General features: G+C 43.6%; 1 protein-coding gene across 1 annotated transcript; it reads left to right on the top strand.

Moving 5' to 3' along the window:
• The first annotated feature begins 47,557 nt into the window (after positions 1-47,557).
• LOC125530525 (proteasome subunit beta type-6) lies at positions 47,558-51,081 on the top strand. The gene is made up of 8 exons (XM_048694911.1): positions 47,558-47,827; positions 48,362-48,438; positions 48,895-48,950; positions 49,113-49,185; positions 49,293-49,404; positions 49,715-49,788; positions 50,200-50,274; positions 50,822-51,081. The coding sequence occupies exons 1-8, from the start codon at positions 47,692-47,694 to the stop codon at positions 50,951-50,953; spliced, it is 735 nt and encodes a 244-aa protein (XP_048550868.1). The 5' UTR covers positions 47,558-47,691; the 3' UTR covers positions 50,954-51,081.
• The last annotated feature ends 21,008 nt before the right edge of the window (positions 51,082-72,089 follow it).

Genomic DNA, 72,089 nt, shown 5'->3' with positions numbered 1-72,089 from the left:
CAAATGGCCAACGCTCATGTCAACCTCAACTTCAACGCGTTCCTAGAGAAAACCAAGCTGAAAGATGATGGCAGCAACTATACGGAGTGGGTCCGGAACCTGAGGATCATCCTCATAGCTACCAAGAAAGCATATGTCCTAGAAGCACCGCTAGGTGAAGCACCCGTCCCAGAGAACCAAGACGTTATGAACGCTTGGCAGTCGCGTGCTGATGATTACTCCCTCGTTCAGTGCGGCATGCTTTACAGCTTAGAACCGGGGCTCCAAAAGCGTTTTGAGAAACACGGAGCATATGAGATATTCGAAGAGCTGAAAATGGTTTTCCAAGCTCATGCCCGGGTCGAGAGATATGAAGTCTCCAACAAGTTCTACAGTTGTAAGATGGAGGAAAATAGTTCTGTCAGTGAGCACATACTCAAAATGTCTGGGTTGCACAACCGCTGGTCCCAGCTGGACATTAACCTCCCGGACGAGGCAGTCATTGAAAGAATCATTCAGTCGCTCCCACCTAGCTACAAGAGCTTTATGATGAACTACAGTATGCAGGGGATAGTGAAAACTATTCCTAAAGTATTTTCAATGCTGAAATCAGCGGAGGTGGAAATCAAAAAGGAACATCAAGTGTTGATGGACAATAAAACCACTAGTTTTAAGAAAGGCAAGGGTAAGAAGAACTTCAAGAGGACGGCAAGGGAGTTGCCGTGGCCGGTAAATCAGTTCCGGGAAGAAGCCAAAGAATGGACCCAAACCTGAGACTGAGTGCTTTTATTGCAAGGGAAAGGGACACTGGAAGCGGAACTGCCCCAAATACTTAGCGGACAAGAAGGCCGGCAACACTAAAGGTATATGTGATATACATGTAATTGATGTGTACCTTACCAGTACTCGTAGTAGCTCCTGGGTATTTGATACCGGTGCGGTTGCTCATATTTGTAACTCAAAATAGGAGCTGCGGAATAAGCGGAGACTAGCGAAGGACGAGGTGACGATGCGCGTCGGGAATGGTTCCAAGGTCGATGTGATCGCCGTCGGCACCCTACCTCTACATTTACCTATAGGATTAGTTTTAAACCTCAATAATTGTTATTTAGTGCCAGCTTTGAGCATGAACATTGTATCTGGATCTCGTTTAATACGAGATGGCTACTCATTTAAATCCGAGAATAATGGTTGTTCTATTTATATGAGAGATATGTTTTATGGTCATGCCCCGCTGGTCAATGGTTTATTCTTAATGAATCTCGAACGTGATGTTACACATATTCATAGTGTGAATACCAAAAGATGTAAGATTGATAATGATAGTCCCACATATCTGTGGCACTGCCGCCTTGGTCACATTGGTGTCAAACGCATGAAGAAGCTCCATACAGATGGACTTTTGGAGTCTCTTGATTTCGAATCATTTGACACATGCGAACCATGCCTCATGGGTAAAATGACCAAGACTCCGTTCTCTAGAACAATGGATCGATCAACCAACTTATTGGAAATTATACATACTGATGTGTGCGGTCCAATGAGCATTGAGGCTCGCGGTGTCTATCGTTATGTCTCACTCTCACTGATGACTTAAGTAGATATGGGTATGTCTATTTGATGAAACACAAGTCTGAGACCTTTGAAAAGTTTAAGGAATTTCAGAATGAGGTAGAGAATCAACATGACCGAAAGATAAAATTCTTACGATCAGATCGTGGGGGAGAATATTTAAGTCACGAATTTGGTACGCACTTAAGGAAATGTGGAATCGTTTCACAACTCACGCCGCCTGGAACACCTCAGTGTAACGGTGTGTCTGAACGTCGTAATTGCACTCTATTGGATATGGTGCGATCTATGATGTCACTCACTGATTTACCGCTATCATTTTGGGGATACGCTCTAGAGACAGCTACATTCACTTTAAATAGGGCACCGTCTAAATCCGTTGAGACGACACCGTATGAATTATGGTTTGGGAAGAAACCTAAGCTGTCGTTTCTAAAAGTTTGGGGATGCGATGCTTATGTCAAGAAACTTCAACCTGAAAATCTTGAATGCAAGTCGAAAAAATGCGTCTTCATAGGATACCCTAAGGAAACCATTGGGTATACCTTCTACCTCAGATCCGAAGGCAAGATCTTTGTTGCCAAGAACGGGTCCTTTCTGGAGAAAGAGTTTCTCTCGAGAGAAGTAAGTGGGAGGAAAGTAGAACTCGATGAAGTACTGCCTCTTGAACCGGAAGGTAGCGCAGCTCAGGAAAATATTCCTGTGGTGCCTGCACCGACTAGAGAGGAAGTTAATGATGATGATTAAGGTACTTCGGATCAAGTTGCTACTGAACTTCGAAGGTCCACAAGGACAGGTTCCACACCAGAATGGTATGGCAACCCTGTCCTGGAAATCATGTTGTTAGACAACGGTGAACCTTTGAGCTATGAAGAAGCAATGGCGGGCCCAGATTCCAACAAATGGCTTGAAGCCATGCAATCCGAGATAGGATCCATGTATGAAAACAAAGTATGGACTTTGACAGACTTGCCCGATGATCGGCGAGCGATAGAGAATAAATGGATCTTTAAGAAGAAGACGGGCGTGGATGGTAATGTTACCATCTATAAGGCTTGACTTGTCGCTAAGGGTTATCGACAAGTTCAAGGGGTTGACTACGATGAGACCTTCTCACCCGTAGCGAAGCTGAAGTCCGTCCGAATCATGTTAGCAATTGCCGCATACTATGATTATGAATATGGCAAATGGACGTCAAAACGGCATTACTTAACGGCTTTCTTAAGGAAGAATTGTATATGATGCAGCCGGAAGGTTTTGTCGATCCTAAGAATGCTAACAAGGTATGCAAGCTTCGGCTCTCCATCTATGGGCTGGTGCAAGCATCTCGGAGTTGGAACATTCTCTTTAATAAAATGATCAAAGCGTTTGGGTTTATGCAGACTTATGGAGAAGTCTGCGTTTACAAGAAAGTGAGTGGGAGCTCTGTAGCACTTCTCATATTATATGTGGATGACATACTTTTGATGGGAAATGATATAGAACTTTTGGACAGTATTAAGGCCTACTTGAATAAGTGTTTTTCAATGAAGGACCTTGGAGAAGCTGCTTACATATTAGGCATCAAGATCTATAGAGATAGATCGAGACGCCTCATAGGTCTTTCACAAAGCACATACCTTGATAAGATATTGAAGAAGTTCAATATGGATCAGTCCAAGAAGGGGTTCTTGCCTGTGTTGCAAGGTGTGAAATTGAGCTCAGCTCAATGTCCGACCACGGCAGAAGATAGAGAAAAGATGAGTGTCGTCCCCTATGCCTCAGCCATAGGGTCTATCATGTATGCCATGCTATGTACCAGACCTGATGTAAACCTTGACGTGAGTTTGGTAGGAAGGTACCAAAGTAATCCCGGCATGGAACACTGGACAGTGGTCAAGAACATCCTGAAGTACCCGAAAAGGGCTAAGGATATGTTTCTCGTATATGGAGGTGACGAGGAGCTCGTCGTAAAGGGTTACGTCGATGCTAGCTTCGACACAGATCTGGATGACTCTAAGTCACAAACCGAATACGTGTATATTTTGAACGGTGGGGCAGTAAGCTGGTGCAGTTGCAAGCAAAGCGTCGTGGCGGGATCTACATGTGAAGCGGAGTACATGGCAGCCTTGGAGGCAGCGCATGAAGCAATTTGGATGAAGGAGTTCATCACCGACCTAGGAGTCATACCCAATGCGTCGGGGCCGATCACTCTCTTCTGTGACAACACTGGAGCTATTGCCCTTGCCAAGCAGCCCAGGTTTCACAAGAAGACCAGGCACATCAAGCGTCGCTTCAACTCCATTCGTGAAAATGTTCAAGATGGAGACATTGATATTTGCAAAGTACATACGGATCTGAATGTCGCAGATCCGTTGACTAAACCTCTTCCGCGAGCAAAACATGATCAACACCAGAACTCTATGGGTGTTCGATTCATCACAATGTAACTAGATTATTGACTCTAGTGCAAGTGGGAGACTGTTGGAAATATGCCCTAGAGGCAATAATAAAATGATTATTATTATATTTCCTTGTTCATGATAATTGTCTATTATTCATGCTATAATTGTGTTATCTGGAAATCATAATACATGTGTGAATACATAGACCATAACATGTCCCTAGTGAGCCTCTAGTTAACTAGCTCGTTGATCAACATATAGTCATGGTTTCCTGACTATGGACATTGGATGTCATTGATAATGGGATCACATCATTAGGACAATGATATGATGGACAAGACCCAATCCTAAGCATAGCACAAGATCGTGTAGTTCGTTTGCCAGAGCTTTTCCAATGTCAAGTATCATTTCCTTAGACCATGAGATCATGTAACTCCCGGATGCCGTAGGAGTGCTTTGGGTGTACCAAACGTCAAACGTAACTGGGTGACTATAAAGGTATACTACAGGTATCCCCGAAAGTATCTGTTGGGTTGACACGGATCGAGACTGGAATTTGTCACTCCGTATGACGGAGAGGTATCTCTGGGCCCACTCAGTAATGCATCATCATAATGAGCTCAATGTGACCAAGTGTTTGGTCACGAGATCATGCATTACAGTACGAGTAAAGTGACTTGTCGGTAACAAGATTGAACGAGGTATTTGGATACCGACGATCGAATCTCGGGCAAGTAACGTACCGATTGACAAAGGGAATTGAATATGGGATTGATTGAATCCTCGGCATCGTGGTTCATCCGATGAGATCATCGTGGAACATGTGGGAGCCAACATGGATATCCAGATCCCGTTGTTGGTTATTGATCGGAGAGTCGTCTCGGTCATGTCTGCGTGTCTCCCGAACCCGTAGGGTCTACACACTTAAGGTTCGGTGATGCTAGGGTTGTAGAGATATTAGTATGTGGTAACCCGAAAGTTGTTCGGGGTCCCGGATGATATCCCGGATGTCACGAGGAGTTCCGGAATGGTCCGGAGGTGAATATTTATATATAGGAAGTCCAGTTTCGGCCATCGGGAAAGTTTCGGGGGTAATCGGTATTGTACCGGGACCACCGGAAGGGTCCCGGGGGGTCCATCGGGTGGGGCCACCTATCCCGGAGGGCCCCATGGGCTGAAGTGGGAGGGGAACCAGCCCCTGGTGGGCTGGTGCGCCCCCCATGGGCCTCCCCCTGTGCCTAGGGTTGGAAACCCTAGGGGTGGGGGGCGCCCCACCTAACTTGGGGGGCAAGTCCCCCCTTGGCCGCCGCCCCCCCTAGGGGCCCTATATATAGTGGGGGTAGGGAGGGCAGCCGCACCTAAGTCCCTGGCGCCTCCCTCTCCCCTCGTAACACCTCTCCCTCTCGTTGGAGCTTGGCGAAGCCCTGCCGAGATCACCGCTGCTTCCACCACCACGCCGTCGTGCTGCTGGATCTCCATCAACCTCTCCTTCCCCTTGCTGGATCAAGAAGGAGGAGACGTCTTCCCCAACCATACGTATGTTGAACGCGGAGGTGCCGTTCGTTCGGCGCTCGGTCATCGGTGATTTGGATCACGACGAGTACGACTCCATCAACCCCGTTCTCTTGAACGCTTCCGCTCGCGATCTACAAGGGTATGTAGATGCACTCCCCTCTCCCTCGTTGCTAGATGACTCCATAGATTGATCTTGGTGATGCGTAGAAAATTTTAAAATTCTTCTACGTTCCCCAACAAAAACATATATCACTCAAGAGCAGACACACAAGACAAAGATAAAAAGCTTCGGCTCCTTGTTTTCGGTTTGCTCTTGAGTATAGGGATCCCGCACTATTAAGAGGGGATCGATGGATTTCGCGAAAGAACTTGCTCAAAACCACAAAATTGCCTCTCATATCATCTCAAAATTCTTCCTCTAACTTGTGCAAAAATGGTAGTATGTTTCTAAGCTAAAAGGTCCAACTTTCACCGGACGTCCGAAGTCTACGGACGTCCGGCCTCTCTCAACCAACCAGACATCCGACTCTCTCCGGTCGTCCGGTGAGTCTTCACAGAACTGATATTAGTGGAAGACCGGTCACACCGGATGTCCGGTCACCGGACGTCCGCTCATCTCCGGATATCCGGTGCACTCCAACAGAACTACAATTAACGGATTTCCGACAACACCTGGACGTTCGGGCTCCGGACGACCGGCACCTTCCGGATGTCCACTGCCTGTGTGCCTCACTCCTCACATGTGTCCCCGGTTGGTGTCCCAGCCACCGGACGACCGGCCGTCCTGCCGGATGTCCGGTCCTATCTGTGTAACCGGTCGTCCGGTACCCACCGGACGTCCGGCAGCTCCTGTGCCTTAAGTGGCCAAACGGCTAGCTTTTCACTACCACTATATATAGCTTTCTTTCCCCCCGGGACAGGGCGGACCACTCACTTTGAACAAACCCTAGAACACATTACACTCTCTCTCTCACTCCTCCACACCAAATCTTAGATCCCCAAGGGATTTGAGAGCATTTGAGAGAAGTTATCCGATCAAGTGATAGATCCACTCCTTCCCCTTCTTTGCACCAAAGGAATTTGTGACTTGAGAAATTCTTGAGCTTTTCGCCATCGTTCTTGTTACTCTTGGAGGTTGGAGACTCCTAGGCGGTAGGAGTCTTTCGGAGAGGAATCGACCCTTGTGATTACCCCCGGAAAAGTTTGTGAGGGTTTGGAGACCACCCCAAGGTCTACCACTAGTGGTTGAGAAACGCCTTGTGGTGTTGTCTCAAAGAGAGAATAGGGTGAGCCTTCGTGGCGTTGGTGTGCCTTCGTGGTAACACCCACCTCTCTAAACGGTGACGTAGCTTCCCTCCAAGGAAGTGAACATCGGCTTACATCCTCGTCTCTCGGAGTTGCGGTTATCCCTAACCTTAACTCTCTACTTGTGGTTACTTGTCTCGTCTGCACTTACCTATATCATATTGTGCTAGCTTACTCATCTACTTGTATTACTTGATTATCTTTGTCAGTGTCAAAACCGGTGGATCTCGGGTAGGGGGTCCCGAACTGTGCGTCTAGGCCGGATGGTAACAGGAGGCAGGGAACACTTTGTTTTACCCAGGTTCAGGCCCTCTCGATGGAGGTAATACCCTACTCCTGCTTGATTAGTATTGATGATATGGGTAGTACAAGAGTAGATCTACCACGAGATCAAGGAGGCTAAACCCTAGAAGCTAGCCTATGGTATGATTGTTGTGTATGGAGTTGATTGCCTACGGACTACAACCCTCCGGTTTATATAGACACCGGATAGGGTTAGGGTTACATAAAGTCGGTTACAATGGTAGGAGATCTTGAATATCCGCATCGCCAAGCTTGCCTTCCACGCCAAGGAAAGTCCCATCCAGACACGGGACGAAGTCTTCAATCTTGTATCTTCATAGTCCAGGAGTCCGGCTGAAGGTATAGTCCGGCTACCCGAACACCCCATAATCCAGGACTCCCTCAGTAGCCCCTGAACCAGGCTTCAATGACGACGAGTCCGGCGCGCAAATTGTCTTCGGCATTGCAAGGCGGGTTCCTCCTCCAAGTCCTTCGTAGAAGATTGTAAACACCAAGAGTAATGTCCGGCTCTGCAAAATAAGTTTCCACTTATTGCCATATGGAGAATAACATTGACACAAATCAAATCTGCCGACGTATTCCGCAGTGCGTCATCACACTACGGCCAAGTCCTTTACTTGAATCGTTTTTACTTTTCCACCTCAGCATGTTTCGCGAGGCGGTTTCCTTGGCACGCCTTGTCAAAGCAGAGATCGTGTACCCCCTTTACGGGATTCTCGTCAATACGGACGTGGATAACTCAACTGCGCCATTTATCACGGCGCTTGGGAGGCAAGCGAGTTTTACTAGGTTGGTGGGGACGCACAACCGCATCCACCCATATAAGGGGATAAGGATCCACCCTTTTACCTACGCCTTCTTCCTCTTTTGCCTATCCATCTCCTGCGCACTCGAGCTCCAGCGCCCAAGCCCGCACTTCCCACCTCAACCTTCTCCGGCAATGTTCGGAGCGGGAGGCAAGTGGATGGTCTCCTCCGTCACGGAGGGCCATGTCAAAAAGCTAAGGAAGGCCGGATACTTGTCCAAAGACATCGCGCACCGGCTTCCCGAGGAGGGGAAGCTTCTCCCCACCCCAAGGCCCCATGAGAGGGTAATATTCCTTCCCCATTTCCTCCGCGGACTGGGTTTTCCACTCCACCCATTTGTCCGGGGGCTCATGTTTTACTATGGCCTGGATTTCCATGATCTAGCCCTGAACTTCGTCCTCAACATCTCAGTGTTTATCGTCGTGTGCGAGGCCTTCCTCCGCATCCGCCCCCATTTCGGCCTCTGGCTCAAGACCTTCAACGGAAAGCCCAAGGTGGTGCTCGGCAGCCAGGTGGAATGTGGAGGCGCCATGGCGGGCAAGATGTCCAATGTCTTATGGCTCGAGGGCTCCTTCGTGGAGACCCTGAAGGGGTGGCAATTGTGGTGGTTTTAGATCACCGAGCCGCGCGATCCGAAATGGACCACAACCCCCGAGTTTCGATCCGGATCCCCCACGCGGCTTATGTCCTGGAAAGAGACGGGCCTGTCGTGGGGCGACGAAAAAGAGCTGACGGACTGCAGACGTGCATCCAGTCCCTGGTGAGCAAGCCGATCAAGCTTGTCAATGTAGTCCAGGTTATGCTCGTCCGCCGGATCCTCCCGTGTCAACAACGGGACTTTAATCTATGGGAGTTCGACCCGGCGCAGCACCGAACCCTTAACAGGCTCTTCGACATGACGTATGAAGACGTCTGGAGGGTGCTAACCAGAGGCGCCGAGGCTCCCACATCCGCTTCCGAGGACCGCGGATACAGCTCGCAGTATCACGCTAGCGAGGTAGGCTATTTTCACCTTTTACAGGATGTTAGGTTTTTTCATAGTTTGACTCTATGCGGGATCTAAACTCCCTCACCTTTGACAGGCTTGGCGGGCGAAGTCCGGATCGATTAACTGTCCGGCTCCCTTGCCCGAAGACCTAGCCCCCGCTCTACTAGCGAAGCTGCTGGTTCCGGCACCTTATGTGGTGCCGGAGAAGAAGGCCAAGAAGAAGAAGGCCACGGGGACTCAAAAGAGTTCCCGACATATGGTGGTGTCGGACTCGTCGTCCGACGAGTCCGAGATGCACTCCTCCCATGGAGACGAGGAGGAGGAAGAAGAAACCTCTCCCCCTCCAGCGGGGGAGGAAAGAAGAGGAAGGCCGCCCCAGTAGGGGGGCCGAAGGGTCCAAGAAGAGGAAAACCCCTCCGCCGGACTATGCCCCCGACGCCAACGAGGACGAAGAGGAGTGGTCGGACAGGACCAGGCGTCCGGCGAAATCGTAAGTGTTCGGATACCAGAGTAACTCATGATATTCCTTTTGTTGCATAGCTTTCCCTAACGTTGAATATAATCATGCAGTCGGCCCCGGGCCGAACTCAACGAGTCGTCGAGCGGCTCCCTGGATTCATCGGACGTGAACTCAGTTCCGCCCGCTGTCTCCCCCCGCACTGTGGATGACACCGAAGTGGCGTCGCAATGAGCTCCGGGACAGGAGGAGGTGGTCCTGGAGGAGCCGCGAGGCGACCTCCCGGACTCTAGGAGTAAAGGGGACAAGACCCCCCAGGGCTCCAAGTCTGGCTTTGTGCCGGACACCGCGCCGGAATCTTCAACAGTTCCGGACCGCGGTAGGCGAACTCCTTCCAAGAGGAGCAAGCCTTCTGAGCCGGCGGCCTCCGTCCAACCGGAGGTGCCGGACAATCTGCTCGAGGTGCTTGACGGCGCCTCCATCGACGAGGAGCATCGTACTATTATGAGTACGGTGATCCAGAAGGTTCAGTCCGCCAAGAGCGGACTGAGTGAAGCTTGCGCTAGCCTCCTAACAGGCTTCAAGGTAAGTAAAAATATATAAAAATATTACCGCATAGGCAGTAGCCCCTGATGCTCTGTTTGGCGTTCGGAAACAAAAGCCGAATAGAGGATCTATTAAATTTCGCAGGAGTCTAACAAAAAAGAGTCAATATGCGTATGCAGGCTTCGCTGCTAGCCACCGCTGCATTGACTGCGGAGGTGGGTGCCCTGAAACAGGGACTCGAGCGGACCGAGCAAGAGCTCGGCCTTGCCAAGCGGCAGCTCGAGGAAAAAGAAGGTAGGAAATACCTTACAGAAAAAGTGCCTATAGAGAGGCGTGATTGCAAAAAATAACAGGATTGCGCTGCTTATTATAGGGGCCACGACTGAGGTGGCAACCCTCAAGCAGGCGTTGTCCGAGGCCGAAAAGAAAACGGCCACGGAGCGCACCGAGCGAGAGAAACTTGGGGCTCAGGTCGGCGAGGTGCAGCAAGAGCTTCAGGCTCTCATGAAAAAACATGAGAGTCAAAGACCCAAGCGTCCGAGCTCGCGGCGGCCCTTGAGACTGCCAAGTCTGCCAAGGCCGAAGCCCAAAAGGCCCTCCAAGAGTTGGAGGAGATGAAGAAGATAGCAGCGGGTAAGGCATTCTTTATGCAAAGCAGAAATATAAAAGTAAACTACTTGTTACTTACCCGAATCCGGAGCTCTCCAGGGGCGTTCGCAGATCTTCCCCGCAGCGTATCCGACGCCGCCGCATTCTACCGAGCTGAAGAGGGCAGCTCGACGGAGAAGGTGTTCTGGTCTCAGTATGCTGAGGCCGGACACCCTGTGCCCTTGAGCGACCAGCTGAAACAGCTGGTCGAGCTCCACAAGGCAGCCGAACAGGCCATGAAGGGCTTCATAGTTTGGCTGTGGCCCGGAGAGGCCCTGCCTGGGAGCTACTTCGGGCTGGTGCGGCGGCTGGTGGAGGCCTGTCCAAGGCTCGAGATCATCAAGTGGTCCGTCTGCATCGAAGGAGCCCGTAGGGCCCTTGCCTGTGCGAAGGTGCACTGGGGTAAGCTGGACGGTGAGAATCTTGTGAGGGACGGGCCGCCGCTGGGGAAGGAGCATCGCAAGCCCGAGAACTATTACAAGGATGTTCTTGCAGGTGCCCGCCTTGTGGCGGATGAATGTACCAAGGATGTAATTTTTGAATAAACTCGCTCGTTTTTATCCTGTGCGCTGAAAACTTGTTCATATGCGCTAAGCAATGCTTATTGAATTTAAAATATTATTTTCTGTGCGGCCGTTTATCAAAAATTGAGAGATGGCCAGTCGTCGGCTTCTGCCCCCATGCCACTAGTGCTGGGGTGTTCGGTGATAAACCTGAGCGCTCTTTTTCCCATGGTTGGGTCCTTCGAGGGAGGCGCTCAGCACGACGAACCAGGTAATCGGACTATAATGCTTGAACACTCTCACTTATCCATAGAACTTTATAATTTTAAATTTCGGCGAAGCCCCTAGTTCGGAAGACCGAGTTCGGGGCGCTATCCACACCTTGGCTGGACAAATCCGGCTCCTCGCTCGAAGCAGCATAAGTCTTTAGGGACTCGAAAAACCTCTCGAATAGCGACCGGTCTCTCGCCTCATCATGACAGTCAGTTTTAGCTTTCTCCACTGAGGTGCTTAACCCAGCTCAACCGGGGCACAATTGCAGTGGTTCTCCTAGTGCTACCTTAGCCGATAGAACGAAACGTAAGGCACCAAAACATAGGAGCCGGGCAAACCCAACTATTGACCCAAATCATGATTCGGAGCCGATGCATATAGTGCTATAAGTTTGGGGTGCCACACTTGTGAAAGTGTACGGGCTTCTCACACCATATCAAAGGGTACTAAAGCCCCTGGCGTACTTGCCGTACCACAGTGTACGGGTGCAACATGTCATTAATGAACATATATAAAAGAGAGTAATGCAGAAAATAGACAAAAGCTATGCATTGTTTATAGAGAGGCTATTTATCAAAGCCGAACGATACAAGGAGTGCGATAAGCAAAAAAGATATTTGGACTATTCAGTATGTCCTGACCAGGGGCAGGCCGCGGAATTGTATTTAAAACAGGTATACCGCTCGTAACACAGACCACCTGGGAGTTCCATAATGCGGCATGGCTTGTCTGCCTCCCTGGATCTTGCATCGTTTGTGCGGCAGTCGAATTGCCGAACAGGTCGTCCGAAGTATGGAGTCCTGAAAGTAAGAAAAAATGAAAAAAAAAGAATCCGGCAGCCCCTAGTATGTTTTAAGCCGTGTTTTGGGCGTGCCGTTATTGTGCCCATTCCCCTGTGCCCATGGTATTTCAAGGGCATAGTTATGTACACGAGGTACTGGTTTCGCTATGTCGCGAAAGCTGGGGTTGGGGCCGCATTGCTACGCTTGCTCTGGGTGTGCCAGGCTGTTCTGCTATGGGTTACTCCTGGCGCGCTTTGCAGTGTCTGACTTTTTAATGGCCGGACTGGAGAATTGCCTGAGAAAGCTACTATGTACCTCCGCTGCGAGAGCCGCCATATGCTCCTCCGTACGGAGGGAGTGTTCGGTGTTTCCGTTGACCGTAATTACTCCTCGAGGGCCTAGCATCTTGAGCTTGAGATATGCGTAGTGCGGCACCGCATTAAACTTTACGAATGCGGTTCGTTCAAGCAGGGCGTGATAGCCACTGCGAAACGGGACTATATCGAAGATTAACTCTTCGCTTCGGAAATTGTCCGGTGATTCGAAGACCACGTCAAGTGTTACTGAGCCTGTACAGTTGGCTTCTACACCTAGTATAACGCCTTTAAAGGTCGTTCTTGTGGGCTTAATCCTTGAGGGATCTATGCCCATTTTCCACACTGTATCCTGATAAAGCAGGTTCAGGCTACTGCCGCCGTCCATGAGGACTCTTGTGAGATGAAATCCGTCGATGATTGGGTCGAGAACCAATGCGGAGAAGCCGCCATGACGGATGCTAGTGGGATGGTCCCTTCGATCAAAAGTGATCGGGCAGGAGGACCATGGGTTGAACTTTGGGGCGACTGGCTCTATCGCGTATACGTCCCGTAGCGCACGCTTCCGCTCCTGCTTGGGAATGTGGGTTGCGTATATCATGTTCACCGTCCGCACTTGTGGGGGAAAGCCCTTCTGTCCATTGTTGTTCGGCGGCTTGGGCTCCTCGTCGTCGCTGTGCAGCCCCTTGTCTCTGTTTTCGGCCCTTAACTTGCCTGCCTGCTTGAACACCCAACAATCCCTATTAGTGTGATTGGCTGGCCTTTCGGGGGTGCCATGTATCTGGCACAAGCGATCGAGTATTCGGTCCAAACTAGACGGGCCCTGAGTATTCTTTTTGAATGGCTTTTTCTGCTGACCGGATTTATAGCCTTTGAATCCGGCATTGACTGCCGTGTCTTCATTGATGTCGCTGTTAACGCGGCATTTTTGCTTATTCCGACGTGTCCTGCCACTTTTGTCCTTGGTATCCGAATTACCAGGGTTCTTTGATAAGTTGTTACTGTGAGCTAGCTAGCTGTCTTCTCCCGCGCAAAAGCGGGTCATGAGTGTCATGAGGGCTGCCATGGATTTCGGCTTTTCCTGTCCCAGGTGCCAGGCAAGCCACTCGTCGCGGATGTTATGCTTGAAGGCTGCTAGGGCCTCTGCGTCCGGACAGTCGACTATCTGGTTTTTCTTTGTTAGGAACCGTGTCCAGAATTGTCTGGCCGATTCTTCTGGCTGCTGAATTATGTGGCTTAAGTCGTCGGCATCCGGTGGTCGCACATAAGTGCCCTGGAAGTTGTCGAGGAATGCGGCTTCCAGGTCCTCCCAAGAACCGATTGAGTCTGCTGGCAAGCTGTTAAGCCAATGCCGGGCCGGTCCTTTAAGTTTGAGCGGGAGGTATTTGATGGCGTGTCGATCATCTCCGCGTGCCATGTGGATGTGAAGGAGATAATCCTCGATCCATACCACCGGGTCTGTTGTGCCATCGTATGATTCGATGTTTACGGGTTTGAAACCCTCTGGGATTTTCTGATCCATTACTTCATTCGTGAAGCATAACGGGTGTGCGGCGCCTCTGTACTGGGCTATATCACGACGCAGCTCGAAAGAGCTATGTCTGTTGTGTTTGGCCCGGCCGGATTTGTTGTATCCGACGTGAAGATCATTATCACATGTTGTAGGGCGCCTGCGCGATCCGTAGATCGATCTTGTTTGTCTTGCCTTATCCTCCAGTATGTCTCGCAGGTCGGGCGCATTTTCCCGTGCCTTGGTTGAGCGGCGTCGGGGCATGGCTTGGGTGGAGGGCCGAGAGGCCTCTCTGTCGCGGCCGCGAGGTGGCCGGTCTGCCATGTCATGCGCTGGTGATGTAGGTGCTTCCTCCTCTGATCGGGGTAGCGGCCTGCACTTCGGGTAACTCTTGGAGGGGCGTTCGAGTTCATACTCTTCGGTCGTAAGGACTTCAGTCCATCTGTCAGCTAGCAAATCTTGGGAAGCTTTAAGCTGTTGCTGCTTTTTCTTGAGGCTGCTTGCCGTGGCTAAAAGCCTGCGTTTAAAACGCTCTTGTTCGGCAGGGTCTGATGGTATGACGAATTCGTCGTCATCGAGGCTTTCCTTGTCTTCGGAGGGAGGCGTATAGTTATCATCCTCGACCTCTCGGTCTGCCACTCTCTCCTGAGGGCTGGCTTCTCCATCTTCCTGTGTTGAATCTTGCTGAGGTGGGTGTTCTTCAGTGCTAGGGTAGTATTGTCACCCGTGCCGGAATCACCGTTTTTACTTTGGCGGGATTTAGAGCGGCGCTGCTGACGCCGGCGCTTTGGCTGTTTCTTGGGGGCGTTATCCCCCACTGTTCCATCGCCATCTCCATCTTTTGGAGTATCCACCATATATATGTCATATGACGAGGTGGCCTTCCAGCGCCCTACAGGTGCTGGTTCCTGTTCGTCTCCTACATCGTCGTCCATGCCGTCGATGTCTTCGGAGCTGGAGTCAAGCATGTCGGTTAGATCGTCGATAGTGGCTACAAAGTGGGTGGTGGGTGGGCTTTGAATTTCCTCATCGTTCGTATTCCACCCTTGCTGACCGTAGTCCAGCCAGGGCTCTCCTAATAAAGAGAGAGACTTAAGAGAATTCAGGATGTCGCCAAAAGGCGAACGCTGAAAGATGTCTGCGGCGGTGAACTCCATTATCGGCGCCCAATCGGATTCGATTGGCAGGGGCGCGGGGGGTTCGGAGTCCGGGGAGGGGTCCGGATCCTCGGAGTCACGGGTAGTGCAGAGTACGGGGCTAGCGTTCGGCTCGATCGCCTCTGAGATTGCAGCCCCTGAGGCAGCACCCAACAGTTGATCCTCGATCGGCGCAGTAGGCTCCGAATCAATGGTCAAAACCGATGCGTATGCGGCCTCCAAGGCGCTGTTCGGCGGCAGAGCTATATCATGCCCATCGAGACAGTGCGGCGCGCTGGGCTGTGGCTCGAATCTGTCGAAGATCAAGTCCCCGTGGATGTCAGCCGTGTAGTTTAGGCTTCCAAACCTGACCTGATGGCCAGGGGCGTAGCTTTCGATCTTCTCCAGGTGGCCGAGTGAATTGGCCCGCAGAGCGAAGCCGCCGAAGACGAAGATCTGTCCGGGGAGCAGAGTCTCACCCTGGACCGTATTGTTGTTGATGATCAAAGGAGCCATCGGGCCTAAAGGCGACGACACAGAGGAACTCTCAATGAAAGCACCAATGTCGGTGTCAAAACCGGCGGATCTCGGGTAGGGGGTCCCGAACTGTGCATCTAGGCCGGATGGTAACAGGAGGCAGGGAACACTTTGTTTTACCCAGGTTCGGGCCCTCTAGATGGAGGTAATACCCTACTCATGCTTGATTAATATTGATGATATGGGTAGTACAAGAGTAGATCTACCATGAGATCAAGGAGGCTAAACCCTAGAAGCTAGCCTATGGTATGATTGTTGTGTATGGAGTTGATTGCCTACGGACTACAACCCTCCGGTTTATATAGACACCGGATAGGGTTAGGGTTACATAAAGTCGGTTACAATGGTAGGAGATCTTGAATATCCGCATCGCCAAGCTTGCCTTCCACGCCAAGGAAAGTCCCATCCGGACACGGGACGAAGTCTTCAATCTTGTATCTTCATAGTCCAGGAGTTTGGCTGAAGGTATAGTCTGGCTACCCGAACACCCCCTAATCCAGGACTCCCTCAATCTTGTTTAGCTCTTAGCATCACACTTGCAATTGTTAGGCTCACTTTCATATTTCGTACTATTGCCTAAAATTGCCAAGTAACAATTAAAATTTGTATTTGTACCTATTCACCCCCCCCCCCTCCTCTAGGTCCATCTCGATCCTTTTAGTAAGGACCTTCCCATTTAGAGAGAAGTTTTCCTGCAAAAAATCTTAAACGAGAGTTGTATAGCAATACATAATCACCTACATTAAACTCACGCTTTTGTATCCTTTTGTCATGCCATCTTTTAACTTTTTCTTTAAATAGCTTGGCATTTTTGTAGGCTTGGGTTCTCCATTCATCAAGTGAGCTAATATCAAATAACCTCTTCTCAGCAGCAAGTTTAAAATCATAATTGAGTTCTTTAATAGCCCAATAAGCCTTGTGTTCTAGTTCGAGAGGTAAGTGACATGCTTTTCCATAGACCATTTTATACGGAGACATACCCATAGGATTTTTATATGCAGTTCTATAGGCCCATAATGCATCATCAAGTTTCTTGGACCAATTCTTTCTAGACCTATCGACAGTCTTTTGCAAAATTAATTTCAGTTCTCTATTACTCAATTCTACTTGACCACTAGACTGAGGGTGATAAGGGGATGCAATTCTATGACTAACATCATATTTAGCAAGCATTTTACGGAAAGCACCATGAATAAAATGTGAACCACCATCAGTCATTAAATATCTAGGGACTCCAAATCTTGTAAAAATAACTTCTTTAAGCATTTTAATAGAAGTGTTATGATCAGCACTACAAGTTCGAATAGCTTCTACCCACTTAGTAACGTAATCAACAGCAACTAAAATATGTGTACATCCATTAGAGGAAGGAAAGGGTCCCATATAGTCAAAGCCCCAAACATCAAATGGTTCAATAACAAGTGAATAATTCATAGGAATTTCTTGACGTCTACTAATATTACCAATTCTTTGACATTCATCACAAGATAGGACAAACTTACGGGCATCCTTGAAGAGAGTAGGCCAATAAAAACCAGATTGCAGTACCTTATGGGCAATTCTATCTCCAGCATGGTGTCCTCCATAAGCTTCGGGGTGACACTTGCGTAGGATCTGTTCCTGTTCAAGCTCAGGTACACAACGTCTAATAACACCATCTACTCCTTCTTTATAAAGATGTGGGTCATCCCAAAAGTAATGCCTCAAATCATAGAAGAACTTTTTCTTTTGCTGGTATGTGAAACTAGGTGGTATAAACTTAGCAACAATGTAATTAGCATAATCAGCATACCATGGAGCAGTATGAGAAGCATTTATGACACTTAATTGCTCATCAGGAAAGCTATCATCAATAGGAAGTGGGTCATCAAGCACATTTTCTAACCTAGACAAGTTGTCTGCAACGGGGTTCTCAGCTCCCTTTCTATCAACAATATGAAAATCAAACTCTTGTAGCAAAAGAGCCAATCTAATAAGTCTAGGTTTAGCATCTTACTTTTCCATAAGATATTTGATAGTAGCATGATCAATGTGAATAGTTACTTTAGAATAACAATATAAGGTCTGAACTTATCACAAGCAAATACAACCGCTAAGAATTCCTTTTCAGTAGTAGCATAATTTCTTTGAGCATTGTGTAGGGTTTTACTAGCATATTGAATAACATTTAATTTCTTATCAACTCTTTGTCCTAGAACAGCACCTACAGCATAGTGATGTCTACTACACAACCTTCTTCTTGTAGACGTTGTTGGGCCTCCAAGTGCAGAGGTTTGTAGGACAGTAGCAAATTTCCCTCAAGTGGATGACCTAAGGTTTATCAATCCGTAGGAGGCGCAGGATGAAGATGGTCTCTCTCAAGCAACCCTGCAACCAAATAACAAAGAGTCTCTTGTGTCCCCAACACACCCAATACAATGGTAAATTGTATAGGTGCACTAGTTCGGCGAAGAGATGGTGAAACAAGTGGTATATGGATAGTAGATAAAGGTATTTGTAATCTGAAATAATAAAAACAGCAAGGTAGCAAGTTATAAAAGTGAGCGTAAACGGTATTGCAATGCTAGGAAACAAGGCCTAGGGTTCATACTTTCACTAGTGTAAGTCCTCTCAACAATACTAACATAATTGGATCATAAAACTATCCCTCAACATGCAACAAAGAGTCACTCCAAAGTCACTAATAGCGGAGAACGAACGAAGAGATTATGGTAGGGCACGAAACCACCTCAAAGTTATTCTTTCCAATCAATCCGTTGGGCTATTCCTATAAGTGTCACAAACAACCCTAGAGTTCATACTAGAATAACACCTTAAGATACAAATCAACCAAAACCCTAATGTCACCTAGATACTCCAATGTCACCTCAAGTATCCGTGGGCATGATTATACGATATGCATCACACAATCTCAGATTCATCTATTCAACCAACACAAAGGACCTCAAAGAGTGCCCCAAAGTTCTACCGGAGAATCACGACGAAAACATGTGCCAACCCCTATGCATAGGTTCATGGGCGAAACCCGCAAGTTGGTCACCAAAACATACATCAAGTGAATCACGTGATATCCCATTGTCACCACAGATATCCACGGCAAGACATACATCAAGTGTTCTCAAATATTTAAAGACTCAATCCGATAAGATAACTTCAAAGGGGAAACTCAATTCATTACAAGAGAGTAGAGGGGGGGAAGAAACATCATAGGATCCAAATATAATAGCAAAGCTCGCGATACCTCAAGATCGTATCACCTCAAGAACACGAGAGAGAGAGAGATCAAACACATAGCTACTGGTACATACCCTTAGCCCCGAGGGAGAACTACTCCCTCCTTGTCATGGAGAGCACCGGGATGATGAAGATGGCCACCGGAGAAGGATTGCCCCCTCCGGCAGGGTGCCGGAACGGGTCTAGATTGGTTTTCGGTGGCTACTGAGGCTTCTGGCGGCGGAACTCCCGATCTATTCTTCGTTCTAGAAGTTTTAGGTCACGTAGGTATATATGGGTGCAGGAGGTACGTCAGGGGAGCCACGAGGGCCCCATGAGACAGGGGGCGCGCCCTAGGGGGGGCGCCCCCCACCCTCGTGAGCACCTCGTTCCTTCCTTGACGTGGGGTCCAAGTCCATCAGGTGTGTTTCCTTCCAAAATAACTTCTCTAGTTGATTTCATTCCGTTTCGACTCCTTCTGATATTCCTTTTCTTCAAAACACTGAAATAGGCATAAAACAGCAAATCTGGGCTGGGCCTCCGGTTAATAGGTTAGTCCCGGAAGTAATATAAAAGTGGATAATAAAGCCCAATATTGCCCAAAAAGTAGATAATATAGCATGGAGCAATCAAAGATTATAGATACGTTGGAAACGTATCAAGCATCCCCAAGCTTAATTCCTGCTCGTCCTTGAGTAGGTAAATGATAAAAAAGATAATTTTTGATGTGGAATGCTAGTTGGCATAATTTCAATGTAATTCTTCTTACTTGTGATATGAATATTCAAATTCGAAAGATTCAAGACAAAAGTTTAATATTGACATAAAAATAATAATACTTCAAGCATACTAACAAAGCAATCATGTCTTCTCAAAATAACATGGCCAAAGAAAGTTATCCCTACAAAATCATATAGTCTGGCTATGCTCCATCTTCACCACACAAAATATTTAAATCATGCACAACCCCGATGACAAGCCAAGCAATTGTTTCATACTTTTGATGTTCTCAAACTTTTTCAATCTTCATGCAATATATGAGCGTGAGCCATGGACATAGCACTATAGGTGGAATAGAATGGTGGTTGTGGAGAAGACAAAAAGGGATAAGATAGTCTCACATCAACTAGGCGTATCAACGGGCTATGGAGATGCCCATCAATATATATATCAATGTGAGTGAGTAGGGATTGCCATGCAACGGATGCACTAGAGCTATAAATGTATGAAAGCTCAACAAAAGAAACTAGTGGGTGTGCATCCAACTCGCTTTCTCACGAAGACCTAGGGCATTTTGAGGAAGCCCATCATTGGAATATACAAGCCAAGTTCTATAATGAAAGATTCCCACTAGTATATGAAAGTGACAACATAAGAGACTCTCTATCATGAAGATCATGGTGCTACTTTGAAGCACAAGTGTGGTAAAAGGATAGTAGCATTGTCCCTTCTTTTTTTGGCCTTTCTCTTTTTGGCCTTTATTTATTATTATTTTTATTTGGCCTTTCCTTTTTTATGGCCTTTCTCTTTTTTTATTTGTGACAATGCTCTATTGAATGATGATCATCACACTTCTATTTATTTACAACTCAATGGTACAACTCGATACTAGAACTAAGTATGACTCTATATGGATGCCTCCGGCGGTGTACCGGGATATGCAATGAATCAAGAGTGACATGTATGAAAGAATTATGAACGGTGGCTTTGCCACAAATACGATGTCAACTACATGATCATGCTAAGCAATATGACAATGATGAAGTGTGTCATAATAAACGGAACGGTGGAAAGTTGCATGGCAATATATCTCAAAATGGCTACGGAAATGCCATATTAGGTAGGTATGGTGGCTGTTTTGAGGAAGGTATATGGTGGGTTTATGGTACCAGCGAAAGTTGCGCGGTACTAGAGAGGCTAGCAATGGTGGAAGGGTGAGAGTGTGTATAATCCATGGACTCAACATTAGTCATAAAGGACTCACATACTTATTGCAAAATCTATTAGTTATCGAAACAAAGTACTACGTGCATGCTCCTAGGGGGATAGATTGGTAGGAAAAGACCATCGCTCGTCCCCGACCGCCACTCATAAGGAAGGCAATCAATAAATAAATCATGCTCCGACTTTGTCACATAATGGTTCACCATACGTGCATGCTACGGGAATCATAGACTTCAACACAAGTATCTCTCAAATTCACAACTACTCAGCTAGCATGACTCTAATATCACCATCTCCATATCTCAAAACAATTATCAAGTATCAAACTTCTCATAGTATTCAACACACTCATAAGAGAATTTTATTATTCTTGAATACCTAGCATATTAGGATTTTAAGCAAATTACCATGCTATTTAAGACTCTCAAAATAATCTAAGTGAAGCATGAGAGTTCATCTATTTCTTCAAAATAAAACTACCACCATGCTCTAAAAGGTATAAGTGAAGCACTAGAGCAAATGACAAACTACTCCGAAAGATTTAAGTGAAGATCAATGAGTAGTTAAATAATTATTTAGCTATGTGAAGACTCTCTAACATTTAATAATTTAAGATCTTGTTATTCTATTCAAACAGCAAGCAAAGCAAAATAAAATGACATTCTAAGAATAGCAAACATCATGTGAAGAAGCAAAAACTTAGGATCAACCGATACTAACTGATAGTTGTTGAAGAAGAAAGGTGGGATGCCAACCGGGGCATCCCCAAGCTTAGATGCTTGAGACTTCTTGAAATATTATCTTGGGGTGACTTGGGAATCCCCAAGATTGAGCTTTTGTGTCTCCTTAATTCCTCTCATATCACGGTCTCCCTAAATCTCAAAAGCTTCATCCACACAAAACTCAACAAGGATTCGTGAGATAAGTTAGTATAAACCATTGCCAAAACCTTGTCATACTCTACTGTAGCAAATCACTAAAATTATTATTCAACATTGCATAATAAATGCCTATGCATATTTAATATTCCTATCCTCAAATAGAATCATTAAAGAAGCAAACATATGCAAACAATGCAAACATAACAGCAATCTGCCTGAACAGGATAGTCTGTAAAGAATGCTGCAACATCCATACTTCCCTAGCTCCAAAAATTATGAAAGAAAATTCCCACTGTAGTAAATTTATCAGAGATTAATATGCAAAAGGTTTCAACATTTTATCATATTCTTACTTTTCTAGGGAATTATTGCAACAGCGGTAAACTTTCTGTTTTCAAACAGCAACATGAATACTTGTATCATAGGCATAGTAAAGACTATTAATGCCACTTTTATTGAAATAAAAGATGCAAAGAATTGTTATAAATAACAGCAAGCAAATCCTAACAAAATAAATTGACGCTCCAAGAAAAACACATATCATGTGGTGAATAAAAATATAGCTCCAAGTAAAGTTACCGATGGAAGTAGACGAAAGAGGGGATGCCTTCCGGGGCATCCCCAAGCTTAGGCTCTTGGCTATCCTTGAATATTACCTTGGGGTGACTTGGGCATCCCCAAGCTTAGGCTATTGCCACTCCTTATTCCATATTCCATCGAATCTTTACCCAAAACTTGAAAACTTCACAACACAAAACTTAAAGTAGAAAACTCGTGAGCTCCGTTAGCGAAAGAAAACAAAAGACCACTTCAAGGTACTGTAATGAACTCATTATTTATTTATATTGGTGTTAAAACTACTGTATTCCAACTTCTCTATGGTTTATAAACTATTTTACTAGCCATAGATTCATCAAAAATAAGTAAACAACACATGAAAAACAGAATCTGTCAAAAACAGAACAGTCTGTAGTAATCTGGATCAAACGTATACTTATGGAACTCATAAAATTCTCAAATAAATTGCTGGACCTGAGGAATTTATCTATTAATCATATTCAAAAAGAATTAACTAAATATCACTCTCCAAATAAAAATGGCAGCAATTCTCGTGAGCGCTAAAGTTTCTGTTTTTTACAGCATGATCGCAAAGACTTTCCCCAAGTCTTCCCAAAGGTTCTACTTGGCACAAACACTAATTAAAAGCATAAAACCACATCTAAACAGAGGCTAGATGAATTATTTATTACTAAACATGAACAAAAAGCAAGGAACGAAAATAAAATTGGGTTGCCTCCCAACAAGCGCTATTGTTTAATGCCCCTAGCTGGCACGATGATTTCAATGATGCTCACATAAAGGATAAGAATTGTAACATAAAGAGAGCATCATGAATAATATGACTAGCACATTTAAGTTTAACATGCTTCCTATGCATAGGGATTTTGTGAGCAAACAACTTATGGGAACAATAATCAACTAGCATAGGAGGGCAAAACAAGCATAACTTTGAAACTTTAAGCACATAGAGAGGAAACTTGATATTATTGCAATTCCTACAAGCATATGTTCCTCCCTCATAATATTTTTCAGTAGCATCATGAATGAATTCAACAATATAACCAGTACCTAAAGCATTCTTTTCATGATCTACAAGCATAGAAAATTTACTACTCTCCACATAAGCAAAATTCTTCTCATTCGGAATAGTGGGAGTATCATAGGAAACTAGAATACTATAAATTGTTTCCACGTTAAAGGAGTAATTTTCAGAGAAGGGGTAATCATAATCATGACAAGTTTTATAAATATAATCACTACTTTTTATAGCATAAGTATCATCACAATAATTATCATAAGTAGGAGGCATGCTATCATCATTATAAACTTGCATATCAAAACTTGGGAGACTAAAAATATTATCTTCATTAATCATAGCTTCCCCAAGCTTGGGACAAACATTAATTGCAGCAAATATATTCTCAAATATGTCATCCTCATCAAACATAGCTTCCCCAAGCTTGGGCCTTTTCATATCGTAAGTATAGTCACTCTCATCATTAATAGTATAGATAGCACCGATAGTATAGCAATTATTATATTCTTCCAAGCAAGTACCAAAAAGATTTTCAAGATCATAAGAAGTATCATTATCTTCCTCAATTATATTTTCATGAGGCACAATAGTAATGGGAGCAGCATTATTTGGGAGAGATATCTTTTTACCTCTCTTCCTTTTTCTTTTCTTCTTCTTCACCACATCATGTGTGGGTTCAATCCTCTTTTTGGAACTCCTTATTAATGAGATTGGTTGAATAGGAGGCTCCTCCTCGTTACCTGATTCATCATAAGAAAAAATAGGAGGATATTGGGAAGTCTCTTCCCTTTCATTAGTATTCTCTTCATCTCCTATTTGTTTTCTTTTCTTTATGTAATTGGCAATATAAGGATTTTCAATGCAATTCACCGCACAAAACATATAAATCTTCTCTAGATCAAAATGAAGAACTTTATCAAGATTAAACTTTGGAATACCCTCAGTTATACGTTTCATTTCTTCATAACCCAAAAGAAGGCTAAGCTCTTTATGATGCTCAAGGGTAATCAAATTATCACAATGTTTGGACACGACTTGATCATGAAACAAATAGCATTGGAGCTTTAAATGACCATGTTCATTGCAAAGTTCACAAGGGGCACGAAAAATATTGAATTTTTTAGCACATTCATCTAGCTCTTCTTGCAACAATTTGGTTTCTAAGTACTTATGCCTCTTGCAATATCTACCTTCCCTATTTGGTGTGTATTTGCAAAACCAGTCTACTCCACAAAAATTGACATGTTTATAGGAGACATTTTCATCATAACTAGTGCAATCATCATTAGCATCATGGATATTCAAAGAATTCGTACTAAAAACATTGCAATCATGCTCATCATTCAAATATTTAGTGCCAAACATTTTAGAGATCTCTTCTTCTAGCACTTGAGCATAATTATCCTTTCCATCATACTCACGAAAGATATTAAAAAGGTGAAGCGTATGAGACAAACTCAATTCCATTTTTTTTGTAATTTTCTTTTATAAACTAACTAGTGATAAAACAAGAAACTAGAAGACTCGATTGCAAGATCTAAAGATATACCTTCAAGCGCTAACCTCCCCGGCAACGGCGCCAGAAAAGAGCTTGATGTCTACTACACAACCTTCTTCTTGTAGACGTTGTTGGGCCTCCAAGTGTAGAGGTTTGTAGGATAGTAGCAAATTTCCCTCAAGTGGATGACCTAAGGTTTATCAATCCATAGGAGGCGCATGATGAAGATGGTCTCTCTCAAGCAACCCTGCAACCAAATAACAAAGAGTCTCTTGTGTCCCCAACACACCCAATACAATGGTAAATTGTATAGGTGCACTAGTTCGGCGAAGAGATGGTGAAACAAGTGGTATATGGATAGTAGATAAAGGTATTTGTAATCTGAAATAATAAAAACAGGAAGGTAGCAAGTGATAAAAGTGAGCGTAAACGGTATTGCAATGATAGGAAACAAGGCCTAGGGTTCATACTTTCACTAGTGTAAGTCCTCTCAACAATACTAACATAATTGGATCATAAAACTATCCCTCAACATGCAACAAAGAGTCACTCCAAAGTCACTAATAGCGGAGAACGAACGAAGAGATTATGGTAGGGTACGAAACCACCTCAAAGTTATTCTTTCCAATCAATCCGTTGGGCTATTCCTACAAGTGTCACAAACAACCCTAGAGTTCATACTAGAATAACACCTTAAGATACAAATCAACCAAAACCCTAATGTCACCTAGATACTCTAATGTCACCTCAAGTATCCGTGGGCATGATTATACGATATGCATCACACAATCTCAGATTCATCTATTCAACCAACACAAAGGACCTCAAAGAGTGCCCCAAAGTTCTACCGGAGAATCACGACGAAAACGTGTGCCAACCCCTATGCATAGGTTCATGGGCGGAACCCGCAAGTTGGCCACCAAAACATACATCAAGTGAATCACGTGATATCCCATTGTCACCACAGATATCCACGGCAAGACATACATCAAGTGTTCTCAAATCTTTAAAGACTCAATCCGATAAGATAACTTCAAAGGGGAAACTCAATTCATTACAAGAGAGTAGAGGGAGGAAGAAACATCATAGGATCCAAATATAATAGCAAAGCTCACGATACCTCAAGATCGTATCACCTCAAGAACATGAGAGAGAGAGAGAGATCAAACACATAGCTACTGGTACATACCCTCAGCCCCGAGGGAGAACTACTCCCTCCTTGTCATGGAGAGCACTGGGATGATGAAGATGGCCATCGGAGAAGGATTTCCCCCTCCGGCAGGGTGCCGGAACGGGTCTAGATTGGTTTTCGATGGCTACAGAGGCTTCTGGCGGCGGAAATCCCGATCTATTCTTCGTTCGGGAAGTTTTAGGTCACGTAGGTATATATGGGTGTAGGAGGTACGCTAGGAGAGCCACGAGGGCCCCACGAGACAGGGGGCGCGCCCTAGGTGAAAGGATCGATATGGTTGACTAGAGGGGGGTGAATAGGCAACTACCAATTTTTAGCTTTTCTTTACCAAATTAAACTTTGCATCAAAGTAGGTTGTCTAGATGTGCAACTAGGTGAGCAACCTATATGATGCAATAACAACAAGCATACAAGCAAGCAAGGGTAGAAACACTAAAGAGGTTGCACAAGTAAAGGTAAGAGATAACCAAGAGTGGATCCGGTGAAGACGAGGATGTGTTACCGAAGTTCCTTCCTTTTGAGGGGAAGTATGTCTCCGTTGGAGCGGTGTGGAGGCACAATGCTCCCCAAGAAGCCACTAGGGACACCGTATTCTCCTCACGCCCTCACACAATGCGAGATGCCGTGATTCCACTATTGGTGCCCTTGAAGGCGGCGACCGAACCTTTACAAACAAGGTTGGGTCAATCTCCACAACTTAATCGGAGGCTCCCAACAAGACCACGAAGCTTCACCACAATGGAATATGGCTCTGAGGTGACCTCAACCGTCTAGGGTGCTCAAACACCCAAGAGTAACAAGATCCGCTAGGGATGAGTGGGGGAATCGAAAATCCTTGGTGGAAGTGTAGATCGGGGCCTTCTCAAACACTCCCGAGCAAATCAACAAGTTTGATTGGCTAGAGAGATAGATCGGGCGAAAATGAAGCTTGGAGTATTTAATGGAGCTTGAGCAATAAATGGAGCTTGGGGGAGGAAGAGGTAGGTGAGAAGGAAGAAGGGGACTCCCTTTTATAGTGGGGGCAACAATCCCGTTGCCCCCCACCAACCAGCCCCGCACAGGGCGGTACTACCGCTGAGAGGGGGCGGTACTACCGCCAAGATAGCGGTACTGCCGCCCCAGCGAGCGGTACTGCCGCGCTGAGGAGACTAGTAGGGAACAGATCCAATTCTGCGGTACTACCGTAGTGGTAGGGCGGTACTACCGCTCCAGGGACGGTACTACCGCCACTACAACCGTGACTAGTGCCGCAAAACCCGACACGAGAAAAAGGCCTCTCGAATCAAGGCGGTAGGAGCCAGACTACCCAACGGTACTACGGTAGTGGGGTCAAGGGCGGTAGTAACTCTGTGGAGCGGTACTACCGCTTGTGACCCTTCGGCCGTAGTACCGCAGGCAGTGCGTACTACCGCTGGGGTGAGAGAGAGAGGGAAAAGGGATATCTCAAAGAAGCTGAGGACCAGGCGTAGGTACCAGGCCCCCAACGGTACTACTGCTGTGGAGCCACGGCGGTACTACCACTGCGGAGCGGTACTGCCGCTTGTGGCTTCTCAGCGGTACTACCGCTGGGTGCACGGTACTGCCGCTTTAGACCCAGACAGGACAAGGAAGAGAGGAGAGATCTCTTCAATGGACTGGAAAAGCTCGAAGGGTGAGAAGCTGATGTGTACGTGATGATTCCACCCATGCAAAACCCCAGCGGACCCCCTCTTGTTAGTACGGTGCCCTCTACGCAACTAGTCCATCGAGAAAGAAACGAAAGAGCTACACCGTCTTGAAATACACTCCGAGGGGAAGAAGGCGTCTCGTGCCAGGGGAGAATCTGTGAATCATTCAAAGCACAAGATTAGTTCGCAAACATGTTGTCATCAATCACCAAAACTACCTTGAGAGAGATATGCCGTAACAATCTCCCCCTTTTTGGTGGATTGATGACAACTAGGACTTTGCGCAAGGAAAAAAATGAAACGAAGAAAACTAAGAACTACAAAATATAGACGGGCTCCCCCAGAATGTGTGCACCTAGAGATGGCACGACACACACATTCGGATCAACACTCGCCCTATATTTTATAGTCCAACAATATTAAGCACAATATATATGAGAGAAGAGAGTAAATAGGACAAGCATGCATCTCACAATAAACTACAGTACTCTGAAATGACATAAGTAATAAGGTAGCGATAGGGAGCATATGTCTTACACCATATGACCAGAACTTAGGTCTCACACCAAACCAAACCAAAGAAGGAACACACAAGAAAACACAAGACGACTCAAAGCACGGCACAAGAAGCAAATCCCTACACTCTCTCCCCCTTTGGCAGCGAGCACCAAAAAGGGCAAAGAGTGACACTACGACTCCAGGTGATGGGAGGAGGAAGATCTCGAACATCACATCTCTGCATCTTCGTCATGGGTCGAAAACTGCTCGGCATCGGAGTCGGTCCAGTGGCAGTTCTGATGAATCTAGTCCTCCTCTTCAGTGATCTGACCCTCAGACCCACTGGCAACTGGTGCTCCCAACTGACGCATGATCTCCTTGTGGCGCGTCCTGGCATGCTTCTCCGCCACATGAGTCATGTACTGACCATGGGACTCCATGCAGAAAAGCTTCTTCATCTTGCGCTTGAGCTTCTGTGCCCATGATGGTTCGGCACTAGAGGGCCCAAAGTCCTCCTCATGAGCATCAGTGGCAGCCTCACCCTCGGTCCCCATGGCAGCAGCAGCAGCAGCAGACGGGCCCCCTGTGGCAGCAGTAGCAGATGGACCCCCTGTGTGAGGCGCTGTCCAGTTGTCCTTCCTCAGACGCTTGATCTCATGAGAAACCAAGTCTCCAGTCTCTAGCAGCACTCTGGGATAAGTCTGTGCCCAGGCCCTCTCAATGAGCCTCATGATGAATGGACCATAGATAGGACACTTGCACTCAGACACGGCAGATAGAAGTTCAGACCACATGACATGAGAGATATCCAGCCTCTCTCCAGTGCTTGCTTCCTTCTCATGCTGAAAGAAAAGGAGCACGTCCATGAGGTAAGAGTGGACCATATCCAGATTCCCGATCCAAGGGAAGAGAGTCTCACGGAATATGCGATGAAGAATGTCCAGATACAGAGACAGCTCATAGGTCTTCTTCTCAGTTACTGGGTGAACCTTCACAGTGCAGTAGGGCCAAAGGGCTTGCTTGTGGGTGGATGTAGCATTGTGGTGAGGACGGAAACCGACAGGAGTCTCAAGCCCGGTATCCACCACATCAAGTAACTCCATGAAAGCCTTCCACTTGACAGAAAGCAGCTTGCCATGGGTCATCCATGTCAGAGTCCTATCGACATCCGTCCCAAGATGGACGGTGGCATAGAATTGAGCTACCAAATCCGCATTGAAATCCTTGTTGAATTGCATGATCCTGAGAATGTTTAGCTGAGTGCACATCTGAAGAGCTTCGCCAAAGTACTCCGGGTCCTTCTCCATAGCATCAGTGTCAATGGAGCAAACATCAACAAAAAGATTCTTCTTGGCCTTGATCACATCAAAGTAGATGGCAAACTGAAAACGGTTCCAGAACGGGCGGTTGACCAAAGTGGGTTCTTGGTCCACCGCATAGGGGTTGCAGCGACGCTTCTCCCAAAACTCCTTGTTGGTCATCTCAGTCACAGTCTTCCCTTTTGGCTTGTTGGTGGCTCGCTTCGATTGCTGAGGAGGTGGAGGAACACTTGCATATGCCCTTGTTGGAGGCGGTTGGGTGCTCGAGGAACCACCGGCTGGCTCTGAGGTGCGGTAGCGTTTTGATGTGGCACGCCCGGGGTTGATACGGCGACCTTGCTACTCAGAAAGATCATCACCTGGAGCCAAACACAAGAACACGCAAAACAACCAGAAAGAACGAGCATAAGCCAACAAACTCAACAAAAGATCAAGGTAAGGCATGAAAATGATGGAAATTGGCATTCAGCGGTAGTACCGTGACCTGCCTGCGGTAGTACCGCCCCAAGCGGTAGTGCCGCCCCAAAGGGAGCGGTAGTACCGCTCTGGGTCAAGCGGTAGTACCGCTCCAAGAGGAGCGGTAGTACTGCTTGAGGCGGAGAAACAACAGTTTCATATAGCACGAGGCGGTGAAACAGCGGGTTCTTACTACCGCAGTCAGATCCGGCACTACCGACCTACCAAATTCAAAAATAATCCTACCAAACTCTAATCGAGATAGTCTAGTTGCCTTCTCCAACCAACTCAAGCCTAGATTTAGCCAAAAATCTAGAGATGCAACCACCATTGCCCCTAAGAAACAAGAACTGAAAAAGAGACAAAACGAAAGAAGGAACGGGGGCAATACCGGCATCCATGGCAAGAGGACGAGGTGGGGATCGAGTCCACCAAAGGAAATGGAGAGGGACGCCCCGGAGATGGAGAACCGCCGGAGCCCTCCCGCGGCGAGAGGAGGCTGGAGAGAGGAAGAGAAGAAAGGGGCAAAGTGAATGGGTATGGGGGAGAAGAAACCTCCCCCTACCCCCGACTTAACCCCCTGTTCTCGTCCCCCAGCGGTAGTACCATGCTGGGGGCGGTAGTACCGCTTACGAGCGGTAGTACCGCGCACCACCAGCGGTAGTACCGCCCAGCACGCCACGGCAATTAAACAGACACGGCTTTATCTCGACGAAACGACAAAAATGGCAAACACACCAGCAAACGACCAAGACACACCTCTTCACAAGAGGGCGGTGGCCGAGGCCACCTATGTTTGAGTCAAAAGGTATGGCACCGCGAAGATTTTAACCTTGGGCCCATGACCAAAACTCGTCTTTTAAGCACAAGTGCCATCAACAATGGCTAAAGTGAAAGACTTGATCAATTTATGCATAATGGGGGGAGGGAGAGTTCATTGAGAGAACAACACTCCCCCTATGTCCATGCCTACACCTAAACTAGACAACAAATTGAGCGTGGTAGGGTGTGCACGGGTTCAAGCAACATTGCTCGAATCAATGATATTTAGCTCATGCCTTAACTCGCGAAATCTTGCTTCATCCAAGGGCTTCGTGAAAATATCTACAAGGTTGTCATGAGTGTTGACATAGTTGAGCTCGATCTCTCCTCGCCTAATATGATCCCGGATGAAGTGATACCGAATCTCAATATGCTTCGTCTTGAAGTGTTGCACTAGGTTGAGAGAAATCTTGATGGAACTTTCATTGTCACACCAAAGAGGCACTTTGTCACAAGTGACACCGTAATCCTTTAAAGTTTGCCTCGTCCATAGAAGTTGTGCACAACAACTACTGGCGGCAACATACTCCTCCTCATTGGACGAGAGAGACACACAACTTTGCTTTTTGGAAGACCAACTTACCAAAGAGCAACCAAGGAATTGGCACCCTCCGGAAGTGGACTTCCTATCCACTTTGTCTCCCGCCCAATCGGAATCCGAGTACCCTACAAGCTTGAAGTTTGATCCTCTTGGGTACCATAAGCCAAAGTTTGGGGTATGAGCCAAATATCGAAAGATTCGTTTGACCGCCACATAGTGACTTTCCTTAGGTGCGGCTTGAAACCGTGCACAAATTCCCACACTCAACATGATGTCCGGTCTAGATGCACAAAGGTAAAGCAAAGAACCAATCATGGAACGATATACCTTTTGATCCACCACTTTACCATTGGGATCTAAGTCAAGTTGGCACTTGGTGGGCATTGGAGTGGAGGCCGGCTTGACGTCACTTAGCTTGAATCTCTTGAGCATGTCTTGGGTGTATTTGGATTGATTGATGAAGGTTCCTTCTCTTCTTTGCTTCACTTCGAACCCTAGAAAGAACTTCAACTCTCCCATGGAGGACATCTCGAACTTTGAGGTCATGAGAGCGGCAAATTCCTCATTGAAAGCTTTGTTAGGAGAACCAAAGATAATATCATCAACATATAATAGGCACACAAACAACTCCCCTTTGACCTTCTTAGTAAAAAAGAGTGGGGTCGATTAGCCCAACTTCAAAACCACGGTCTTGTAACAACTCAGTAAGGTGGTCATACCACGCACGTGGGGCTTGTTTAAGGCCATAGAGTGCCTTATCGAGTTGATACACATGATCGGGAAAGTAGGGATCCTCGAACCCGGGGGGTTTCTTGACGTAAACCAATTCATTAATGGGACCATTAAGAAAAGCACTCTTCACATCCATTTGTTGTAACTTAAAGTTATGATGAGAAGCATATGCAATCAACATGCGAATGGATTCAAGACGAGCAACGGGAGCAAAGGTTTCACCGTAGTCGATACCCTCGACTTGGGAGTAGCCTTGTGCTACCAAACGAGCCTTGTTGTGAATGATAATCCCATGGGCATCTTGCTTGTTCTTGAATATCCACTTGGTTCCAATGACATTATGGTTCCCCGTTGGCCTTGGCACCAATCTCCACACTTTGTTGTGCTCGAAGTTGTTGAGTTCTTCGTGCATGGCATTGAGCCAATCCGGATCTTCTAGCGCCTCATAGACCTTGTGGGGTTCCACACAAGAGACAAACGCATGATGCTCACAATAATTTGCTAATTGTCTATGAGTGCTTACCCCCTTTCTTAAGCTTCCAAGCACATTCGTCATGAGATGATCCTTGGTGGAGAGCTTGGAAGCAACCTTGGCGGCACGACGCTCTAATTACTCCTCGGTGGTGAGTTGAGGAGCGGTTACTTGATCATCTTGAGCGCCGTCATGAACTTGTTCTTGATCTTGAACTTGCTCAGGGGAGAGAACTTGACCTTGGGCATCACTTGGTGTGTCAACACCGTCTTGAGTATGATCTTGCCCTTGGTCTTGTTCATGAGGTTGAGGGCCTTCACTTTGTTCTTCGGAAGCGTGTGGGCCTTGGGTTGGTGATGGCTCCACTTGAGTGGAGCATTGTCCTTCTCCTTCGGCCACAAGGGGTTCCTCAATGGGTAGGATGAAACCAACACCCATTCTTCTTATGGCTTGAGGAGGAATTTCATCACCTACATCACAAGTGCCACTTTGCTCCACTTGGGAGCCATTATTCTCATCAAACTCCACGTTACACGTCTCCTCAATAAGTCCCATGGATTTATTGAGGACACGGTAAGCATGAGAGTTTGTAGCATAACCAACAAATATGCCCTCATAAGCTCTAGCCTCAAATTTAGACAACTGAACACCTTTCTTGAGGATGAAACACTTACACCCGAATACCCGGAAGTACTTGAGGTTGGGCTTGTTACCGGTGAGTATCTCATATGGGGTCTTGTTCAAGCCCTTGCGGAGGTAGAGCCGATTGGATGCATGACACGCGGTGTTGATGGCTTCGGCCCAAAAGTTGTATGGAGACTTGAACTCCGCCATCATGGTCCTTGCCGCATCCATCAACGTCCGGTTCTTCCTCTCCACAACACCGTTTTGTTGAGGGGTGTATGGTGCGGAATATTGATGCTTGATTCCCTCATCACTAAGGAATTCATCCAAGGTGTAGTTCTTGAACTCGGTGCCGTTGTCACTTCTTATTGTCAAGATCTTTTCATTGTGTTGACGTTGTGCTTCATTTGCAAAGTCAATGACGGTTTGTTGGGTCTCACTCTTCCTCTTGAAGAAATACACCCATGTGTACCTTGAGTAGTCATCCACAATCACCAAGCAATACTTCCTACCTCCAAGACTATCGAAGGATGGGGCCCAAAAAGATCCATGTGAAGGAGCTCCAAGGGCCTCTTTGAATAAATGATAGTCGTGGGAGGGTGAGCCTTCTCATGTAGCTTTCCTTCGATACGGGCACTGCAAGCACGATCTTTAACAAAACTAACATTCGTTAGTCCACGGACATGGTCCCCCTTGAGAAGACTTTGCAAAGATCTCATATTGACATGGGCTAAACGGCGATGCCAAAGCCATCCCACATCAACTTTAGCCATTAGGCATGTCGTGGTCTTAGTGGGTCGCTCCGAAAAGTTAATCACATATAGAGCATTCTCGACATGCCCAACAAAGGCTACTTTAAGATTCTTGCTCCACAAGAGGGCCACGGTATCGATATCAAAGAAAGTGGCAAAGCCCATGATTGCAAGTTGACGAACGGAAAGTAAATTGTATGCAAGGGACTCAACAAGCATGACCTTATCGATTGTGAGATCATGAGAGATGACCACCTTGCCAAGTCCCAATACCTTAGAGGATGAGGCGTCACCCCACTCGACATTGGTTGGCATAGATGGAACTTTGTGCACGTCCACCACCAAGTCCTTGCTTCCGGTCATATGATTTGTAGCTCCGCTATCGAGCAACCATGATCCACCACCGGAAGAAAACACCTACAAGAGATCAATGCTTGGTTTTAGGTACCAATTTTGTGATGGGTCCTTTGATGTTAGTAACAAGGGTCTTAGGAACCCAAATAGACCATTCAATATACTCATGAAGAGAACCAACAAATTTGGCATAAACATGCCCATCACTTGCACGGCATAACACATAAGAAGGATTAAAATCGCCGGCTTTGTTGGGAGGGGTGACATTGCCCTTCTTGACATTGTTCTTCTTATTCTCCTCAGGGACACTCTCTCCCTCCCTCACAAAGGGTTGCATGAGGGGAGGAGGTCGTTTGGTCTTGTCATTCTTCTTCTTGTTCTTGGAGTCGGGCACGTACCCAACCCCTTCCTTGGCCACACCTCCCTTTTGGTTGATCAAGAGATCGTTGAGGTTCTTCTTGCCTTGTATGCAAGTCGCAAGACCTCTCTCAAGTTGCTCCTTCAACTTAGCATTTTCCTCAACAAGATGTATATGCTCACAACATGGGTTAGTAGCATCTGCATTATCAATTAAAACCATATGAGGAAAAGTTGCTTTCTCCTTCGTTAGCTTCACTTGGAGTTGATCATGAGACTCCTTGAGACTAGCGTGAATACCCTTCAAGGCCTTGTGGGCCTTGTCAAGTATATCAAACTCCTCTTTGAGTCTAGCAAGATCAACTCCGAGTTTGGCCTTGTCGGAATTTAGCACACGAGAAACAATGAGGGCATGATCATAATATTTCTTTAACTTAGCATGATCAACGTTGTGTGACTCCTCAAGAGCCAAACGAAGACCACGCTCTTCCTCAAGAGCATTGGAAAGATCCGAAATCTCATCGGCATAGTCATGACTATGCCCTTCCATCTTAGAGATGGTGTCTTCGTGAGCCTCGATCATGTCATTGGCCTCACCAAGTTGTTCCAAGAGAGCAACAAAGTGCTTCTTTGATTTTCCCTTGAGTTTGCCCATAAAGGCCTCAAACTCGTTAGCCTCCACATTAGCTCCCTCAAGTTCATTAATGCTATCCGTTTGGGAAGGATGATTAATGATGGTAGTTTTGATGTTGGAGGTTACCTTGTTGGTGGCTTTAGCCATGAGGCACTTGGCGGTGATGCTCTCGTTGGGTGAGTCGAAGAGAGACACCCGTGATGTTGTTGTAATGGCAACGGAGGACATGGCAACTGACTCATCATCTTCATCATCGTCATCATCCTCATTGTACTCTTCTTGCACAACCAAAGCCTTGGGAGGAGTCTTCTTGGTGAAGTTGTTCTTGTTGGGGAACGACTTGACCTTGTCCTTTCGGATGAGTTTGCCACCATTGTCTTCCCTCTTCTCATACGGGCATTCCGCAACGAAATGACTCACGTTGCCGCAGTTGTAGCAAGTCCTTACATGTTGCTTGCCCCTTGTGCCACTCGAGTTGTTTTTGCTAAAGTTGGGCCTCGAGTTTTTCTTGCTCCAAAATTGCCTTGAAGCAAGTGCCATGTGTTCATGATATGCATACTTCGTATCTTCGGGGTTGCTCTCCTCTTCTTCCTCTTCTTCTTCTTCCATGGTGAGCTTGGCCTTCAAAGCAAGGTTAGGCTTCTTTGCCCGTTGAGAACGGAGCACCGCATTGTCGGCGGTCTTGTCCAAAATGTTCATGGCCACAAACTCATCCAACACTTCGCTTGAGGTCAAAGTGTGGAAGTCCGGTCTTTGACGAATGACGGAGGACATGGCCTTGTGGTAGGGCATCATTGCCTTGAGGAATTTGCGCTTGATCCAATTGTCATTTGTGTCCTTGCTCCCGTGATCTCGTAGTGAGACCGCGAGTTTGGTTACTCTCCGATAAAGCTCACGAGGTTCTTCATCTTCCTTCATTGCAAACTCATCGGCCTCATCTTGTACCACTTCATAGTTGGAGCGTTGAATGCTTGCGCTTCCCCGGTAGAGAGACACGACACAATGCCATGCATCTTTGGCCAAGGCGAAGGGACGAAGATGAGGTAGGTCTTTGGGTGGAATTGCATCTTGAATGATGAAGAGAGCATTCTCATTGAATTGATTGTCCGCGGCTTCTCGAGGAGTGAAGTTGTTTGGATCATGTGGATAGAAACCTTCTTCAATGATTCTCCAAATGTTAGTGTTCACATGATTTAAATGACGTTTAAATCGGTAAACCCAAGAATCAAAATCCTCATTTTTCACAATCTTAGGGGGAGGACCGGCATGATTCAAATGAGTGGAAGGAACCGGTCCACCATAAACAAGTGGTGGTTCCACATGGGCAAAGATGCCGGTGCCATTCTTGCCACTAGAAGAAGGAGCCTTTTCACTACTAGCTTCCCCCTTGTCGGGGATAGCATCCGACACCTTGTTGGCGGGATCATCCACTTTCAACGGTGCGGTGGATAGTTTAAGCCCCTCAAGAAATTTAGTAAACATGCTTTCAACTTCGGTCGTCATGGAGGTTTTCAATGTCTCCAAGGCCACATTGAACTACTCACGAGAGACCGAAGTTCCCCCATCTCCCGTAGACGAGATCGGATTCACACCGGAGTGTTCCTCCACACCGTCTACGGTATCAACCATACTCTTTGGATGGTAAAGTCCTTAATAAAGAGACGAGGCTCTGATACCAATTGAAAGGATCGATATGGTTGACTAGAGGGGGGGTGAATAGGCAACTACCAATTTTTAGCTTTTCTTTACCAAATTAAACTTTGCATCAAAGTAGGTTGTCTAGATGTGCAACTAGGTGAGCAACCTATATGATGCAATAACAACAAGCATACAAGCAAGCAAGGGTAGAAACACTAAAGAGCTTGCACAAGTAAAGGTAAGAGATAACCAAGAGTGGATCCGGTGAAGACGAGGATGTGTTACCGAAGTTCCTTCCTTTTGAGGGGAAGTACGTCTCCGTTGGAGCGGTGTGGAGGCACAGTGCTCCCCAAGAAGCCACTAGGGCCACCGTATTCTCCTCACGCCCTCACACAATGTGAGATGCCGTGATTCCACTATTAATGTCCTTGAAGGCGGCGACCGAACCTTTACAAACAAGGTTGGGGCAATCTCCACAACTTAATCGGAGGCTCCCAACAAGACCACGAAGCTTCACCACAATGGAATATGGCTCCAAGGTGACCTCAACCGTCTAGGGTGCTCAAACACCCAAGAGTAACAAGATCCGCTAGGGATGAGTGGGGGAATCGAAAATCCCTTGGTGGAAGTGTAGATCGGGGCCTTCTCAAACACTCCCGAGCAAATCAAGAAGTTTGATTGGCTAGAGAGATAGATCGGGCGAAAATGAAGCTTGGAGTATTTAATGGAGCTTGAGCAATAAATGGAGCTTGGGGGAGGAAGAGGTAGGTGAGAAGGAAGAAGGGGGCTCCCTTTTATAGTGGGGGCAACAATCCCGTTAACCCCACCAACCAGCCCCGCACAGGGCGGTACTACCGCTGAGAGGGGGCGGTACTACCGCCAGGATAGCGGTACTGCCGCCCCAGCGAGCGGTACTGCCGCGCTGAGGAGACTAGTAGGGAACAGATCCAATTCTGCGGTACTACCGCGGTGGTAGGGCGGTACTACCGCTCCAGGGACGGTACTACCGCCACTAAAACCGTGACTAGTGCCGCAAAACCCGACACGAGAAAAAGACCTCTCGAATCGAGGCGGTAGGAGCCAGACTGCCCAACGGTACTACGGCAGTGGGGTCAAGGGCGGTAGTACCACTGTGGAGCGGTACTGCCGCTTGTGACCCTTCGGCCGTAGTACCGCAGGCAGTGCGGTACTACCGCTGGGGTGAGAGAGAGAGGGAGAAGGGATCTCTCAAAGAAGCTGAGGACCAGGCGGAGGTGCCAGGCCCCCAGCGGTACTACTGCTGTGGAGCCACGGCGGTACTACCGCTGCGGAGCGGTACTGCCGCTTGTGGCTTCTCAGCGGTACTACCGCTGGGTGCACGGTACTGCCGCTTTAGACCCGGACAGGACAAGGAAGAGAGGAGAGATCTCTTCAATGGACAGGAAAAGCTCGGAGGGTGAGAAGCTGATGTGTACGTGATGATTCCACCCATGCAAAACCCCAGCGGACCCCCTCTTGATAGTACGGTGCCCTCTACGCAACTAGTCCACCGAGAAAGAAACGAAAGAGCTACACCGTCTTGAAATACACTCCGAGGGGAAGAAGGCGTCTCGTGCCAGGGGAGAATGTGTGAATCATTCAAAGCACAAGATTAGTCCGCAAACATGTTGTCATCAATCACCAAAACTACCTTGAGAGAGATATGCCGTAACACTAGGGGGGCGCGCCCCCCACCCTCGTGAGCACCTCGTTCCTTCCTTGACATGGGGTCCAAGTCCATCAGGTGTGTTTCCTTCCAAAAATAACTTCTCCAGTTGATTTCATTCCGTTTCGACTCCGTCTGATATTCCTTTTCTTCAAAACACTGAAATAGGCATAAAACAGCAAATCTGGGCCAGGCCTCCGGTTAATAGGTTAGTCCCGAAAGTAATATAAAAGTGGATAATAAAGCCCAATATTGCCCAAAACAGTAGATAATATAGCATGGAGCAATCAAAAATTATAGATACATTGGAGACATATCACATAGTCACTAGCATCACACATAATTTCAAAGGGTAAATTCCAATCAGGTGGCTGAACAATGGGTGCAGAGATCAATGCTTTCTTAAGTATTTCAAATGCTTCTACACAATCATCATCAAAAACAAATGGTATATCTTTTTGCAATAAATTAGTCAGAGGCCGAGAAATTTTTGAGAAGTCCTTAATGAACCTCCTATAAAAACCGGCATGACCAAGGAAACTTCTTATACCTTTGATGTCCTTGGGACATGGCATCTTCTCAATAGCATCAACTTTGGCTTTATCAACTTCAATACCTCCTTCAGAAATTTTATGCCCCAAGACAATACCTTCATTAACCATAAAGTGGCACTTTTCCCAATTCAAGACAAGATTAGTTTCTTCACATCTTTGCAAAACTCGATCAAGGTTGCTCAAGCAATCATCAAAAGAAGATCCATAGACGGAAAAGTCGTCCATGAAAACCTCACAAATCTTTTCACAGAAGTCAGAGAATATAGCCATCATGCATCTTTGAAAGGTAGCAGGTGCATTACATAAACCAAAAGGCATACGTCTATAAGCAAAAGTACCAAAAGGGCATGTAAAAGTAGTCTTTGATTGATCTTTGGCTGACACAGGTATTTGAGATAAACCAGAATAACCATCTAGAAAGCAAAAATGTGTATGTTTGCATAATCTTTCTAGCATTTGATCGATAAAAGGTAAGGGGTAATGATCCTTTTTAGTAGCCTTATTTAATTTGTGGAAATTAATTACCATCCTATAACCTGTAATAATTCTTTGAGGGATCAATTCATCTTTATCATTAGGAACAACAGTAATACCTCCCTTCTTAGGGACACAATGGACAGGGCTTACCCACTGACTATCAGCAACGTGATAGATTATACCTGCCTCAAGGAGCTTTAGTATTTCCTTTCTTACCACTTCTTTAATTTTAGGATTCAGCCGGCGTTGATGATCACGAACTGGTTTAGCATCTTCTTCCAAATTAATTTTATGTTGACATAGAGTGGGACTAATGCCCTTAAGATCATCAAGAGTATACCCAATAGCAGCACGGTGCTTCTTCAGAGTTTTCAATAATCTCTCTTCCTCATGCTCTGAAAGGTTAGCACTAATAATAACAGGATATATCTTTTTCTCATCAAGATAAGCATATTTAAGAGTATCAGGTAACGGTTTAAGCTCGAACACGGGATCACCCTTGGGTGGAGGAGGATCCCCTAGGATTTCAATAGGTAAATTGTTTTTCAGAATAGGTTCATGTTTAAAGAATACTTCATCTAATTCCCTTCTGTCATTCATAAACATGTCATTTTCATGGTCTAGCAAGTATTGTTCTAAAGGATCACTAGGAGGTACGGCAATAGAAGCAAGACCAATAATTTCATCCTTAGTAGGTAATTCTTCTTCATGGTGTTGTCTACTAAATTTAGAGAAATTAAATTCATGAGTCATATCATCTAAACCGATAGTAACAACATCCCTTTTGCAATCTATGGTAGCATTAACAGTGTTTAAGAAGGGTCTACCAAATATAATGGGACAAAAGCTATCTTGTGGGGAACCAAGAACAAGAAAATCGGCAGGATATTTAGTTTTCCCACACAAGAGTTCAACATCTCTAACAATTCCCATTGGTGAAATAGTATCTCTATTGGCAAGTTTAATTGTGACATCAATATCTTCTATGTCAGCAGGTGCAATATCATGCATAATTTCTTTGTATAAGGAATGAGGTATTGCGCTAGCACTAGCACCCATATCACATAAGCCATGATAACAATGATCTCCTATTTTAACAGAAATAACAGGCATTCCTACCACAGGTCTAGGTTTATCTTTAGCACAGGGTTTAGCAATTCTAGCAGTTTCATCACAGAAATAAATAAGATGCCCATCAATATTATCAGACAAGAGATATTTAACAATAGCAATATTAGGTTCAACTTTAACTTGCTCAGGAGGTGTATATGTTTTAATATTGCTTTTACGAACTACAGTTGAAGCTTTAGCATGATCCTTTATCCTAATGGGGAAAGGTGGTTTCTCAACATAAGCAGTAGGAACAATAGGATCATTATAAGTGACAATGTTTTCTTCAACTTTAATAGGTGCAGCTACTTTTGCTTCTATGGGAGGATGGTATTTAAACCACTTATCCTTGGGGAGATCAACATAAGTAGCAAAAGATTCACAGAAATAAGCTACTATCTCAGAGTCAAGTCCATATTTAATGCTAAATTTATGAAAAATATTGGTATCCATAAAAGATTTAACACAATCAAAACTAGGTGTCATACATGACTCCTTACCTTTGTCGAGGTCCCAATCTTCAGAGTTGCGTTTAATTCTTTCCAATAAATCCCATTTGAATTCAATAGTCTTCATCATAAAAGAGCCAGCACAAGAAGTATCAAGCATGTTGCGATTGTTATCAGAAAGCCGAGCATAAAAATTTTGAATAATCATTTCTCTTGAGAGTTCATGATTGGGGCATGAATATAACATTGATTTAAGCCTCCCCCAAGCTTGAGTGATGTTTTCTCCTTCGCGAGGCCAAAAATTATATATGTAATTGCGATCACGATGAACAAGATGCATAGGATAAAACTTCTGATGAAATTCCAATTTCAATCGTTTGTAATTCCAAGACCCCATATCATCACATAGCCTATACCATGTCGATGCATCTCCCTTCAAAGATAAAGGGAAGTCCTTCTTCTTAACAACATCTCCGGGTACACCTGCAAGCTTAAATAATCCACAAACTTCATCCACATATATTAGATGCTCGTCGGAATGTTTTGTTCCATCACCTAAAAAAGGATTAGCTAGCAGTTTTTCTATCATACCCGAAGGAATTTCAAAGCAGACATTTTCATTTTTATTTTTAGTAGGTTCAGTAGGTTGAGGAGCAAATATTTGCTCTACAGGTCGGTGTGAAGATACCCGGAACAAGCCCCTCGGAGGATTACTTTCCATAGTAACAAGTGACAGTAAATTTCAGCACACTATATAAATTTTTCCTTACCAAATTCCACCTACCAAAGGTGCTTCGCTCCCCAGCAACGACGCCAGAAAAGAGTCTTGATGACCCACAAGTATAGGGGATCTATCGTAGTCGTTTCGATAAGTAAGAGTGTCGAACCCAACGAGGAGCAGAAGGAAATGATAAGCGGTTTCCAGCAAGGTATTCTCTGCAAGTACTGAAATAAGTGGTGACAGATAGTTTTGTGATAGGATAATTTGTAACGAGCAACAAGTAACAAAAGTAAATAAAGTGCAGCAAGGTGGCCCAATCCTTTTTGTAGCAAAGGACAAGCCTGGACAAACTCTTATATAGAGAAAAGCGCTCCCGAGGACACATGGGAATATCGTCAAGCTAGTTTTCATCACGTTCATATGATTCACGTTCGGTACTTTGATAATTTGGTATGTGGGTGGACCGGTGCTTGGGTACTGCCCTTACTTGGACAAGCATCCCACTTATGATTAACCTATATTGCAAGCATCCACAACTACAAAAAAAGTATTAAGGTAAACCTAACCATAGCATGAAACATATGGATCCAAATCAGCCCCTTACGAAGCAACGCATAAACTAGGGTTTAAGCTTCTGTCACTCTAGCAACCCGTCATCTACTTATTACTTCCCAATGCCTTCCTCTAGGCCCAAATAATGGTGAAGTGTCATGTAGTCGACGTTCACATAACACCACTAGAGGAGAGACAACATACATCTCATCGAAATATCGAACGAATACCAAATTCACATGACTACTAATAGCAAGACTTCTCCCATGTCCTCAGGAACAAAAGTAACTACTCACAAAGCATAAACATGTTCATAATCAGAGGGGTATTAATATGCATATAGGATCTGAACATATGATCTTCCACCAATTAAACCAACTAGCATCAACTACAAGGAGTAATTAACACTACTAGCAACCTACTAGCACCAATCCCGGACTTGGAGACAAGAATTGGATATAAGAGATGAACTAGGGTTTTGAGAGGAGATGGTTCTGATGAAGATGTTGATGGAGATTGTCCTCTCCTGATGAGAGGAGCGTTGGTGATGACGATGGCGATGATTTCCCCCTCCGGGAGGGAAGTTTCCCCGGCAGAACAGCTCCGCTAGAGCCCTAGATTGGTTCCGCCTCGTGGTGGCGGAGTTTCATCTGAGAAGATGGCTTGTTATATTTTCCCCGTCAAAAGACTTCATATAGCAGAAGATGGCCACCGGAGGGCCACCAGGGGGCCCACGAGGTAGGGGGCGCGCCCAGGGGGTAGGGCGCGCCCCCACCCTCGTGGGCAGGGTGTGGCCTCCTGGTGAAGTTCTTGCTCTCAGTATTTTATATATATTTGGAAAACGTCTTCCGTGAAGTTTCAGGACTTTTGGAGCTGTGCAGAATAGGTCTCTAATATTTGCTCATTTTCTAGCCCAGAATCCCAGCTGCCGGCATTCTCCCTCTTTATGTAAACCTTGTAAAATAAGAGAGAATAGGCATAAGTATTGTGACATAATGTGTAATAACAGCTCATAATGCAATAAATATCGATATAAAAGCATGATGCAAAATGGACGTATCAGCGCGCGGCCTGCCCTAGGCCAGCCCTCTCTCTCTCCACGAAGGCCCACTATTTCTCCCGGGGGGTTCCGGTAACCCTCGGGCACTCCGGTTTTCTTCGAAACCACTCAGAACACTTCCGGTGTCCAATATAGTCATCCAATATATCGATCTTTACGTCTCGACCATTTCAAGACTCCTCATCATGTCCATGATCATATTCGGGACTCAGAACTACCTTTGGTACATCAAAACACAAAAACTCATAATACCGATTGTCACCGGACTTTAAGCGTGCGGACCCTACGGGTTCGAGAACTATGTAGACATGACCGAGACACGTGTCCGGTCAATAACCTAGCGGAACCTGGATGCTTAAATTGGCTCCCACATATTCTACGAAGATCTTTATCGGTCAAACCGCATAACAACATACATTGTTCCCTTTGTCATCGATATGTTACTTGCCCGAGATTCGATCGTTGGTATCTCAATACCTAGTTCAATCTCGTTACCGACAAGTCTCTTTACTTGTTCTGTAATACATCATATAGCAACTAACCCATTAGTTAGAATGCCTGCAAGGCTTATAGTGATATGCATTACCGAGTGGGCCCAGAGATACCTCTCCGACAATCGGAGTGACAAATCCTAATCTTGATCTATGCCAACTCAACAAGTACCATCGGAGACACCTGTAGAGCACCTTTATAATCACCCAGTTACGTTGTGACGTTTGGTAGCGCACAAAGTGTTCCTCCGGTAATCGGGAGTTGCATAACCTCACAGTCATAGGAACATGTATGAGTCATGAAGAAAGCAATAGCAGTAAACTAAACGATCAAGTGCTAAGCTAACGGAATGGGTCAAGTCAATCACATCATTCTCCTAATGATGTGATCCCGTTAATCAAATGACAACTCATGTCTATGGTTAGGAAACTTAACCATCTTTGATTAATGAGCTAGTCAAGTAGAGGCATACTAGTGACACTCTGTTTGTCTATGTATTCACACATGTACTAAGTTTCCGGTTAATACAGTTCTAGCATGAATAATAGACATTTATCATGATATGAGGAAATAAATAATAACTTTATTATTGCCTCTAGGGAATATTTCCTTCACTTAGGGCGCACTATCTTTTTTCCCTATAGGTATTTTATTTTTTTCTTTAGCCCAATGACTTAAATAGATTCCACTGGCCTCCCAATAATATTGCAACCCTTTACAATTTATATTTTTGTCCCGTAAAACAATTTCCACCTATAAATGATTTCCCGGTATTACCGGTACTCCTCAAAACACTTCCAGTAACCCCGAAACCCTACCGGTTTCTCTCAAAACTATTTTTTATTCCTGAAACTATTTCGAGAATATTTTCTCATATTCCTCACTCAACTAAAACTCAACAGATCATAATTCCCTTAAGCGTGTGACCATGTAGGTTCGGTAAAACATAGACATGAATGAAAACACCTTTCTTTCAATGATCAATAACAGAACCGTGGACATCCATATTTATCCTTATGTTTACACGAATGATATTCGATTGAACCTTTGGTTATCATTTCCTATTCCTTTTCGTCACGATATGTTACAAAACCTGAGGTGAGATATATCGGTATCCCCGTGAGTCATTCACATGCTCACTATATTGGTCTCCTCGTTACTGTTTTTGTTCTTTCTTGTTGTCATGTTTTGGCATCCGTGTGAGCTAGTCACCTGTGTCTGGCCATACGATGATGGATGGCATCACACTGAGAGGGCCTTAAGAATATCTTTCCATCGTTAGAGAAGCAAATCCCACTCTTTAGCTATCTTGCCCCATGTCATACTTTCTGATGAACCTGTAAGTTGTCATTATGATCACAGTGTTACAGATGATGTTGGAGCAACCCCAAAGTCTATCGTCCGGTATGAAATGACTCGATACTCCCATGGTCTAAGGAACTAGGCATACTTTAACTCTCTCGTGTTATAAATTGTAGACTCGACGATAACATCTCTAAGCATAACAAACAACTTGGGTCAATTCAGTATGAGCGTTCTTCTAACATCATACTTTCAATGTTGTCGACATCCTTCTTTCATTAAACAAATTCCTATGACTAGGAAAACATAATCATCATACAACACTTGAGCTAGTCCTAGAGGCAATAATAGGAATCAACTTTACCATTCTTGGATATTTCTACTCATAATAAGGCTCTACTAATTAATCACCTACACAAGTTCTTTAACTATGAAATTTTTCCATGGATAAAGATGATGTGGGAATAATACTCCCTCCATTTTTATTTACTCTATATATTAGATTTGACTAAAGTCAAACTTTGTAAAATTTGACCAACTTTATAGAAAACAATATAAACATTTACCATAACAAATCTATATGATGTGAAAGTACATTCAATAATGAATCTAATGGTATTTATTTGTTATTGTATATGTTAATATTTTTGTCTATATACTTTGTCAAAGTTTACAAAACTTGACTTTGACCAAAGCTAATACGCGGGGTAAAGAAAAACGAAGGGAGTATTATTCTGTTGCACCATCCCATGGAAGGATAGCTGGATAATTTTTGGTGGAAATCAGTTCTAAATCCGTCGCCTATATACAAACAAGTTGCAACCTGTCAAGCAAGAAAAGTAAATACAATGATATTCTAGGAAGATAGATGGCTAGATCATAGCCTTCAAGCTAGATTTTTGAAACCCCTCTCCTTTACAACAATTAATGAGCATGTCTCTCTTCAAAGTGTTATGGAAATTGATAACTTGGAAGAAGTACTTCACAGGCTCATCAACAATTCATGCAACTATGAATCACTATTCTTTCAAGTCAAGATGTGGTTCAGAATGATAAGTGGAGCTAACCATGGAACACATCAAGCTACTCTGCAGTGAATATGTACAAATTCTTAAGAGGTGGGGTGATGCTCACATTCTATTTATAAAACTCTAGAAATGTGCTTCACATCTGACATAAATATGTTGGGTGTTGTTACATGCCATAATTAACAGTTTAACACTAGGAAGTTCTTAGCAGAAAATCTTTTCACCTGCAAGGTTACAACTGTGCCATCTGCAATAATGGGCAAGATGAAACCCTTCTCCTCCTCTTCCGAGATTGCACTTTTTCTCAAAAAATTGCCACAGAATCATTCCCAAAAAGAATAGATGAATATCTTTCTTTGATGAGGTGCGTCTTGTTGTGCAAGCTCTACCTAATGATATTGCTCTAGACACTATAATCATGGCATGTTGCCTGCTGGAGCATCTGGACTCAAAAGAATGACAAGGATTTCCGCAATGTCGCCTCTCATGTTCAAGGGTGGTGCAACATTCTCAAAGAATGCCTCAAGACCACAATTGCATGAGAGAAAATCAACACAATGATGCCGCTCTCTCGTAAGAGTGGTTGGGTAACCCCCAAGTGTAAGGGTGTAGTACACTAACAATAAGAGTGGTCGGGTAATCCCAACTGTCGGCGGCCTTGGGCGCACCCTCGGTCCACCAGTCATGGACCGCTAGATGGGTCGCCCAGACCCGGCTATTTGGGCAGATCGGACGGTGCAGAGATGCCCTGAGAGGCCCTACGACACGCCACTTGGAAACAAACGACTCGGAGATGTTCTTTGCCCTCGACGAGCATCAAGAGGCGGGTACTCCAACATCCTCTATAAGAGTAATTATTCAACGTGCAGCATGCAAGCCCAACAAAACAATTGTCATTGCCAGGACTACTATCTCGGTTGCACATTGTGTCCTACTAACCTTGAAAGCTCCTTTGACCGACAAGTAGACCTTTGGATCCCATTTCGAAGCCCATGAATCTTTCGTCTCTTCATATACCGACATCCGTAGGATCATCTTCACATCAATTGCCTACAAAACATCGCAAAACGGGTTTCTCATCCTATCTTTATATCAAGAGGCCAAGTTCAAAAAGGCAGATGAAAAATTTAGGTTGCATGGGTGTGTTGCATTATTTTGGTTTTATTCTAGACTCGTTGATGATATTAGTAGTGTAAAAGGTAAAGTTTGTATCGACTATGAGACGTTTTTGATGATTCCATCATTTGTGCGTTTTTGTTTTCGTTTCGTTCCTGGAGCTTTTCGTTGCAGTCAGTCCTGAGATGGCACCAATTGATCATCGTGACCGAGTCGAATGGATCGCACCCGGACGGGTCCGACCCAGACACCGGCCCGTCTCGTTTCTTTCTTGCGTGCGAGGCCATAGCAAGCCGCCGCAGACAGAGCCAATAGCCAGCACGCACCGTCGCCTCCCGCTCCACATCTCGCTCGCTCGCTCACCGCGGAAGCCGCCTGCTAGGGTTCGATCCCCGCCATGGACGCCGCCTCGCTCATGGGCCCCTCCTCCGCCGACGCGCCCACCGACGGGGAGCACCGGATGGGCACCACCATCGTGGGCGTCTGCTACGACGGCGGCGTCGTGCTCGCCGCCGACTCCAGGACCAGCACCGGTACGCCCCCCGCCCCGATCCCTTGATGCGCCCCGTGGATCCAGCAGCAGCGGCTAGGTCAGGGTTGGAGATGGCGCGTCGGGCGTCCGATTCCGCCGTGAGGGAAGAACCGAATCGAGGGATGCGGCTGGTGCCGCTGGCCATGTTGTTAACATATTATACGATACGAGACGCCCCTCCTAATTCAGTGTTTTCCCCCTTGGTATTCTAGTTGCGAGATCAGGGGAAACCCTGGATTATTATTAGATAGAGGCAGACAAACCCAGGATTTGCTATGATAGTTATTGTTACTGGGTCCTGCAGTGCTGTGTCTTGTCAAGTCTGAAACCTTCTACCACTGTCACAAATGTTCCCAACGACTTACTGGAGAACATGGCTCCCCTGAGGTGTTAGTTACTACAGTGCTATCTCCTTAGCGTTGCAAAGCCTTGCTGTGTATGTTTGAATTCAATAAATAAATGAAGCCGACATTTGATCTGTTTTTCTCTCTGCATTTTTATTTGCTTCGCTTAATGTCCGTTTGCTGCCTCACAGGAATGTATGTCGCAAACCGTGCTTCGGACAAGATTAGTCAGCTGACTGATAATGTCTACGTCTGCCGCTCTGGATCTGTAAGTGCTTATAAATCATGCTCAAGATCAGGCACATTCCATGTTGTTATCCAGTGTTACTGTGACATTTAGATGGTTGGGTAGGCACCATTGAGTAGTCAATTTCATAAGTTAAAAAAAAATCTTACTTTCATATCTTCACTATTCCCTAAATTTATGATTATGGTATGTTTAATTATTATTTTTTGCACTGAAAGGTATGTGTAATTGCTGGTGTTGATAATAAACTCAACAAAATAAAAGCTTGCAATACAAGATTTTGTGTTTTGCTTTCGCGTGCAATCATTTTGTTGTTGCCTACCATTTGCTTGTCTTGTGGAAGAGTGGAAATCTTGAGTCCTCACAACATCTTCAGTGTTCATCGTCTGCTGCCTTTATGTTTGCTAGTCCGATATCCTATTTTCTGTTCATATGTGCTGTATGTCTCATGTTAGCATGCTTCTCATTATCTTGCAGGCTGCTGACACACAAATTATTTCGGATTATGTACGTTATTTTCTCCACCAGCACACGTAAGTACTTTGTGCAAAACGCTTTTTAGCTTCTCATGATTCTATTATCTTTCTTCATTATTCCCTAAATTGTATGGAACCTAGATCCCATTGGTCATGATCATGGCCAATTAAGTATTTGATTTGGAAGTTGTTGCTGAATTTGTCCTTCATCATGTACAGAATCCAGCTTGGGCAACCAGCTACCGTGAAAGTTGCATCCAACTTAGTTAGGTTATTGGCCTATCAGAACAAGGTATAGCTTCTCTAGCCTTCGAGATAACAAGAGATGGTGCTTAATGTTTGTTTACCTTCATGATACACATGTCATTCCATTTCTTATTTTTTTTTATCAATGGCCAGAGCATGTTGCAAGCTGGAATGATAGTTGGTGGATGGGACAAATACGAGGGAGGCCAAATTTACTCGGTTCCTCTTGGTGGAACGATTCTGAGGCAACCATTCGCAATTGGAGGTTAGTTTCCCCAATAGTAGAAGTGCATCATTCCTTACCTATACTTGAGTAGTTGAGTCGACATCTTTTAGTAGCTTCTAGGGCTCTTTTGCAACAAACCTTGTGCACTCTGGCAAGCTTGTACTCACTTAGTCGTTTGCGGTTTGCAAAACATACTGGGATGTTAACCACACTTCTTATCCTGGTTGAGTGCAATCTGGCTCTGTCGAGTGCTGAGAAACAATGAGCATGCTGTTATGCTAATTCGGCTTTAGTGTATGATATACCAGGTGCACGTTCTCACACTTTATGTTATCGCTGGGCTTTTCAGGATCTGGTTCCAGTTACCTGTATGGATTGATGGATCATGAATGGAAAGAGGGTATGACCCAGGAAGAAGCTGAGGTACGGCATTTAGTTTCTTCTGAGGAACTAGAAAGAATTAGGAGATCTTTTCTGCCAAAAAAGGAGTGATAGGACATAGTTTATTTAATGCATGAGGCTCAGTCCAGTCTGAAGCTATGTTCAGTTCCCATATTGCTTCTATTCGCTGCTTATTTTGTAGCTGTGACACAAAATGGTTTTCTTATTTCCTTGAAGTAGAATGAAGTTTTTTGATGGCTTTTCTGTCAATTTGCCTCATCGTTGACATTGCGAGAATAGATTGTAATATTAATTACATAGTCCTGATTTTTTTTTTGATTCCCATTACATAGTCCTGAATTGTATGGCTGAACCATCATTTCTCATTAGTCTAAGCTTTGAGTCATTGCAGCGCATCTCCTAACATGTTCTTCCTTGTCCTGATCTCAACAGAAGTTTGTGGTGAAGGTGGTTTCCCTTGCTATTGCTCGTGATGGTGCTAGTGGAGGGGTTGTTCGCACTGTTACTGTAAGTGTTCTTTTCATACAGATTTCATTCTTTGTTTCTTTTGGTTGAGAAATAGACAGCATTATGGAAACTTGGACTTGCTTATTTGAATTGACTTTATTTTGCAACATAAGGATGATGCAACCTCTCTTGTGATGGCTTCATTAACCAAGATGAGATACCAGTCAAAATTAAAACCAATATCTAACAGTCTCCTGTGATGGTTTTAAAATGAGATGAGTAAACTTATAAAACAGCACCAACTTTCGTAGCCTTGATTTTCTGAACTTGTCTAGATTTGGTTGTGCTTAAAATGTCAATTGGAATAGGGTGGCACACCTTTTCCTCTGTTGGATCTGTTGTCATCTTGTCTTAACCCCCCTTCTTTTTGTTGAAAAGTCATGTTTGTTTTGCAAACTGTGCCTCGGGTAATCTTAGCAGCTTGTCGAAATATGCCTCCTTGTTAAAATTGGAGGTTGCATCAACCTGTTGCTTAATAACTGCTCTTTGTTTTCCCAAAGACTTTGTCTACCTAGTTAGATGTACTGATTTGAGAATTCTTGCACAGATTAACGAGGCGGGTGTTAAGAGGAGCTTCCACCCTGGTGACAAACTGCCACTCTGGCATGAAGAGATGGAGCCCCAAAACTCTCTCCTCGACATTCTCGCAGCTGGGAGCTCTGATGCGATGGTCCAGTGAAATCCCTATTGTACTGATGACTTGTTCTAGATGTGAGCCGAACGTTGCTTGGAATAGATTCTGTTGACACCAGCTTGTTTTCCACCTTGTTATTACAACTTAAAATAGTTTTGGTGTTCACGTGTCTATGAATCATCTTGATGGATCTGTGCCTTGCGGTGCAACTCGACTATGGCATATGCTTGTGCCAACACAGCTACGTCTTGCTCAACGAAATGCAACCTGTCATTGCTTGCTGAAGATGTACCTGCGAAAACTAGACGCTGAAAATTATACTGGCCGGTGTAGTAGTGGATAGTGTCGCTGGAAAGAAAAGAAAAATTCTAGAACCGCAGAGAGCAATATGGCTTACTTTGGAGACTTAAAAAATTTGTGTGACTTATTTAACATGTCTGTAGAAACGCTAAAAATAAAATAGACTAATTGGACCCAGGTTTTTGACCACCCCGATGAAGATACAAAGCAGATTTTCTTTCAAGAACTGTCAGCACCCAGGTTTTGGATTAATCAAAACAAACCAACTCCCCTCTGCCTGGCTGGTAGTGCAAAGTATGTCTGGTTTGTTCCTGCAGATGCAACGCGCGCGCGCGTGTGTAATTCAATGGTACTGATGTTTCTACGTGGATTAATTCTTTTTCTTTTTGACGTGACGTGGATTAATTCTTGTGCTTATAACTTGTCAAGGGCCATACTATGGAAGCAGTCGTAACTCGTAAGTACTCATACTTCTCTGGAACCTTGATGTTTGTGGTGAAGGTGGTCTCCCTTGATATTGGTCGTCTCCTGATGGCGCGTCACTGTAGAGTGTCCCTTATACTCTGTTTTTTTACTAGCACATATGCCCGTGCGTTGCGACAGGAGTTATTTTTTTGCGAGAAGCAACGAAAATAATTGACGTGCCATCCAAAAAATGATCTCCACAATGATAGGCGACAGAGCAAGGAGTTATGATCTTTACACGACAAAGCAAGGACTTATGATCTACACACTGAACATGTTTGACACGGGAAATCTTGATAGTGGTGGGGTTGGTCGGTGTGGTGGCGAGTACCCAACTCATGCCTTTTTCCTCTGGGTCTGCCTCCATCTTAGGGTTTTGGCTGCCTCCTCATTTGGTGGCTACGCGGCGACCTTCGGGACATGGTTGCTTCGACCGCTCTATCCTACTACAGCGTAACCATGTGGATTGTTAATCACAACACATAAATCCCATTTCATTAGCATAATCAGGCATGAATGTCCCTTTTTTTGATGGTTTATTCTCTTTAATTATTTTAGTGCTCAAGTGTCCATAATTTTGCTATAATTAAAGCCAAACAACATATTCTCTTACAATAGCCAGCGCAAATATTTAATAAAATACTATAGCATCAGATTAGAAATACTTTTTATTTTTTAACATTGAAAAAAATGAATTGGCGAATATTCTTGGAAACGTGAACAATTTTTTAAATCCCGAATAATTTTCAAAAATGTGAACAATTGTTTTTTTTGAAAATTCCAATATTTTTGGAAAAAACACGAACAAAACTAGAAACATTAATAGTTTTTGGAATTCACAAACAATATTTTGGAAACATGAAAATTTTATAAAAATACAAATATTGTTGAATTTTTTTAAAGGGTAACATTCAAACCAATTTTAGAAAATGTTTTCTCAGAAGAAAATATTATTTTAGATTTGTGAACATTTCACTAAAACAAGAATATTTTAAAATATGAAACATTTTATAAAATGTAATTTTTGTAATAAAATCTCGAAGAATTTTTAAAAAACGCAATTTTTTTTTAAAAAATGATAAAATTTCGAAACAGCAATTCTGGAAATGTTCCGAACATTTTTCATATCAGGAACAAAAAATTTGAATTCTGACCATTTTTTGAATATCTGAACAAAAAATCGAAATTATGAATATTTTCGTAATTTTTTACTTGACAGAAAAAAATAAAGAAGGAAAAAGAAATATAAAAGGGAAAGAGAAAGGAAAAAAAGAAAAGTAGAAATAGAACATCGAAACAATGAAAATGGGCCAGCCCAGTCTTCGGCGCCCTGTGGGCAGCTTCCAGTATTTATCGCTTCATGCGACAAATAAGGTCTTCTTAACTAAGTCGAGAATAATAAGTGGGCTGGCTTCGTTGGGCCGGACCGCGCACGGCCCAATTATGGAATTCTAGACCAACCTTTTTTCTTTTCTAGCGGATAGACACACAAAAGTTTCGTACCACCTTGGATAGAAAAAAAAATCGATGATGAATGGATGAAAAATTTGAAGAAATACACCTTGCTTATTAGTAGGTATAGATTTTGCCGCTTGATGCTATGTTCTTTTGGTTCCCAAGTACACAATGGACCAGCTTGGGCTTGCTAATTTGAACGGACCCGTTCTACAATGAGTAAAATGCATTACGGGTCACTAAACCTATCCATCATAGTCACTTTGGTCATTGTATTAAAAGAATGACATGTTACCGCAATTGTACTTTGCTCCAACGAACTCATACGGTTACTGGCTACATTTTTCGCTTTTGTATGTATTTTGCCACCATGGCACTTTTTGACCGGTCCACTTGTGCACATAGGAGATACGTGTTAGTGGGCCATTTACATGTTTTTTTGTTTGCAAACTTGCGTCAGTACACCCCTCCCTCCTCTGATTCGGGGCCAAATTCCCCACTCGTTTGAAAGAATCCTATGTCTCTCCACTGTCCACCCCACCCATCAGTGTCGCCGCTCTCTACCGTCTGCCGACGCCTCTCTCTTGCGCGCCATGTCTTGGAGTTGCTCCCGCTCTGCTCCGGCCGCCGCGCCCCTCAACCCCTATGTATAGATTACCCTAATGTCACGATAATCCGCAAGTTGGATACCAAAACATATATCAAGTGAATCAGTAGAACACCCTATTGTGACCATGGGTATCCATATGCAAGACATGCATCAAGTGTTCGCAAATCCAAAAAGTATTCAATCTGATAATAGTGAAACCGCAAAGGTAAAAAACTCAATTAATCACAGCAAGATAGAGAGGAAGAAACACTATATGATCCAACTATATTAAGAAAGCTCGTGATACATCAAAATCATGACAAATAAAGAACACGAGAGAGAGAGGGGGGGGGAGAGAGAGAACAAAGACATATCTACTGGTACATAACCTCAGCCCCGAGGGTGAACTACTCCCTCCTCGTTATGGTGGCCACCGGGATGATGAAGATGACCTCTGGTGATGATTTCCCCCTCCGACAGGGTACCAGAGAAGGCTTTCAGATGAGATCGCCTCAGTACAGAGGCTTGCGACGGCGGAGTTGAAGTTCTAAGTTAACTTTCGGGGGTTTCTGAATTTATATAATTTTTCAGCGTTGGAATCACGCAAAGAGGTGCCACAGGGGGCAAAATGTGCCTTGTGGGACCCTGTGGGTCTTCTGGTACTCCCCCGAAGCCTTCTAGGTCCATTTCCCTCTAGAAAAAATCGTCAAAAAGTTTTGCTGCAATTGGAATTCATTTGATATGGATTTTTTGGAAAACAACAAAAAACAATCAGAAATTGGAACTAGCGCTGGACACTAGGTCAATATGTTAGTCCATGAAAATCATATAGAAGTCATACACAAGTGCACCAAAACCATATGAAATTACTGTAAACATGGCATGTATACTTCATAAATTATAGATACGTTGGAGATGTATCACGACGTCACAAGCATCATGCGTGCCTCAGTGAGCTTGCCGGTCGCAGCCGCATAGTCACCCGCCTCAATGGCTTCAGCACACTTGTGGAGGATGTGGATGAGGTAGAGCGCGATGTTCTCCGCTTCCTGGCGCCTCCTCGCCACCGCCTCCGCAACGGCCGGCAGGTGATGTCTACTATGCAACGTAATTCTTGTAGACTCGTGTTGGGCCTTCAAGCGCAGAGTTTTATAGGACAGTAGCAATTTTCCCTCAAGTGGATGACCTAAGATTTATCAATTCGTGGGAGGTGTAGGATGAAGATAGTCCCTCTCAAACAATCCTGCAACCAAATAATAAAAAGTTTCTTGTGTCCCCAACACACCAAATACAATGGTATATTGTATAGGTGCACTAGTTCGGCGAAGAGATGGTGATACAAGTGTAGTAATGATAGTAGATATTTATTTTTGTAATAGTAACAATAAAAAATAGCAAGGTAGCAATTGATAAAATAGAGTACAAACGGTATTCCAATACTTGAAAATGAGGCCCGGGGTCCGTACTTTCGCTAGTGCAATCTCTCAACAATGCTAATATAATTGGATCATATGACCATCCCTCAACGTGCGACGAAGAATCACTCTAAAGTTCTTATCTAGCGGAGAACAGAAGAAGAAATTGTTTGTAGCTAGGGTATGAAACCACCTCAAAGTTATTATTTCCGATCAATCCATCCAAGAGTTCATACTAAAATAAACACAAGTTATCCTTTCCGATCAATCTATCTAAGAGTTCGTAATAAAATGGCACCATATGATACACATCAACCAACTCCAATGCCACCTAGATACTCCATTGTCACCTCGAGTATCCGTGAGTTGATTATGCGATATGCATCAAACAATTTCAGTTTCATAATACTCAATCCAACACAAAGAACCTCCAAGAGTGCCCCAAGATTTCTACCAGAGAAACAAGGACGAGAACGTGCATCAATCCCTATGCATAGATTACCCCAATATCACCTCGAGAATCCACGAGTTGAATGCCAAAACACATCAAGGGAATCAATATGATACCCCATTGTCACCACGGGTATTCATAGCAAGGCATACATCAAGTGCTCTTAAATCCATAAAAGTATTCAATCCGATAACAACGAAATCTCAAAGGGAAAACTCAATTCATCACAATAAGATAGAGAAGGAGAAACACCATATGATCCAACTATATTAACAAAGCTCGCGATACATGATTGTGCCAAATCAAGAACGAGAGAGAGAGAGAGATTAAACACACAGCTACTGGTACAAACCCCCAACCCCGAGGGTGGACTACTCCCTCCTCATCATGGTGGCCGCCGGGATGATGAAGATGTCCTCCGGTGACGATTTCCCCCACCGACAGAGTGCCAGAACAGGGTCCAGATTGTTTTTTCATGGCTACAAAGGCTTGCGGCAGTGGAACTTCTGATCCAGGGTTATTTTTGGGAGTTTCTATATTTATAGGATTTCTTGGCATCGGTTGCACGCTGAGATGGGCCACGGGGGCCCCACCACCCACCAGGGCGCGCCAGGGGGGAGGGGGGCTGGCGCGCTCTGGTGTCTTGTGGGCAGCAGGCCCCTCCACCGGTGGTTCTTTGCTCCATTATTTCTCTTTCCTTCCAAAAACAATCGTCAAAAAGTTTCGTCCAATTCTGAGAACTTTTATTTCTGCACAAAAAAAGAACACCACAGTAGTTCTGCTGAAAACAGTGTCAGTCCAGGTTAGTTCCATTTAAATCATATAAAATTGCACCCAAACCATATAAATTTGTTGTAAACATGGCATGAATACTTCATAAATTATAGATACGTTGGAGACATATCAGCACCCCCAAGCTTAATTCCTGCCCGTCCTCGAGTAGGTAAACGATTAAAGAAATGATTTATGAAGTGTGAATGCTAGCATAGTGCATAAGTTTGATCAATGATAATTTCAATCACTTTCCTAGCAATCAATTCACATGTTATGGTTCAAACAATGCCTTCTCTTAAAACTTAACAACCTATATTCTTAGTCACCAAACAATTGCAATTCAACTTATTCACTAAAGTCTAAGTAAGAGCTCCACATACTCAATCATCATATAGTCTTCTATGATTGCTAGTACTCAAAGCATATTTTTAGAAAAAATGGCATCCATCGAACACAAAGAAAGATATGGGCTTAATGTTTCGCCTCCCAACTCATTTATCATAGAGATAAATGTCAAATATAATAAATCATGATCAAATATATTTGACTGGCCATATGTGCCTAGATCTTTCCCCACCACATATGATGCTTGCCAACTGCTATAGAATAATTGAGGTTGAAATGAGAATGCATACTATTAACTCTTGCATAAAAGTAAATACTGAAAAGTAAAAGATAGGCCCTTCGCAGAGCGAAGCAGAGGTTGTCATGCGCTTTTTATTTTTAGGAGCAAAAACTCTTAATGAAAAGGAACGTCACGTTATATTGCCCCTTATCATAGCAACCTTTATTATGTAGTCAGTCGCTTTTATTACTTTGCCGTCACAAGTTTGTACAACGCTTATGTTCCCTTACAATAAAAGATCAAACATATTTAGGAGCAATTTTTATTGCTTTATGCACCATTGACAACTTACTTGAAGGATCTTATTCAATCTCTATGTAGGTATGGTGGACACTCATGGCAAGAAACTGTGTTTAAGGGTTTTTGGATGCACAAGTAGTATCTCTACTTAGTACGAATTTTTGGCTAGCAAAAGATCCTCAGCAAACACCTCACGTTGGAGGATCCATAACAATATAACTTCTATGCAAATATACACCACCATAACTCATTACGTTGTCTTCCTTGTCCAACTTCAACTAATTTGCTCGAGTTTTAAAATAATTAATGGGTATTCACAATCATAGAATATGTCCAAGATAATATATTTGCATGTGAAAGTTGTCTTCCTTATACTAATCATTCATGAATTGCTTGTATGACCAATATTGTGATTTTCAAGCTTCAAAAGATTTCACTTTCTACCAATGTGGAGATACTACTAGGAGTGATATGAACATGTAATTTCAATTTCATGATATTCAATTCATTCAACAATTTACTCATAGTATGTAAGTGAAGCACAAGAGTAAATAACAAACTAGTCCAAAAAGATATAAGTGAAGATCAAGTGATTTGTTAAGTAAATGGGTAGCTATTTGAGGACTCTCTTTTATTTAAAAACTTTCGGATCTAAGTATTTTATTAAAACATCAAGCAAAACAAAATAAAATGACATTCCAAGAATAGCACACATCATGTGAAGAAGCAAAAACATAGGCTCAATCGATACTAACAAATAATTGTTGATGAAGAAAGGTGGGATGCCTACCGGGGCATTTCGAAGCTTAGATGCTCGAGACTTCTTGAAATATTATATGGGATGCCTTGGGCATCCCTAAGCTTGAGCTTTTGTGTCTCCTTAATTCCTTTTATATCACGATTTCCCTGAATCTTAAAAGCTTCATTCACACAAAGCTCAACAAGAACTCGTGAGATAAGTTAGTATAAATCAATGCAATAACCTTATCATTCTCTACTGTAGAAAATTAATAAAATTATAATTTAAAATTGCATATTAAATTCCTCTGCATATTTAATACTCCCATCCTCAAATAGAATCATTAAACAAGCAAACATATGCGAAACAGAAATCTGTCCAAACAAGATAGTCTGTAAAGGATGCAAGAATATTCATACTTATTTAACTCCAAAAATTCTGAAAATTTAACACACTGTAGAAAATTTATGACAACTTAACGTGTAAAAATATCAATATTTTATCACATTCTGGCATTTTTCAAAAATCCATACAATGATAGAAAACTTTCTGTTTTCAAACAGCAACCTATAGACTTGCAAAACAAGCATGGTAAAGGCTATAATTGACATTTTTATTGTAATAAAAGATGCAAAACATTATTATAAATATAAGTAAGCAACTAAAAGTAAAAAAATGATGCTCCAAGCAAAACAATATCATGTGACGAATGAAAATATAGCTCCAAGTAAGGTTACCGATAATGTTGGAGACGAAAGAGGGGATGCCTTCCGAGGCATGCCCAAGCTTAGTTGCTTGTATATTCCTTGAATATTACCTTGGGGGTGCCTTGGGAATCCCCAAGCTTAGGTTCTTGCCACTCCTTATTTTCCTCATATCGATATCTCACTCAAAACTTGAAAACTTCAATCACACAAAACTTAACGGAACTTCATGAGATAGGTTAGTATGCTAAAGACAAATCATTCACTTTGGTAATGTCAAGACAAGATTCATAATTGTTATCAAATAATTCCTACTATACCTTATCATTTCCACAATTTATATTGAGCAATATAAGCAATAGAAACTAGAAAACAAACAAACTATGCATTGAAAACATAATCTGTTACAGAACAGTCTGAAATGATCTGGAAAATGACCACACTTCTATAAATCCTTTTTTTGAAAATTTAGGAAAACATAGGTAATTTTTATATCAATCATGTTTCAAAAATTCAGAATTTTATCCTGCTCTAGTGAATTTTAATAATTCTATTACTGGGTGCAAAAGTTTTTGTTTTTGCACAAAATGAAGTCAACTATCATCCACACTATCCAAAAGGATTTACTTGGTACTTCATTGGAACAAAAGCTATAAAACATGATTACTACAGTAGCATAATCATGTGAACACACAAAAATAGTAGGTAAAAGTGTTGGGTTGTCTCCCAACAAGCGCTTTTCTTTAATGCCTTTTTAGCTAGGCATGATGATTTCAATGATGCTCACATAAAAGATAAGAATTGAAACACAAAGAGTGCGTCATGAAGCATATGACTAGCATATTTAATCCTAACCCACTTCCTATGCATAGGGATTTTGCGAACAAACAATCTATGGGAGCAATAATGAACTAGCATAGGAAGGCAAAACAAGCATGACTTCAAGATTTTCAACATATCGAGAGGAAACTTGATATTATTGAGATGCGTAAAAGCATATGTCTCTCTCTTATAATAATTTTCAGTAGCATCATGAATGAATTCAACAATATAACTATCACATAGAGCATTCTTTTCATGATCCACATGCATAAAAAAATTATTACTCTCCACACAAGCAATTTTCTTCTCATTCTTAATAGTGGGAACAAATTCAACAAAATAACTATCATGTGATTGAAAATTAAAATCATGATGACAAATTTCATGGTTATCATTATTCTTTATAGCATACATGTCATAACCATAATCATCATAGATAGCAGCTTTGTTCTCATAATCAATTGAAACTTCTTCTGAAATAGTGGAATCATCACTAAATAAAGTCATGACCTCTCCAAATCCACTTTCATAAATATAATCATCATAAATAGGAGGCATTCTGTCATCATAATAATTTTTCTCATCAAAACTTGGGGCACAAAAAATATCATCTTCATCAAACATAGCATCCCCAAGCTTATGGATTTGCATATCATGAGCATCATGGATATTCAAAGAATTAATACTAGCAACATTGCAATCATGCTCATTCAAAGATTTTATGTCAAACATTTTATTGAATTCTTCTTCTATCAATTGGGCACAATTTTCCTTCCCATCATTTTCAAGATAGACATGATAAAAACGAATAATATGAGTCCACATCAATTCCATTTTTAGTTTTATTTTATAAAACCACAACTAGTGATAAAACAAGAAACTAAAAGATTAAATTGCAAGATCTAAAGATATACCTTCAAGAACTCACCTCCCCGGCAATGACACCATAAAAGAGCTTGATGTCTACTACGCAACTTAATTCCTGTAGACTCGTGTTGGGCCTCCAAGCGCAGAGTTTTGTAGGACAGTAGCAATTTTCCCTCAAGTGGATGACCTAAGGTTTATCAATCCATGGGAGGCATAGGATGAAGATGGTCTCTATCAAACAACCCCGCAACCAAATAATAAAAAGTCTCTTGTGTCCTCAACACACCAAATACAATGGTAAATTGTATAGGTGCGCTAGTTCGGCGAAGATATGATGATACAAGTGTAGTAATGATAGTAGATATTGATTTTATAATGGTAACAATAAAAAACAGCAATGTAACAATTGATAAAACAGAACACAAATGGTATTGCATTGCCAGAAAATGAGGCCTAGGGTCCGTACTTTCGCTAGAGCAACCTCTCAACAATGCTAATATAATTGGATCATATGACCATCCCTCAACGTGCGATGAAGAATCACTCCGAAGTTCTTATCTAGAGGATAACATAAGAAGAAATTGTTTGTAGGGTACGAAACCACCTCAAAGTTGTTGTTACGATCAATCTATCCAAGAGTTCGTACTAAAATAACCACACGTTATCCTTTCCGATCGATCTATCTAAGAGTTCGTACTAAAATGACACCATATGATACACATCAACAAACTCTAATGTCACCTAGATACTCCAATGTCACCTCGAGTATCCGTGAGTTGATTATGCGATATGCATCAGACAATTTCAGCTTCATAATACTCAATCCAACACAAAGAAACTCAAAGAGTGCCCCAAGATTTCTACCAGAGAAACAAGGACGAGAATGTGCATCAACCCCTATGCATAGATTACCCCAATGTCACCTTGGGAATCCGCAAGTTGAGTGCCAAAACACATATCAAGTGAATCAATATGATACCCCATTGTCACCACGGTATTCATAGCAAGACATACATCATGTGCTCTCAAATCCATAAAAGTATTCAATCCGATAACAACGAAATCTCAAAGGTAAAACTCAATTCATCACAACAAGATAGAGAGGGAGAAACACCATATGATCAAACTATATTAACAAAGCTCGCGATACATCAAGATCGTGCCAAATCAAGAACACGAGAGAAAGAGAGATAGAGATAGAGATAGAGAGAGAGAGAGATTAAACACATAGCTATGATGTCTACTACACAAATTTATTCTTGTAGACTCGTGTTGGGCCTCCAAGCGCAGAGTTTTGTAGGATAGTAGCAAATTTCCCTCAAGTGGATGACCTAAGGTTTATTAATCTGTGGGAGGCGTAGGATGAAGATGGTCTCTCTCAAACCACCCTGCAACCAAATAATAAAAAGTCTCTTGTGTCCCCTGAAGGAAATATGCCCTAGAGGCAATAATAAAGTTGTTATTTTATATTTCCTTATATCATGATAAATGTTTATTATTCATGCTAGAATTGTATTAACTGGAAACCTGATACATGTGTGGATACATTGACAAAACATCGTGTCCGTAGTAAGCCTCTACTAGACTAGCTCGTTAATCAAAGATGGTTAAATTTCCTAGCCATGGACATGTGTTGTCATTTGATGAACGGGATCACATCATTAGGAGAATTGTGTGATGGACAAGACCCATTCGTTAGCTTAGCATATTGATCGTTCAGTTTTATTGCTATTGCTTTCTTCATGTCATATAGATATTCCTTTGACTATGAGATTATGCAACTCCCGGATACTGGAGGAATACCTTATGTGCTATCAAACATCACAATGTAACTGGGTGATTATAAAGATTCTCTACAGGTATCTCCGGAGGTGTTTGTTGGGTTGGCATAGATCAAGATTAGGATTTGTCACTCCGAGTATCGGAGATGTATCTCTGGCCCCTCTCGGTAATGCACATCATAAGAAGCCTTGCAAGCAATGTGACTAATGAGTTAGTTGTGGGATGATGTATTACAGAATGAGTAAAGAGACTTGCCAGTAACGAGATTGAACTAGGTAGGAAGATACCGACGATCGAATCTCGGGCAAGTAACATACCGATGACAAAGGGAATAACGTATGTTGTCATAATGGTTCGACCGATAAAGATCTTTATAGAATATGTAGGAACCAATATGAGCATCCAAGTTCTGCTGTTGGTTATTGATCGAAGAGGTGTCTCGGTCATGTCTACATAGTTCTCGAACCCGTAGGGTCCGCACGCTTAACGTTCGATGATGATTTTGTATTATATGAGTTATGTGATTTGGTGACCGAATGTTGTTCGGAGTACTGGATGAGATCACAGACATGACGAGGATTCTCTAAATGGCCGAGAGGTAAGGATTGGTATATAGGAAGATAGTATTCAGACACCAAAAGTGTTCTGGAGGGTATCGGGTACATATCAGGTCACTGGAAGGGGTTCCGGGCATCCCCGACAAAGATATGGGCCTTATGGGCCAAGAGAGGGACAGACCAGCCCACAAGGGGCTGGTGGGCCCCCATATAGGCCGAAATAGGAGGAGAAGGAAAGAGGAGAAGGGAGAAGGAAAGGGGAGGATTTGGCCCCCCTTCCTTCCCTCCCCCTCTCTTTTCTTTCCCCTCCGGTTAATAAGGAAGGGGGGGTGAATTGGCGAGGAACCCCAAGTAGGATTCGGCCTACTTGGGCGCCCCTCTTGGATGCTCCCTCTCCCTCCCACCTATATATATGAGGGTGGGGGGGGGGCGCCTAGAACACAGACCAACATCTGTTAGCCGTGTGCGGCGCCTTCCTCCACAGATTACACCCTCGGTCATATTCTCGTAGTGCTTAGGCAAAGCCCTGCGTGGATCACTTCACCATCACCATCACCACGCCGTCATGCTGACGGAAGTCATCTACTTCCTCGACACTTTGCTGGATCAAGAGTTTGAGGGACGTCATCGAGCTGAACGTGTGCAGAACTCGGAGGTGCCGTACGTTCGGTGCTTGATCGGTTGGAACGAGAAGAAGTCCGGCTACATCAACCGCGATGTCAAACGCTTCTGCTTTCGGTCTACGAGGGTATGTATACACACTTTCCCCCTCTCGTTGCTATGCATCTCCTAGATAGATCTTGCGTGAGCGTAGGAATTTTTTTGAAATTGTATGCTACGTTTCCCAAAAGTGGCATCCGAGCCAGGTCTATGCATAGATGATATGCACGAGTAGAACACAAAGAGTTGTGGGCGGTGATCGTCATACTGCTTACCACCAACGTCTCATTTTGATTCGGCAGTAATGTTGGATGAATCGGCCCGGACCAACCTTACATCACCACGTTCATGAGACCGGTTCCACCGATAGACATGCAACTAGTTTTGCATAAAGGTGGCTAGCGGGTGTCTGTTTCTCCAACTTTAGTTGAGTCGAATTTGACTGCGGCCGGTCCTTGTTGAAGGTTAAAACAACAAACTTGATATATCACCGTTGTGGTTTTGATGCATAGGTAAGAACGGTTCTTGCTAGAAGCCCATAGCAGCCACGTAAAACTTGTAGCAACAAAGTAGAGGACGTCTAACTTGTTTTTGCAAGGCATGTTGTGATGTGATATGGTCAAGACATGATATGATATATGTTATTGTATGAGATGATCATGTTTTGTAGAAGTTATTGGCAACCAGCAGGAGCCTTATGGTTGTCTCTTTATTGTATGAAATGCAAACGCCATGTAATTGCTTTACTTTATCACTATGTGTTAGCGATAGTTGTAGAAGAAATAGTTGGCGAGACAACCACGACGCTACGATGGAAATCAAGGTGTCAAGCCAGTGACGACGGAGATCATGATGATCCTTTGGAGATCGAGATCAAAAGCACAAGATGATGATGGCCATATCATGTCACATATTTTGATTGCATGTGATGTTTATCTTTTATGCATCTTATTTTGCTTAGTACGACGGTAGCATTATAAGCTGATCCCTTAACTAAAATTTCAAGGTATAAGTGTTCTCCATGAGTATGCACCGTTGCGACAGTTCTCGTGCTGAGACACCACGTGATGATCGGGTGTGATAGGCTTTACGTTCACATACAATGGGTGCAAGACAGTTTTGGACATGCAGAATACTCGGGTTAAACTTGACGAGCCTGGCATGTACAGACATGGCCTCAGAACACTAGAGACCAAAAGGTCAAACGTGAATCATATAGTTGATATGATCAACATAGAGATGTTCACCATTGATGACTACTCCATCTCACGTGATGATCGGACATGGTTTAGTTGATTTGGATCACGTATCATTTAGATGACTTGAGGGATGTCTATCTAAGTGGGAGTTCTTAAGTAATATGATTAATTGAACATAATTTATCATGAACTTAGTCCTGATAGTTTTTGCATATCTATGTTGTAGATCAATGGCCCATGCTACTGTTCCCTTGAATTTTAATCGTTCCCAGAGAAAGCTAAGTTGAAAGATGATGGTAGCAACTACACGGACTGGGTCCGTAACTTGAGGATTATCCTCATTGCTGCACAGAAAAAATTATGTCCTTGATGCACCGCTAGGTGTGCCACCCCCTCCAGCAACTATAGACGTTGTGAACGCCTGACAGTCGCGTGTTCATGACTACTCGATAGTTCAGTGTGCCATGCTTTACGACTTAGAATCGGGACTTCAAAGACGTTTTGAACATCATGGACCATATGAGATGTTCCAGGAGTTGAAGTTAATATTTCAAGCAAATGCCCGAGTTGAGAGATATGAAGTCTCCAATAAGTTCTATAGCTACAAGATGGAGGAGAACAATTCTATCAGTGAACACATACTCAAAATGTCTGGGTATCATAATCACTTGAATCAGTTGGGAGTTAATCTTCTAGATGATAGTGTTATTAACAGAGTTCTTCAATCACTGCCACCAAGCTACAAAGGCTTTGTGATGAACTATAATATGCAAGGGATGGATAATACAATTCCCGAGCTCTTCGCTATGCTCAAAGTGCGGAGGTAGAAATCAAGAAGGAGCATCAAGTGTTGATGGTTAACAAGACCACTAGTTTCAAGAAAAATGGCAAGGGAAACAAGGGGAACTTCAAGAAGAATGGCAAGCAAGTTGCCACTTCCGGGAAGAATCCCAAGTCTGGACCCAAGCCTGAAACTAAGTGCTTCTACTGCAAAGGGACTGATCACTGGAAGCGGAACTGCCCCAAGTATTTGGCGGATAAGAAGGATGGCAAAGTGAACAAAGGTATATTTGATATACATGTTATTGATGTATACCTTAGTAATGCTCGTAGTAGCGCCTGGGTATTTGATACTAGTTCAGTTGCTCGTATTTGTAACTCGAAACAGGGGCTACGAATTAAACGATAGTTGGCTAAGGATGAGGTGACGATGCACGTTGTCGGGAATGGTTCCAAGGTCGATGTGATCGCCGTCGGCACGCTACCACTACATCTACCTTCAGGATTAGTTTTAGACCTGAATAATTGTTATTTGGTGCCAGCGTTTAGCATGAACATTATACCTGGATCTTGTTTAATGCGAGACGGTTATTCATTTGAATCAGAGAATAATGGTTGTTCTATTTATATGAGTAATATATTTTATGGTCATGCACCCTTGAAGAGTGGTCTATTTTTGTTGAATTTTGATTGTGGTAATACACATATTCATAATATTGATGCCAAAAGATGCAAAGTTGATAATGAAAGTGCAACATATTTGTGGCACTATCGTTTAGGTCATATTGGTGTAAAGCGCATGAAGAAACTCCATGCAGATGGACTTTTGGAATCATTTGATACTTGTGAACCATGCCTCATGGGAAAGATGACTAAAACTCTGTTCTCCGAAACAATGGAGCGAGCTAATGACTTATTGGAAATAATACATACCGATGTATGCGGTCCGATGAGTATTGAAGCTCGCGGCGGGGATCATTATTTTCTGACCTTCACAGATGATTTAAGCAGATATAGGTATATCTACTTGATAAAACACAAGTCTGAAACATTTGAAAAGTTCAAAGAATTTCAGAGTGAAGTGGAGAATCATCGTAACAAGAAAATAAAGTTTCTACGACCTGATCGCGGAGGCGAATATTTGAGTTACAAGTTTAGCCTTCATTTAAAACAATGTGGAATAGTTTCACAACTCATGCCACCTAGAACACCACAGCGTAATGGTGTGTCCTAATGTTGTAACCGTACTTTATTAGATATGGTGCGATCTATGATGTCTCTTACTGATTTACCACTATCATTTTGGGGTTATGCATTAGAGACAGCTGCATTGACGTTAAATAGGGCACCGTCTAAATCCGTTGAGACGACACCATATGAACTATGGTTTGGCAAGAAACTAAAACTGTCATTTCTTAAAGTTTGGGGTTGCGATGCTTATGTGAAAAAGCTTCATCCTGATAAGCTCGAACCCAAATCGGAGAAATGTGTCTTCATAGGATACCCGAAAGAAACTGTTGGGTACACCTTCTACCACATATGCGAAGGCAAGATCTTTGTTGCTAAGAATGGATCCTTTCTAGAGAAGGAGTTTCTCTCGAAAGAAGTGAGTGGGAGGAAAGTAGAACTTGATGAGGTAATTGTACCTTCTCTCGAATTGGAAAGTAGCTCATCACAAAAAACCGTTCCCGGATGCCTACACCAACTAGAGAGGAAGCTAATGATAATGATCATAAAACTTCAGATCAAGTTACTATCGAACCTCGTAGGTCAACCAGAGCACGTTCCACACCAGAGTGGTACGGTAATCCTGTTCTGGAAGTCATGTTACTAGACCATGACGAACCTATGAACTATGAAGAAGCAATGATGAGCCTAGATTCCGATAAATAACTTGAGGCCATGAAATCTGAGATAGGATCCATGCATGAGAACAAAGTGTGGACTTCGGTTAACTTGCCTGATGATCGGCGATCCATAGAGAATAAATGGATCTTCAAGAAGAAGACTGACGCTTGATGGTAATATTACTGTCTACAAAGCTTGACTTGTCACGAAAGGTTTTTGACAAGTTCAAGGAGTTGACTACGATGAGACTTTCTCACCTGTAGCGATTCTTAAGTTTGTCCGAATCATGTTAGCAAATGCCACATTTTATGATTATGAAATCTGGAAAATGGACATCAAAACTGCATTCCTTAATGGATTTCTTAAAGAAGAGTTGTATATGATACAACCAGAAGGTTTTGTCGATCCTAATGGTGCTAACAAAGTGTGCAAGCTCCAGCGATCCATCTATGGACTGGTGCAAGCATCTCGGAGTTGGAATATACGCTTTGATGAGGTGATCAAAGCATATGGTTTTATACAGATTTTTGGAGAAGCCTGTATTTACAAGAAAGTGAGTGGGAGCTCTGCAGCATTTCTAATATTATATGTGGATGACATATTGTTGATTGGAAATGACGTAGAATTTCTTAATAGCATAAAAGGATACTTGAACAAAAGTTTTTAAATGAAAGACCTCGGTGAAGCTGCTTATATATTGGGCATCAAGATCTATAGAGATAGATCAAGACGCTTAATTGTACTTTCACAAATCACATACCTTGATAAAGTTTTGAAGAAGTTCAAAATGGATCAGTCAAAGAAAGGGTTCTTGCCTGTATTACAACGTGTGAAGTTGAATCAAACTCAATGCCCGACCACTGCAGAAGATAGAGAGAAAATGAAGTCATACCCTATGCCTCAGCCATAGGTTCTATCATGTATGTTATGATGTGTACGAGACCTGATGTGTGCCTTGCTACAGATTTAGCAGGGAGGTACCAAAGTAATCCAGGAGTGGATCACTGGACACCGGTCAAGAACATCTTGAAGTACCTGAAAAGGACTAGAGATATGTTTCTCGTTTATGGAGGTGACAAAGATCTCGTCGTAAATGATTACGTCGATTCTAGCTTTGACACTGGTTTGGATGACTCTAAGTCACAAATCGGATATGTATTTATGTTGAATGGTGGAGCTGTCAGTTGGTGCAGTTCCAAGAAGAGCATCGTGGCGGGATCTACGTGTGAAGCAGAGTACATAGCTACTTTAGAAGCAGCAAATGAAGGAGTCTGGATGAAGGAGTTCATATCCGATCTAGGTGTAATACCTAGTGCATCGAGTCCAATGAAAATCTTTTGTGACAATACTGGAGCAATTGCCTTAGCGAAAGAATCCAGATTTCACAAAAAGAGACGCTTGAACTCCATCCATGATCAACTCAAGGAGGGAGACATAGAGATTTGCAAAATACATACGAATCAGAATGTGGAAGACCCATTGACGAAGCCTCTTCCACGAGCAAAACATGATCAGTACCAAGACTCCATGGGCGTTAGAATCATTACAATGTAATCTAGATTATTGACTCTAGTGCAAGTGGGAGACTGAAGGAAATATGCCCTAGAGGCAATGATAAATTTTTCATTTTGTACTTCCTTATATCATGATAAATTTTTATTATTCATGCTAGAATTGTATTAACCAGAAACTTGATACATGTGTGGATACATAGACAAAACACCGTGTCCCTAGTAAGCCTCTACTAGACTAGCTCATTAATCAAAGAAATTCTGATACTTCTAGGCAATCACTTGCAGCTTGGCCTCTTGTTTGCAGACCCAAAGACAAAGGTGGCATGGGGATAGTAAATCTCACCATCCAAAATAGAGCTCTCCTTTCCAAGTTTTATAACAAAGCTGACATCCCTTGGGTTTCTCTTATTTGGAATACCTACTATGATGGTGTTGTTCCTCATGGCACACTTTTATGTGGTTCTTATTGGTGGAGAGACATCCTCAAGCTCAATGAAGTTTTCAGACTTTACTCTGAGGTCACCATAAACATGGGTGACTCTGTCCTTTTTTGGTTTGATGCTTGGGTGTTCCTAGGCTCATCTGTTCCGCTCAGAGAGAGGTTTCCCAGGTTGTTCTCTTTTGCCATTGATGATAAGATGTCTGTACGAGAGGTGATTAACACACATGATATGTCTGAACTCTTTCATCTGCCCTTGTCACCAGAAGCAATGGATGAGATGATCACTGTCCAGTCTGGTCTCCTTGACCTTAATGCTGATGAAGGGATTCATGACTCTTGGTCTTGGACACCTGACAAAAGTATTTTCTCTGCAAAGTGTTATTATACAGTGATGCATGCTCACATGGCCACTGATACTCCAGCCAAATGGATTTGGGAAAGTAAGGCGACAATGAAGATAAAGGTGTTTGTGTGGTTGATGCTAAATGACAGGCTCAATACCAGAGATATGCTGGTCAGGAGGCACCGGCGATCACCTCAGGAAGATAACACCTGCCTGTTATGCTTTGCCCATGCTCATGAGGATAGAGATCATCTTTTCTTCACATGCCAATTCAGCACAAGAGTATGGAACTACTTGCACATCCAATGGTTAGCTGGTTTAACCCCATCTCAGTGTTTAATTGCTACAAGGAAGAGCTTTGGGCAACCTTTCTTTAGGGAGGTCGTTTATCTAGCAGCCTGAAATATATGGCTCCTCAGAAATGGCAGAATCTTCAGATATGAAAGGCCAACTTTTGCTGCTTGGAAGAGGAACTTCAATCATGATGTTACTGTGCACTCTCACAGATTCAAGCCTAGTCTAAAGCCATTGCTGTTAGCCTGGGTCAATTCTTTGCCCTAGTTGGTTGTATGTATCCTTGTATATGTACCTGTAATTGTGTGAATAGCTCAATAGGTAAGTAGTTTCCTTCCCCTCTAGTTAGATTTTTATCAGAACCTCTCTGTTTGTTTGGTGGTTGAGTTTTAATAAAGTGCTGTGGGGTTATTTCCTCACAGTTTCCAGTCAAAAAAATAATAATAAAAGATGGTTAAGTTTCCTAGCCATGGACATGTGTTGTCATTTGATGAATGGGATCACATCATTAGGAGAATGATGTGATGGACAAGACCCATTCGTTAGATTAGCATATTGATCGTTCAGTTTTATTGCTATTGCTTTCTTCATGTCATATACATATTCATTTGACTATGAGATTATGCAACTCCCAGATACCGGAGGAATACCTTGTGTGCTGTCAAATGTCACAATGTAACTGGGTGATTATAAAGATGCTCTACAGGTATCTCTGAAGGTGTTTGTTGGGTTGGCATAGATTGAGATTAGGATTTGTCACTCCGAGTATCAGAGAGGTATCTCTGGGCCCTCTCGGTAATGCACATCATAAGAAGTCTTGCAAGCAATGTGACTAATGAGTTAGTTGCGGGATGATGCATTACGGAACAAGTAAAGAGACTTGTCGGTAACGAGATTGAACTAGGTATGAAGATACCGACGATCAAATCTCGGGCAAGTAACATACCGATGATAAAGGGAATAACGTATGTTGTCATAACGGTTCGACCGATAAAGATCTTCGTAGAATAATATGTAGGAACCAATATGAAAGTGCAACTAATCCCTAGGTGGTTTTGGTAATTCTTAGCAACATATAGCTCATTGAACTAATACTCTTTCAAGCCGATCATTTTAGAAAGTTCAATGATTGGCATGGCATGGACTAGAGATGTGGACCCCTCAAAATGCTAAGGACACATATTGGCTCAAGCTCAAGACTCCACATTTTCATTTTAGTGATTCAAGATCACATTGAGTCCATAGGAAAAGCCAATACTATTAGAAGGGGATGAGATGTTTCTGAATGGCTTGCTTGCTCAAAATGCTTAGTGATATGCTCCAAAATCCCTCAACGACTTTCTCATATCCACATATGTCCCAAACCAAAAGTCAAACTCGGCCCCACTGATTTGATGTATCCGGCGCCACCGAGTTCATTTGACATAGCCATAGCCAAAAACCCTAATCAGCTTAGTCTCACCGATAGGGATCTCGATCTCACCGAGATGGGATTGCAAACTCCCTGTTTCCCTTCGTAACGTTTCGGTTTAACCGAAATGAGTGATCGGTCCCACCGATCGAGTTCGCAATGCAAACTCTTTGTTTCCTTTTCATAACGTTTCGGTCTCACCGAAATGAGCGATCGTTCCCACCGAGTTTGCCTGACCAACTCTCTGTTTGCCTATTACAAAAATTGGTCTCACCGAGTTCATGTGATCCGTCTCACTGAGTTCATGTGATCGGTCTCACCAAGATTACGTTATGCCCTAACCCTAATGAAATCGGTCCCACCGAGTCAACATGTCGGTCCCATCGAAAATCCTAACATTCACATTTTGAACTAAATCGGTTTGACCGAGTTTGAGTATTCGGCTCCACCGAGTTTGGTAAATTGTGTGTAACGGTTAGATTTTGTGTGGATGCTATATATACCCCTCCACCCTTCCTCCATTCATGGAGAGAGCCATCAGAACGTGCCTACACTTCCAGCATTCATTTTTTGAGAGAGAACCACCTACTCATGTGTTGAGACCAAGATATTCCAATCCAACCACAAGAATCTTGATCTCTAGCCTTCCCTAAGTTGCTTTCCACTCAAATCATCTTTTCACCAAATCCAAATCTATGATAGAGAGTTGAGTGTTGCGGAGACTATCATTTGAAGCACAAGAGCAAGGACTTCATCATAAACGCACCATCTATTACCTTTTGGAGAGTGGTGTCTCCTAGATTGGTTAGGTGTCACTTGGCAGCCTCCGTCAAGATTGTGGAGTTGAACCAAGGAGTTTGTAAGGGAAAGGAGATCGCCTACTTCGTGAAGATCTATCCAAGTGA

The sequence above is a fragment of the Triticum urartu genome, chromosome 1 (genome assembly GCF_003073215.2).
Source record: "Triticum urartu cultivar G1812 chromosome 1, Tu2.1, whole genome shotgun sequence".
Taxonomy (NCBI): Eukaryota; Viridiplantae; Streptophyta; class Magnoliopsida; order Poales; family Poaceae; genus Triticum; species Triticum urartu.
Note: the sequence above shows the minus strand (reverse complement) of the source record. Positions and strands in the feature narration are given on the sequence as shown.

Excerpts from the sequence above, each read along its gene's own strand:
- LOC125530525 (XM_048694911.1), top strand. The coding sequence starts at position 47,692 with ATGGACGCCGCCTCGCTCATGGGCCCCTCCTCCGCCGACGCGCCCACC. Across the intron at positions 47,828-48,361 it reads CGACTCCAGGACCAGCACCG|GAATGTATGTCGCAAACCGT; the intron begins GTACGCCCCCCG and ends GCTGCCTCACAG. Across the intron at positions 48,439-48,894 it reads ACGTCTGCCGCTCTGGATCT|GCTGCTGACACACAAATTAT; the intron begins GTAAGTGCTTAT and ends ATTATCTTGCAG.